This window comes from Fragaria vesca, linkage group LG6 (assembly GCF_000184155.1).
Source record: "Fragaria vesca subsp. vesca linkage group LG6, FraVesHawaii_1.0, whole genome shotgun sequence".
Taxonomy (NCBI): Eukaryota; Viridiplantae; Streptophyta; class Magnoliopsida; order Rosales; family Rosaceae; genus Fragaria; species Fragaria vesca.
In genome coordinates, this window is record NC_020496.1 from 23,437,803 (window position 1) to 23,507,422 (window position 69,620).

The window sequence follows — 69,620 nt, forward strand, 5'->3', positions numbered from 1 at the left end:
CTCTCTCTCTCTCTCTCTCTCTCTCTCTCTCTCTCTCTCTCTCTCTCATCTGAGCCTCTTGCACTAATTGTAGGATGCACCTCTTCTAGGGAGGTATGGTACAGGCTCAAGCAAAGGTATGCTTCTGTCTCTGAGGCACATGTCATGCAGCTTAAGACTGAGTTACAAGCTATTCAAAAAGGAGGTGACTCTATTGAAAGATATCTGTTAAAATTCAAAAGTGTTAGAGATAAATTAGCAATGCTTGGAGTTATGATGTCTGATCAGGATGTTAAAGTTTTAATCCTTACTGGTTTACCTATTGAGTATGGTCATACTAGACAGATTATTAGGGGAAAGCCTAATATTGATCTTGGTGAGGTCAGATCATTATTGTTGTCTGTAGAAAGTGAGATTGAACTTGAACAAAAGGTTTTACCTTTGTCACAATTTTCTGCTATGGTTGCACAAAATCAAAATGCCTAAATGCCTAGTGTTCCAAGTTTTGGTAACACCATCTTCAACACTTCTATTCCATGGGCTGCAAACTGTGCAGCACCCTCAAACTTTAATGCCTCAAATGCTGCATCTCCTTGGCCTGATAATTGTGTTGCATCATCTAATTATTGCACTCCTAATAGCTATGCTAATGTTACTCCTGGAATTGTTAATGGATACAATAATGTTGGTGCTCCAAATTCTACTATGACTTTTGTGGGGTATGAACCTCAGTATGGCTCTCATAGTTGTTCCAATCCTGCTATTAGTACTTCATCAGTGAATCACATGAACTATGGACCTATACATGCTTCTACAGGTTTTATTAACCCATTAGTCAGTACTCAGCAGGTCCCTACCATGCCTCACATGTATGCATCCAGTCCTAATGCTATGACTACCTCCACTGCTCCAAGCAACATGATCATGCCTTTCTCACAAGTCAGTGCCTCTCCTTATATTATGAATAGCTCACAATCTTCTGTGGGATTTTGCTCACCTCCTAATCAGCATGTAGTTCAGCAAATCCCAGCTATGAATCATGGTTTTTCTCAAAACCAACTCACACCTTATTCTCAGCAGGCCTCAGTTGGAAATCAAGGATTCTCTGAAAATCAGCAGTTCTCACCTTACTCTCAGAATACAGCCTTTATTGGACACTTTAGCCCTCAAGATGGTGAATCATTTCCACAGTTTCCTTCGTCTGGTGGTAGAAGTAACAATAACCACAACAATGGAAACAACTCCAAGGGCAACAATAATTATTATAAGAATGTTGTTTGTCAAATTTGTGACAAACATGGTCATACAACCTACAAGTGCGGTCAGAAGAACTCTCACCAGTCTGGGGAAGCTACTAGCTCATCAGTAGAATGTCAAATCTGCAAATAGCCTGGTCAGATTGCCAAAACATGCAGATGGAGGAATGCTAATCTCAATCAACAGCAATCTGGGAACTCAGCTATGCTTGCCTGTGACCTTAATTCTAGTGAGGGAGTATGGCTAATGGACTATGGAGCCACCAACCATATGACATCTGACATCAATCATTTGCAGAACATCACCACCTACAATACCACAGACTCGATGCAAATTGGTAATAGTGACAGCCTTCCTATTACAAAAAAGGGTTTAAATACTCTCAGTTGGAAAAACCAATCTCTCTTTGAAAAATATATTACTTGTTCCTGATTTGGCTGCTAATTTGTTATCTGTTTACAACATCTGTAAAGATAACTGTGTGAGACTGATCTTTGATGCATTTGAATTTCTTATACAGGACAAGGAAACAGGCAAAGTCTTATATGATGGTGTGTGTGTGAAAGGGGGCTCTATCCTGTTCCAGTCAAAGTTGCACATCAGTTCCTTCCTACAGTAGTCAGTAAAAACTCAGCTTTTCTTGGAAATAAAGTGTCTCACTCACTGTGGCACAAGAGGCTAGGTCATCCGTCCAATACAATAGTGTCTAGCATTTTGTCTAAGTCCAACATTGTTCCTTCTTCTTATCAATGTCAGTCTCTTTGTGAGTCATGTTTAGCTAGAAAATCTTCAAGGTTGCCCTTCCTTGTGTCTAGTACTAAGTCAACTAAGCCTTTTGAGGTTGTTCACTCAGATCTTTGGGGTCCTTCCCCCACTGTATCAATTGAGGGTTACAAATATTATTTCACTATCATTGATGAATATATTAGATACACATGGATTTTTCCATTGAGAAATAAAAAGGAGGTTTTACCTTTGTTTTAGACATTCTGTGCTTTTATTTTGAATCAATATTTAGCTTCTGTTAAAATTTTTCAATCAGATGGGGGTGGGGAGTTCACAAGTAATTTATTTAAAGCTTTTTTGAATAAAAATGGTATTGCTCATCAGCTTTCATGTCCCTATACTCCACAACAGAATGGGCTAGCTGAAAGAAAAAATAGGCATATTGTTGAAACTGTTGTTACTTTATTGCACTGTGCCCATCTTCGTGTAATTTTTTGGTACCATGCCTGTGCTGCTGCTGTTTATCTGATTAATAGGATGCCTAGCTCAAATTTGTCCATGAAATCACCTTTTGAGGCTCTTTTCCAAAAAATTCTTGCCATTGATCATATTAGAGTTTTTGGTGCTACTTGCTACCCACTGCTGAAACCATATAACTCAAATAAGCTGCAACCCAAAACTGCTCCTTGTGTGTTTCTTGGCTATGCCCTAGGTTACAAAGGGTTTATTTGCTATAATCCTGAGTCTAAGAAAACTATTATTTCCAGGAATGTCATTTTTGATGAGAATAATTTTTACTATCAGAAAAATCTGTTTCTTCTTCTAATAATGTTGAACAGGTGACTCAGTTCTTTTCAGCCGCTTGCTCTCTTCCATCTACAGTGCAACATGAATCACACACACCTTCATCAATGCCTCTCCTTGTCCAAGATCAGACCTCACCTTCTCCTATCACTTTTCAACAACCTGTGTTTCCAGAAGATCACCAATCTGACCATGAACAGTCTGGTTCCTCTCCTATTTCAGATAATTGTGTAATCTCAGACGAGTTGCTAAATACTGCTGGTCTTGGAGATCCATTGATTATTGATCATATTGATACATATCCCTCTCAGTCTGATTCCATCAGAGGTGCTGAAAATCCTGTCTCCTACACAGACAAGCCTTATATTCCAATTTCAGACATCCATATGGACATTCAACCACCATCATCAACATCTTTTGAGAGAATTTCCTCATTCATTCCTTTGTCTAATTTGAATGCCAATGATCATCCAATGATAACCAAAAGCAAACATTGGATTTTAAGAAGAAGGTGTTCCATGCTATCAATACTGCTATCAAAGTCTCACCAATAGAGAACCACACACATTCAAGCAGGCTCTACAGGTACCTGAGTGGAAACAAGCAATGCAGGATGAATTTGATGCTCTCACTCATCAAGGAACATGGTTTCTTGTTCCACCTCAGCAAAATAAAACTTAGTGAGTTGTAAATGGATTTTTAAGTTGAAGAAAAATGTTGATGGTTCTTATAGCAAGGCATAAAGCTAGATTGGTTGCAAGAGGATTTAGCCAAGAAGAAGGTGTTGATTATGATGAAACCTTTAGTCCAGTTGTTAGACACACCACAGTTAGACTGTTCCTTGCTCTTGCAACACAATTTAACTGGAACTTCATCATATGGATGTAAAAAATGCCTTCCTACATGGAGTGTTAAAGGAAGAAGTTTACATGTCTCAACCACAAGGTTTTGAGGACCCTCATCATCCTCACTATGTTTGCAAACTGGTAAAATCTCTTTATGGATTAAAACAAGCTCCTAGAGCTTGGAATGAAAGGTTCTCCTCCTTCCTTCCATCCTTGGGTTTCAGATGTTCACATTCTGACCCTTCACTTTTTGTTAAAGCATCTGCATCCACCATGGTTTACCTACTGTTATATGTTGATGATATCATATTAACTGGGAATGATGAGACTGAAATTGGTGTTATAAAGCTTGCACTGCAATTGGAATTTGAAATGAAGGATTTGGGCTTGCTACACTATTTTTTGGGATTGCAGATTGAATACTTACCATCAGGAGGCATTTTCATTTCTCAATCCAAATATGCCTCTGAGGTGCTTATTAAAGCAGGTATGACTGGAAAGAAGAGTTGCAGCACTCCATGCCTTCCTTATGCCAAGTTACTTAGAGATGATGGACCTCTGTTTAAAGATGTTACTCATTACAGGAGTATTGTGGGATGTCTGCAATACCTGACTTTTTCAAGACCTGACATTGCTTACAGTGTTAACACTGTGTGTCAGTTTATGCAAATACCTACTGAATCACACTATGCAGCAGTTAAGAGAATACTCAGATACTTGATTGGCACTGTGAATTTTGGCCTGACATATAAACCAGCTCCCAATCCAATAGAGCTAAAAGCCTTTTCTGATGCTGACTGGGCCGGTGACCCCAATGATAGAAGGTCAACAACTGGGTTTGTAATCTATTTTGGAAACTGTCCCATTTCTTGGTGCTCTAAGAAACAACACTCAGTCTCACGCTCATCTACAGAGGCTGAATATAGGGCCATGGCAGACACAGCAAGTGAAATCTTTTGGTTAAGACATCTGCTATCAGACATCTATATGAGTTTACCATTTCCTCCTCTCTTCCACTGTGACAATGCTTCTGCTCTTTCTCTTGCTTCTAATCCTATTCATAAATCCAAGTGTAAGCATGTGGAGGTTGACATACACTTTACAAGAGAAAAAGTTGTTAGGGGAGAGCTTAATCTGCAATTTGTTCCCTCTCTAGAACAGTTTGCTGATATTTTTACTAAGGGCCTAAGCACTACACATTTTCAATATTTATGTTGCAATCTAGTGCTTGGTAACCCTAGCTCTAGCTTGAGGGGGGCTGTTAAGCTGATAGAACTCAGTGAACTTGATGAATATGGTAATGAAGGCATAAATCAACAAGAAAGTGTAGCCTCGGAGAGTATTGAAGCTAGACCAAAGTCAACAGTTTGACCCTGGTCAACCAGCGCGTGGCTCACAGATGAACAGATGATCTTGAGCATTTCTAAGTCTGCAGACATTCTTTATCCCCCAATCACCTCACAGCAGATATACAACGGTCCTTATTCGTGACCAAGAAGAAAGGATCACGTGCCTCTCCATAGCTGGCAAAGAGGATATTTTCTATAGTGCTTATCCAATTGTTCTTGTCCTTTATATATAAGGATTGTATTGCACTGTTGTCTGCATCAATCATCATCTTGTAAAATTACCTTCAATACAATACAAGTTGTTTTCTCTTCTTTTCAATTTTTTTTGCTTCTTTGCTGTATACGTTTTTCTGTGTGCTCATTTTCATATTCAGTAAACAATTTTGTTTAAATTCTTCACTTGCTATTACAACGTTTCATAAGTGTTTGAAGCATATATGTTGTAGCTGGAGCTTTTATTTATTTATTTTTAAACTTTTTTATTAAATAACTCACGCACTCTACATATGTCAATGAGATTTGAACTCGTGACCTCAAAATCATTAGTTAACACCTTAACCAACCAGGCCACGACTCATCGGCATGTTGTAGCTGGAGCTTCCAATGGAGACAAGTTAATTAGGAGCAAGTCTTCTTCAACTTGTCCAATGGGGAAGAAAGTTCAAGAAACATGCTAAGACTCGTTCAACTGAAGATTATATATTTGGTAAGTTAGGCTGGCTTGCTATGCAACTTGTGAACTAAATACTTGCATACAGTACTTTGTATTCATTTGCGGAAGTCAGGGTCAATTAATTAATACTAGTTCTTGAATCAATCATCCTATAAAAATGGCACCGCAAATGTTGTTGAAACATAAAATTTGCTCACTTGATCCCTTTGCATACACATGATGGCAAAGTCCCATGTATCTTCCCAAGTCCCTTCCACAGTTTACAAGTTGTTGCTACTCTTTGGAATCGTAATGGCTACCTTTACCACAACAGGTCTCGATCTCATTCTTCACTTGGTTAAACCTAGCTTATTGTTTGCTCAGTTCTCCATTAATTTAGTAAAATCTTATTGTTTGGTTAGCTAGCTTCTTTTCCACAACTAACGTACATATCATGCATATATATATATATGCAGGTGCCCAAATTGGTGTTTGTTATGGGACTGTTGCGAACAACTTGCCACCCCCACAAGAAGTTATATCACTTTACAACCAACATAACATCAAAAGGATGCGGCTATATGGTCCTAACCGTGATGCTCTCGAAGCTCTTAGAGGCTCCAACATCGAGCTCATGCTTGGCGTCGAACACGAAAGCCTTCAGGATATTTCTTCTAACCAGGCCAGTGCTGATGACTGGGTCCAGAACAATGTGGTAAATTATGGAGATGTCAATTTCAAATACATTGCTGTAGGAAATGAAATAGAATCAGGTTCATTAGCACCATTTGTTGGCCCTGCCATGGAAAAAATTCAAAATGCAATTTCCCAGGCTGGTCTTGCAAACAAAATTAAAGTCTCCACTGCTGTTCATCCTATAATCCTTCAAGACTCCTTCCCTCCATCAAAAGGATCGTTCAAGCAAGAGTATCGAGACTTTCTTGATCCCATCATTGGTTTTCTTGTGGGAAATCAATCTCCCTTGCTTGTTAATATGTACTCGTACTTTAGTTACATTGACGACCGGGGTATCAACATTCAGTATGCTCTTTTCACCTATCCATCAGTTCTGGTTTCAGATGGACAACTTGGGTACCAAAACCTGTTTGATGCACTTCTCGACGCACATTACTCGGCTTTAGAGAAGGCCGGAGGTAGCTCGTTGAAAATTGTTGTATCAGAGACTGGTTGGCCCTCCGCTGGTGGTGATGACCAAGTTACAACAATAGAGAATGCGAGAATCTACCACTCAAATCTGATCAAACATGTCAAGAGTGGTACTCCGAAGAAACCTGAAGGTCCGACAGAAACTTACATATTCGCCATGTTCAATGAGAATGAGAAAAGTGGAGTAGAGACTGAGAAGAATTTCGGACTCTTTTTACCAACCAAAGATCCTGTTTATCCTATTGATTTCAACTAAACTCTTTCAAGGATTATAGTTGCAGTATATTTTCCTTATGCATGAACGCATAAGAGTAAATAAAACTTGGCTAGGTTGTAACCCTAAACCTGGCAAGACCCAAATTTGTATACGAATTAATAATGCCAATACGCAAATACTACAGTCATAATTGTCTATTATTCAGTTGGAACATTCCATAATGATGCTATCTCGATCATCATACGAATTATTAACTTAATTGTTTAACTTTGTTATGTAAATTGAAATGAATTAGATGCAAATCGAGAGTGTTGATATTCATGTCATCAGAACGTCAGGGTGAGAAAATTCACTTATGAAGGCGTGTTTTACTTCAGGTGGAGGACTCGATGAGAGACGCTTTTGAATATATTACTGAATTTTCAGTCAAGAATTAGGATTATCTTGGCCTAGATTTCCAGTTTTTTACGTAGCAAAACCAAGTGTGAGACGTTGGTCGCAAGTTGAATAGCTACCGGCCTACTTAACTTTGTGGAAAAGGCAAGTGCGCGGTTAGTTTAAGAAGACTAGCTTCTAATTCACTTTAAGTGTATACGACGACACTTTAGGCATCACTCTCTGTCTGATCAGTCTATTTTTAGTCCAAGATATGCTGATATTCCCAACGTATTTCTGACGACGTACAAAGAAAGAAGAAGAGACCAGATCGAGCATTCCTACCAAGTCTCTACATTTTTGTTGAATTAATCTTCTGCTTACCTAGCTACGTTCTGTTCTGTTCTATTCTTGTCCTTTCTTTGGGTCCGAAGAATTATTCACTTTATGAAAGATTTCAAGTTATTTCAATCGTAGTGAATATTCAGTTACAAGACCATTGAATTCTCATGTTATAAGCCTCACATCTGCGGTTGCTTAAAAAGCTTGGCACATCTTCAAAGACAACGTACGTTATCCGGCACATATTTAGAAAAGAATCTTCGAGGCAAAGTTTTATACATATGATTTACAAGGTAAATTGTGTAGTGGTTTAGTTTCCAGATAAACCAAGGAGCTCAAATGTCCTTACAGAGAGCTGATATATAATGTAGAGAACTTCATATCAGAATGCCTTGGATCCCATGTAACCTACAATCTTTTAGAGGAAAACCTACCACCTCAAGAGCAAGACTTCTCATAGCGGTTAGCAAGTTAGCAAATGTCATCACTGAGATCTTTCAGGCTGAGATACAATTTCAGTAATGCTGATTCAGTCCCGGTCTAACTAACTGTGCAGATCTTCTTCGAATATATTATGCCTCAAGATCCTAACCATCTTACTCAAAATCACATCATTTTTAGCCAGATACTGTTCCGCTGAATGTTCATTACTAAAAACATGTCTTCCTATGTGGTAGTTGTTTCCTTCTTTTGCAATGATCCCATGTTCACAAGCCAATTGCAAAACCTCAGATTCACAGCATAACCCTCTACCAAATTGTATCCCCAGATCAGCTTTCTTCATTGCAGGTGCCAATTTATTTTTCACCACTTGCACAGAAATCCCAAGACCTGTGATCTAATGAAATAAACACAAACAGAAACTTACACTTTAGTTAGGGAAAGTATTAAAATCCTCGGGAAAAAAAAAAAACAATAAGATGCCTAGTGTAAGAGAAAAGAAAAGAAAAGAAAAAATTATCTTGGCCAATATAGAGGCAATGTGAATGCCTCAACATATACAATGCTTTGAGGAATTTTCCAACATATTCTAAAGTAGCTGAACCCAATGCCCACACTAAGCAGTTAGTTTTTCTGTTTCTTTTATTTTTTTTTAAATCTTATAATTGTCCAGGCTAAAAGGTGTAGGTCGTAGCCTGCTAAAGCAATTTACCAAGCATTTTTATGGTCCTGGCTTACAGGTTTCACTGTTTCAGGCTCTACAAGAGATAGCAGCCAGTATAGCTCATGAACAATAGTATGCTTCACTTACAAAATCATCGATTTGCTTTTCTTTGCAACTTCCTTTATTCCTTTCTATTTATCGGTAGGTCATTGGTTCATAGGGTTTCCCCTGTCAGTTTCTCATTCTTCAGTGATATATTCTTTAATAGTACCCATTGCTATGAAAAACTGATTTTTGACAGAGAAACTAGGTTTACTCTGAGCAGCATAGGCCAAGAGACCAAAATTCTGGCCTACCAAAACAAGGAACTTCTCCAAAACAGTTTCATGATTGAATTACAGTAACCATCATCACAAAGAAATAACAAAAAAAGAACCTGAGATCATTTCTCATTAGTAAACTAATAAAGAATTACCTTATCCTCAGTCTTAAGCAACTGGGTTCTTTTTATTCTTAATCGAACTGCTGCATAGAATCGCAAGGCATTTCCACCACAGGTGACCTCATCCACGGGTCCAAAACCCTGCCCTGAGTTTGGACTGGATCTAACCTGGATATAAACTAATTGTCAGATAGTATGCGCCATTTCTCCACAATGGAGATCAAACAGATGGACTAAAATGTCAAGTACAGTGGTTATAACCTGATTTATAAAAACAACAAGTGCTTGAGAATGGCTTAATGAGGAATGAATTTTCCTAAGTGCTTGGGTCATTATTCTTGACTGAGTGTTTGGGTATGCACTACCAATTGCAACATCAAGCTCACACTGGGGGACCAGAGCAGCTACCTGAAAATCCAAGCATACATTGTAATACAGTTAAGTTATTTATCATCAAACTTAAATTGAAGGTGAGTGTCTACATCCAGAAAGCTCAGCAGAACAGGTATATAAACTAAAGTAGACGGCAAGTCCAATTACAACCTCTCTAAGCTTAATTAGTTGCTCTATTTCAACTCTAAACTCAGTCATCTTTCTACATTTCATTTTTTATTACCTATTTGGCACAGCAGACTTTAGTTTCTATTATTATCAAACACTACATTCATCGGTTGGAATGAACAGTACAACACAATGAATCTTTACCAATGTCACAGTATTCACAAGTAAAGGTACCCTCAAATATGTATGTAGATCTTTGACATTTAGTTTTATTTTTGGCTGTGAATGCATGTAGACATTTAGAGTGCTTACACTATCCACAACAATTACATCCAAGGAACCGCTTTTAGCCAAAGTGTCGACCACATTCAGCACATTTTCAGCAGAATTGGGATAAGAAATAAGAAGGTTTTCTGTGTTTACACCCATTGATTGTGCAAGTGCAGGGTCCACTGCATTCTCTACATCCAGATATGCGCAATACCCTGCCAAAAGAACAGTGATGACAGTCTAGTGAATTAATCAAAATGGAAAACTAGTATAAACTGCAATAACTCTACTGGAATTAAGCAAACGTCCAGTAGGAATACTAGATATCAGCACCACAAGGCACAAGCCTATCTTCAGAAGAAACAGAGTTTATTAAGAAAGGAAACACAAACTGGGGACTATAAGTCCACAGCAACAAAGACTAAAGAAGAAAGCCGCCAGGCTGAAGGCACCTCTGCCTGAGCATCATAGGTAGTTGCCAGTAGGTTAACCAAAAAAAGAAACAAAGAAAAACATTATAAAAAGCCAAGACCAATTACTATAACCATCGATTCATTCCAATCTAAAACGATAGAATGAAACAAAAGACCATGAAAGCTCCAAGAGCAGACTGACAGAGAATTCTCCTCCAGTGATCCTTGATTCCTATATTTTCATCTTCTTTAAGAGCATTCTGTTTGCACCCACCAAACTATCCAAGACACAGCTGCAACAGTAACAACCAACAAGAACAAAGACTAACAAACAAGAAGCTATGACTAAGACTAGATAACCACTGCAGTCCAACTATAAAGAACTACAAAAATGGAACTCTTCTTGAACTTCTGAAGGTATGAACCCATAAAGAAGCCCAAGACCAGATCTTCTCCTAAATCATCTCCAATATTCTCGTGTTCCTTTCATCCTCTCAATTTCATATTCTTTGAACACTCTTTCCAACAACTCCATTTTCTGAATACTGATGGGCTGCAATTAAGACCGTTCACTCAACACCTTACTGCCCAATTTTTTGGAATAAAACTTCTTCAATAATTTTTGCTCTTTGATGATTGTTTGGGTTTTCATAATCGTTATTTACACAAACAGTTCTGAATAGACAGATTTATGGTCCGTTCGTCAATTTAATCTAATTCGGTACCTTAACGATCACCAAATTCAATGAAACTTGACATGAGTGATCTATGCATTAGGTTCTACAAACTGAACGGTGGAGATGTGTAAATATGACCGAAAAGTGAGTCAAATAGGGAACTTCACACTTTAATTTCAAAGTGAAGCTTCGCTCTGCATAAGAACTGTTTATATATATATATATATATATATATATATATATATATATTTGCTGCGACCACTTGCCATTCAAAATATCATAAGAATCTCATAAATTCAAATGAATGAGAAGTAGCTTGATTTCCTAAATAAATCATCCTAATAATTATTCTCATATCAGATTCTATTTTTAATTTCTAAAACAATAAATACTAAGATCTCAAGTGTTCTTAAAATGCTTGTACTTGGCCATACAAAGAGAACTAAAACTAATGTTTTGTGTATCATTCATATGAGATTAATCTCAATGGCTATGGGAACGAGAATAATGGCAGCAAAGCAACCATATATGAATATTCAGGTAGCATTTGGTGATATACAAAGACAATCAAATACAGAAGAATCAAATCTAATTCCTGGAGTAGACGTACCAAACGGAGAAGAAACATGGGATAACAGAAATGGGAATCTTTCAGTAAGTTCCCAAAGAGGCTAGCTAAGCAACCTATCAGCGATCATTGGTTCACAGGCTTGAATCTCTTAAAATCTATAGAGCTCGAACTTGACCTGGCTTGTCTGTTTACAAGCCAAGCTAAAGAACCAAACAATGAGCTGAACTCGACATGAACTCAGGCTGTGTCAAGCCAGATTACAGCTATATATTAGAGAGCTAGGGTAAAAGGATTTTCATGGCTATTGATATTTCATGACACGTCTTTGTTACGCTACCTCAAGGATGGTCTTGACAGTCAGTAACCTTGGAATAATCAATTGTATCTCTATTTGCAAGGCTATCAGCCTTCACTCATCCTATAACCTGGCGAGCCTTGGAGAGAAGTGGTGGGGAAACTAATTACGATCATGAGGATTCAGTCTAGAACTTACGATTTAATCGCCGTTCTACCTGTGTATCCCGATTTCCTATTAGTACTACTCACTAGCCTCTTTATGTAATGGCATAGATTCCTTTTTGTTCTACAGAATTTTAAGTTAATAACTAGGTACTTTTGGCAACTATAAATATTAATTACTTGAATACTGAGATTAGAACAAAAAACACTGAAATATTCTAGTCTATGTTTAGTTGCTTATCAGAAAATCAGTACTTTCCTTAACAAACTAAGCTAGTGCATTAAGGGACTGAATAATGACACGAAAGATTAATACACACACCTCCAAGCTTCTGAGCTTCCTTGACAATGTGGAGTGCGAGCGTAGTCTTGCCAGATGCTTCCTGCCCATAAATTTCAACAATTCTTCCCTGCAGAGAGCAATGTACAACATTCAATAGAATCTCGAAGCGAATTCAATGCGTCAATATTCGAAGTTAGTTGCTAGTTCCTGGTGCAAAATGTCTGAATGGCCAACTAGTTACCTTGGGCAACCCTCCGGTCCCGAGGGCCAGATCAAGCTTCAAGGAACCAGTGGAGATAACAGGAGCACGCCTGGGGCGAAAAAACCGCGGCAATGATAACATGGATTCGTGCCCGAAATCGCCCGAAAGGCGTGAGAGAGCCGAATGCAGGGCAGCATCTTTCTCTCTTGCTTTAGCATCTTCCTCATTATCGCCATTATAATCCAGCGCACCACATTCAGCTGTAAATTGCTGCAACATCATAATTTGTATGCAATATAGCCTACCGAAAAGAAAGTGAAAAACCCAAATTACCAGGACAAGTCGTCGTTGTGTGTCTTCTTCTTCCTCCTCTCTGTGAGAGAGAGACATGGTGGAAGGAGGAGAGTAAAGAAGAGAGGCGAGGTTGGTTGAGCGCCGCCAGACCAAAACGGTGTGGAAGTAACCCCATTTTTCTGTAATGGGCTCTCGTCAATAAATGTGTTTTGCAGAAGCTAGGTGTTGTCGGATTTTAAGGGTTTTGAGGGTTTAAGCTTGAGCTCTGCAAATTCCAAGTTGAGAGAGTGTAGTTTCCCACACTCGGCAAAAAGTTTATTTGCGCTTCAGTCCTCAGCTCTTCGTGTATCCATCGAAAAAAAAATTAGAAATTCGTCTGGTATACGAATTTTTGCTCATTATAAATTTTGGTATATTAAGTTTTAAAAATATCAAAATGGTATCTCATGTTGAGAAATTCATCCGAATGGTATACGAACTTTTGCTCCTTATAAACTTTAGTATGTCAAGTTTTGAAAATATCAGAACGGTATCTCATGTTTCCATCCCGACCTAAGATTGGTATATATAGTCATTAATATGACCAAATTACTCTTAAGTTCTTTTTTTTTCTTAGTTTTTTTTATTTGTTTTCATATTGCATAAATATTAGAAGAGGTTTTGGAATTTCATGATTTGGGTTGACCTTTATAAACTTAAAGAAGATTGAAGAGGGGAAACATACAGAAGTTCAATCCTTGTTGTTTCCGCCGACACTCAAGGATTTTATTGTTACCGTTGACATTCAATTGTTGTTACCGTTGACATTCAAGGATGATTGAGATGAAGAACTGATTATTAGCAAGGAGAAAATGACAATGAATTTTTTCTCTACGTTCCTAAAAATATAAAAAGCCAAAAAAAGAAAACTGGAATATGAAAACAAAGAAGAAAAACTAAGAAAAAAAAAAGAATTTAAATGTAAATTGGTCATCTTTTTTCTTGGTCTGAAGGTAAATTAGTCATTTTAATGGCTATATATATCAATCTTAGGTCGGAATGGAAGCATGAGATACCAATCTAATATTTTTAAAATTTGATATACCAAAGTTTATAAGGAGCAAAAGTTCGTAAACTATTCAGATGAATTTCTCTTTGGATTATAGTATATAAAGAGTTACCTTTTCTATAAAAAAAGAAGGAAAAATAATCCAAATAGTGTCTCACATTTTATCAAAATTAATTTTTAGTATCTCAACTTTGAAAAACTTTAAAATCATATCTCATGTTCTTACCGCGACTAAACATTAGTATCTGACACCGTTAGCTCTGTTAAAATAACTAACGGCATACACATTTTCCTCTTAAAATGACCAATTTACCCTATGTTTTTTTTGTTACTCTTTAAGTCGACACCCACACCGACGATTTGAGCAGCGGTGGAGCTTGAATCGCTCCTCTGTTGTCCGATCGCTTCTCGACGTAGCACCTTTGGCCATAACATCGTCTCATCGTCCCCGACATTGCTGTGGTATTGGTTTTGCATGGGAAGCTGTGGAGAGAGAGAAAATGAGGAGAGAAGGTGACTGGGTTCCCGATTGGGTTCCGATTCCGGCCACGGCAGCAAGCAAGACCGGTTTTGTTAGCTTCGTCTTGTGGTGTTTGTTTACCCATTTGAGAAACCAAGAGTGAGAATCAATTAAGTGAACTCATTGAATTTTCCGGCAACGTTCTGTGTTTCCCAGCAACTTTTGGGATTCAGTCTAGGTATCAAAATTGGTCCATTTATCGAGTTTTACCTGTACTTATAGTCGAATTCGTGATTGGGTGAAGTTTGAAGAAATTGACGTTTTGAGTTTTTGGGGGTAGTAGAAGATAATTCTTGGTTGGTTGTTTCTGAATGGGAACACGAGAGAGAGAGAGAGTAGAAAAAGAAAAAAAAAGGCTGAGGTAAAAGACAAAAATATCCTTCAGCTGTTAGTTTATTTAACGAAGTTCAATACCTTTCTTCAGACGGTCTAAAAGTGAGATATAGTTTTGAAGCTTTTCAAAGTTGGATACAAAAAGTTAGATTCTCTAAAATTTGAGACATTGTTTGGACCATTTTTCCTAAAAAAGAGAGTAAGATTCAATGCAAATCTATGATACAGAGTGATTGCAGTGATGTAGTGGGTGAGAAGATCGAGAAAGTGAGTGACGGAAAAGGGAGAGAAAGTACAGAATTGTAGAATGAGAGAGAGAGAGAGAGAGGTGGAAGGATAATTGAAGAAGATAAATTGTACGTAAACCTTTAGATTTGAAATAGCCACGTGTCGTCATCTCATAAAAAACTTATGAAGCTTAGGCAATTACATTTCTCAGGTGAGAATCCGAATCTGATTGCCTTTAGATTTGAAATAGCCACGTGTCGTCATCTCGTAAAAAACTTATGAAGCTTAGGCAATTACATTGCTCAGGTGAGAATCCGAATCCGATTGAGAGAGCCTATTCAATTTCTCAAAGTAGGGAGAACAATACTTGGGTGCACCACTTCCTTATAATTTTTCTATTATAGGGAAATAATAGTTAGAACTTTGAGCAATTTTTCTTCTCCAACTCCAACAAATTTCCCTATTTTAGAGATTTCATAACTATTCCCCAAATCCTTCTCTAAAATTTTAGAGTTTGTTGCAAATATGAGGAATTTTGTTTTCTCTCTCATCAAATTCCCCATTTTGAAGAAAGTTTTAGAGAATCTGTTGGAGCAAAACAACCAAAATTTTTCCCAAAATTGTGAAAACCAAGAATATGAGGAAATTGTTGTTGATCTAATTTACATCTCTCTCATGTGAGTACTGATGCATCTTACAGGTGTGCAAACCTTTTTGTTCTTAAAGGTGATTGAGAATACAACTTCCGCTCAGTTACAGAACAGATGAACATCGTTGTTAATGCATTTAAGTGTCAAGTCCTTTAAATAAAATATGATGGTAAACTTACAAAGACATGGTGAATTTGTAATGTAGTCGGCGACATTTTTTAAGTTTGTTGCCGACTTGTAGCCTAAACTTGAGTAGTGCACGGCCAAAGTCGCCTCTGCCACGTTACAGTGAGCCTGGAATCCTCCCCTGTCAAACAGGTGGAAACTGAACTTGTGAGAAGGAATGAAGTTTGTGGGTTAAGGGTGGTTTGAAGGGAAGATTATCAGGGAGGTTATAGATCTTCCTCAAGTTGGGAATCTCTCACTATGATTTATCTAGAGGTTATAGATGTTCTTGCGCTTCTACAAGAACTTAGTTTTTGTATTCCATGTTAGCTTCGAGAACTTGAAAATTGAAGGTGAGGACTTAACCGTTACAATAGAGCAACACATCGTTTAGCAAAATTGTAAATCATGGGATCAGTCTTTTCTTGGTTCAGATTAATAGCCATCTCCGTCAGTCTGTCGGTATGAATTTTGAGTTTGCCGGCAATGTTTTCTGTGTCTCTCTCGTCTGTGTTGGAAGTTTGATTGTAAGACTTTTCACTACATATCTCATTACAAAATATCATTCATTATTAATGAAGTAATAAGAAAAAGAAAAAGAAAATCCTGCTTGTCCTTTTTCTAGAGCATGTAGTCAAACTTGTTGCAGTAATATTGCATAATTGAGGAACCAACAACATATATCCCTTGTTTGTTTGCCATACCCGCACGCGCAATGCCAAGCTAGAGAGGAACCAAGAACCAATATTATCCCTGAACAAATTGATAATGAGCATGAAAATTGTTTCGCATACAGTATATATATAGCTCTTTCTCCTCGTCGCTATATATCTTGTTCCACAAATGGACATATGGCACTAGCTTTCTAGCTAGCCAAGAAGCAGTGAGGGATGAAGAATCATTATAGGGATGTCATGGTGCTGGGATCAATGACACCAACACCAATCTGAGTGTTGCCTAGTTAATCATACCCACCTTTCTGAGTGTTGCCTCCATATTCAAACCGTCACACTCGACCATCAACTATCTCCACTTTCCAAGAGTCCCATCACTACTTGCTGCTGCTATACACATGCACGAAAAAGAGGCCAATACAAACCCCCAGCCCCCCAGGCCCCTACTTCCCCATCAAAATCAATACTCGAATACTTCCACGACCAACTTAACTGCTTTCTTCGGACAATGACATTAGAGAGATGGAAATGGAAGAGTCGAGACAGCACAAACGGCCCCCATCCGCAACAATGTTTAAGTTCACAAAACCAATCACCCTAGCAATATTCTCGCTTATTGGCTGCATGGTACACACATATATGTCAAAAGGCCTCGAGAGACTGAGAGACCTCGTGAAATTCACATGGAACAGGACCTACATGACTCCACAGTCATTGATTTTGAAGCATTCATATTTAGATTTTGACCCACTACGGCTAGAGCAAGCAATTAAGCTTGAAGATTTTGTCATGCACAACCACTGGTCCATATCCTTAAGCAATTAAGCAATTAAGCTATTACAATTTTCTTTTCCTTGAAACAAAAAACTATCATAACACAACACTCGCTTTCGTCAAGATGGACATATTAAGAAAAAAAAATCCAAAGCCATAATATATAGACACAGCAATATATGTGAAGAAAAAAAAGCTGCAGCTAGCTAGCTTGCAGGAGTAGGACCCCAATACCATCTGAATCCCCAAACGCTAAACTCAAACACAATACCACCCAGCTTGGGGGGGGACGCCCCGCGGATCCCTCTCCGTCCATCTCTAACACTACTTCATTGCTGTGGGCTGTGGCTCACGTCATCTGTGTTTACATATATATATCTGACGTTTTACACAGCATTCATTTACACTGAAATGATATCAATCCCTGGCTGGCTAGTACATAGGTAAAAGGGTCTGATAATAGAGAGTTAAAACCTGTTCCTCTAAGTTCAAATGAAAATCTACCAGGTTTGGGAAAGTACGTATGTTCATGAAGATACATGTAAACTTCCTTCTGAGCATTCGTAGAATCAGAAAATACAAAAGAAGAACATTATAGATTTTGTATACAAAGCAATACAAATGTTAGAAACCAAGTCAGTATTAATATTATGCTGGATTAATTACAAAACACTACATGAACTATAATGTTATTTTCATTTTCATACCTAACTATCAAAAATTTGTATTTTCATACCCCAAGTTTCATTCCGTTAATATTTTGATACCTTAACCACTAACATTGTTAAATTTTGAGGGTCTTTTCGTCATTTCAATAAATGTATCATTTTTTACATTTACTTTAACAAAATAATTTATTTTTTGAGGTTATCAAAGACAATAAGTAGAACAATTTAATTTAGCAAAAATATTCAACAAAAAAACTCCAAAATTAAATATTTGTTTTTGCAACAATAGTGATAAAAGTTAGTAGAACTCTTGTTTGTATATATATTTCTCAGAGTTACATGTTAAGCAAAAAAAATAAAAAATTATATCTAGAAAATATCGAATATCGATGAAAATTTTATTAAATTTTATATAAAAATGGTATATTTAACCAAAAATATATTAAATATAAAATATTAGAAATATATGAAAATTAATATGCATGGATGCTTGTAAAAAACAGAAAGTTCGAGGAAATATCGAGGATATCGTGGATATTTTAGTCCGTGATCACAATAACTCATTGATTTGGGTAAAGAAATTGTGTTCTCGAGTTTGAACAATAGCAATGAAAAATATTTAATTTTAATAACAATTTCAATGTATAATTTTTAATTTTAATTACAAAGATATCATGAATTGACATAAATACCCTTGAATATTATCAAAATTTAACGGTGTTAGTGGTCAGGGTATCAAAATGCTAACGGAATAAAAATAATTAGGTATGAAAATAAAAATAACATCATAATTCGGGTGATGTTTTGTAATTAATCCTATTATGTTTTGACTATACCGCCTAAATGTTCCCCTTTAAATTCTGATCCCTTCCTCTCATTTCCACACACAACCTCTCACCTTTCCGGCCTTTTCCTCCATCTGTTCATAACATAGCCTCATAACGCTAATGGAGTCACCTCCACGCAGCTTCCACAAACAGAACAACATTGTCTGCCTCAAACTCTGCTTGCTTTTATTCATGGGCTGTGTACCAGATACAACCAACCTTAGTTACAGCCAATTTCTGGACACCCCGGCCATTATTCCATACAACTCCTCTGATATGGCATCACCTTTTCAAACACTAAGCCTTGATGGTTACTTGAGTTTTGACAACAACCATCATACAGCAAAGGACTTTGGCAACGTATACCATCACCTACCATCAGCAGTACTATATCCAAAATCTGTTTCCGATATCTCCTCCACAATAAAGCTCATATTTGAAATGGGTTCTGGTTCTGAGCTTACAGTTGCTGCTAGAGGACATGGTCACTCCTTTCATGGTCAAGCTCAAGCTCATCGAGGCGTAGTCATCAATATGGAATCACTTAAGGGATCTCCAGAGATGCAGGTTCATCTTGGACAGCAACCTTATGTGGATGTATCGGGTGGCGAGTTATGGATAAATATTTTGCATGAGACACTCAAACATGGGTTGGCACCAAAATCTTGGACAGATTATCTTCACCTTACCGTTGGCGGGACTTTGTCAAATGCCGGAATAAGTGGTCAGGCGTTCCGGCATGGACCCCAGATCAACAATGTCTATCAGCTGGAGGTTGTCACAGGTACATATTCAACAAAATGAGGATGTCCTGACAGTAGTATGTTGCATCACAATAAAAATGCATAGCAGTCATCATTTGAGAGAGAGAGAGAGAGAGAAAAGGGCAAGGGGTGTTTTGGTGATATAACCAATTGAAGAACTTACTCTCCTTTATACATCATAACATGTTTCGATTTTGACCACAACCTTTGTTCATGTAAGGAACATATGTAATACACTATGGAGCTCTAATTGCAGGAAAAGGAGACATAATTACCTGTTCAGGGAAGCAAGATCCAGAACTTTTCTATGCTGTTCTGGGAGGGCTAGGACAGTTTGGCATCATTACAAAGGCTAGAATTTCTCTTCAACCGGCACAAAAAATGGTATAAAGCACTTCCCACTTCAAAATAAGGTGCATAACTGTCTTAAGAATGTACCTTATTGTACTGTATTTTCCCAGGTTAAGTGGATCAGAGTGCTGTACTCAGACTTCTCATTGTTTTCAAAGGACCAAGAGCTTCTCATATCAGCTGAAAATTCATTTGACTACATCGAAGGATTTGTTATAATTAACAGAACAGGTCTTCTCAATAACTGGAGGTCTTCCTTCAATCCTAAAGATCCAATTCAAGCAAGCCAATTTAACTCGGATGGAAAAACACTCTACTGCCTAGAAATGGCCAAATATTTTAACCCAGAAGAAACTGATGTCATGGATCAGGTGAGACACTCCAAGTGAAACAAAAAGAAAATATACATGCCCGTTCTGGTGCGGACGTCCGCACTCAGCTTAAAGTGCGGACGTCCCTCCGTTCTCCTCCGTCCGGCGCCGACGACTGCGCGCCTCCACCCCAGCGTCCCCGATCACTTTCCTCCCCGGCAAGTCCACCGAATTCCAGTTCTCCGACGAGATCACCCAAAACTTCAAACAATATCGATCTCGCCGGAAAACTGGAATTCGGTGGACTCGCCGGGGAGGGAAAGTGGTCGAGGACGCTGCTGGAGTCCGCTGGGGTGGAGGCAGGCCGTCGTCGGCGCCGGACGGTGGCGAACGGAAGGACATCCGCACTTTAGGCCGAGTGTGGACGTCCGCTTTAGAATGTTTCTATATGTGTATATATATATTTATTTATTTATTTATTTATTTATATACTAAGGATGTCCTTATTTATTCTTACGGTACGGATTTCCACTTTATACTCACTTTTTAATGAAATTTTCACATCTTCACCGTCTAGTCTTTAGATATTAATATATAGATCATCTCTGCAAAATTTCAGCCAATTTAGTTATCATTAAGGCACTCAAAACTGCGTTTTTCTGTTATAAACATGAACGGTTTAAGTTCGACACAATTATGTTCGTCCATTGGTTTAATCGAATTTGAGTGCCTTAATGATAACCAAATTGGCTGAAATTTTACATAGATGATCTATATATTAGTATCTAAAGACTAGACGGTGGAGATGTGATTGAAAAGTGAGTCTAAAGTGGAAATTCACATCGTAAGAATAAATAAAGGCCTCCTTAGCCAAGAAAGCCTGTCTATATATATATATACACACACTATATTGTATTATCCCTCTCGCATGAGACAAGAATATATCAATTACTGAAGTACTTGTACAAACCTATATATGTTTATATGCAGATAATTAAGATTTTACTGTCAAAATTGCAATACATCCCATCCACCCTCTTCACCTCGGAAGTTTCCTTTGTAAACTTCCTTGAGAGAGTGCATTTGTCTGAGATAAAACTACGAGAAAAAGGATTATGGGAGGTTCCCCACCCCTGGATAAACCTTCTCATTCCTAAAAGCAAGATACATGAATTTGCTGAAGAGGTCTTCGGCAACATTCTCACAGACAATATCAACGGTCCTATCCTCATGTACCCAGTCAACAAAACCATGTACCTCTTCTACAGTTTTATGATTTCTAGTTTAAGTTCAGATTTTTCATAATGTCACACCTGACTTTTCTTATTGTATTACAGGTGGAACAACAAAACATCTTTGGTAACCCCCGATGAAGATGTTTTCTACCTAGTTGCATTCTTATCATCTGTGGTGCCATCTTCCACAGGAACTGATGGCTTTGATAAAATTTTAACTCTAAACAGAAGAATCTTACAGTACTCTGCTACAGCTAACCTGGGTATCAGGCAATATCTGCCCCATTATAGAACCCAAGAAGAGTGGCGAGCTCATTTTGGCTCTCAATGGAAAGTTTTCATACAGAGGAAGTCTTCTTATGACCCTTTGGCAATCCTTGCTCCTGGACAGAGGATCTTTAAAAAGGCGGTTCCCATCATATGAGACTGAAAATTTATATGAGCCACAAAGAGTGCCTCACATACAGAACTCATAATGGCGAAACCGTGAACCCATGACGGTTAAATCAGAATGCTCTTGAATTTCCAGATTTGTAGTATGCAACATAAGGACAAAGGGTTGCTGAGAAATTTTGATGAAACTACATAAGGAGAAATTATAGAATCAGTGCACATTGTTAATATAACTAATGACATTGATTCTGTAAGGTGTGTTCCTATCATATTATGCAAAAGATGCATGCGTTTACTTTCCCTGTTGGTTCCACGCACAGAGTACCATTGGATATTATCCAATGAAATATCATACAATCAACTTATCAAAGGATTAAAGTACGTCTACGATCAAAATACGTCCAACTTTTATGATAGCATATCCTGAGCATTCCATAAAACTTGAAGAACAAAAAAGTAGTAACATATAATGTACAACAAAACTTACATGTATGATAGGCTGGTAGCAACCAGCAACAACATGATTATCTTGTTCATCTAGCTTTTTGTCCAGCCTAGACCTGGTCTACAGATATCTCCCTGTGGTTCTTCATAGTCTCGAGCATCACGTATCGTAGCTTCAAAATCAGTAGAATCACTTGCGACAGGAAGAAAACTACTTATATCATCTCTAGCACCAAAGCCTCCAGCCCGTATAACATCATCAGATGTTATTGATGCCTCCATGTTTACTTCACCAGACGCATCTATATCGTCAGAAGGTACAATATCTTTTCCACCTCCCCAATCAACTGTATTAGCTTGCACTTTAGGATCTGGAGAACTTGAGAACGGGTTCAAATCAGGAATTTGATGTGTTACACCTTCTTCATTCATTTTCTGGTTTTCATCCATATCTGGAATGATCAAACAAACATGAATCAATTCATTCATTTTAGTTACATGGCAGACATGGAAGAGCATCAAATTATATATATATATATATATATATATATATATATATATATATATATATCTATTAATTTGTTTTTTTGGCCAACATTGGAGATGAAATATTGTTTATGAACACATGTAAGGGAAACCTATGGCTCGGAGAAACACATTAAAATTAAATAATTTGGTCATAAAAAACATAAACAGAAATATTAAGTCCAAAACTGCAAATTGAATGAAGAAAAAAAAATAAAAACAATAATTTAATAACTTCTAGAGTAAAGCAGCATCAAAACAAATCATTTTCAGTTGGGAATTTGAGATGGCAGAACAGAGGAAAAATAGATCACACTGTAACAAGTAGAATTTGACCTGTATGGAAAAATGGGAACAAGTTGGCCGTATTCTATGTCAATACAAGAAGCTTTGAAAGTTCTACAACTATTATTTGGGTATTATTATTCTTATGGAGCAGAATATTAAATTAAAGAAACAAACAAATTCATTCAATGAGACTGCAATAGTAACAAAAGAGTGAATAGAAAGATAAATGAAAACATGTTTAAATCTATCTATTAGAATAAAAAGTAGTAATGATGAGTAATAACAGAAGGCACTGCCATAATGAACTTAATACAGAGTAGTAAACACACCTATGACCAAAGCAAGAGATGGATGTAAAAGAAATGATAAAAGAGTCCAACCTAGACTAATATGAACCGAGTAATACAAAAGGCTTTAAACACAATGATAATACACGACTTCAATGTTGGCAACTCGACTGATAATCTAGGAACAATGTAAGGATATGGCGATGATAAGGATGAAATTTGATGTACTGTTTAAACTTCAGCATTAGGTTAAACTACAAACGAATTACATTACTATACTTGTGGTACAATAGTAAAGGAGAAATAAAAACCTTATATAATGCTAACTGAGGCCAAAATCTTCTCCTAGCTCCTCCTACCGTTACTCTAGATTATGTTGGCAATTCATGAATTTCAAATATGCAGTTAATATTTTATTGTTTTATATACAACAGCAGTGCATATTAAGCATTTGAAATGAACACGAAAATTTAATTTTAATGGCATATGGTATGTCTCTCTTGATGACATTGACCCTTTAAAAAGTTACCAAACTTTTTCGGTGACAATCGTATTGTGTTTGCCGAATATTTAATCATATAGGAGGTGCCAAAGTGCCAACTCCAATAGAGAAAACATGCCTTTAAAGAACTTCTCCCGTGAAAACTTGAGCAATACATGCATTAAAGACAATGTAGGGATTTAAAGGGACCATCTAAAAGGTAAACACTACTGATCTATATTACGAAATTCATCTTCCTTGTAACATCTAAACTACTCCTACACGAAAAGAAAACTTACCGATGTCCTCCCTTAAAACGTGTGCATGCAATTGTACACGAAGTGAATTCATCAGATACACTCTAATATGAACAAAGTACCTACCAAAAATTCCATGCCTGAAAAAAAAATAGCACAGGAAATACTTGAATGATCTATGAATAACAAGTACCATGCAGAACTTTATCTTGCTTGCACTCCATGTTGGATCAAATTGAAGTTCTGTGTTGCAGCTCTCTTCACTATAAGAGCCTTCAAAGTTTTTTCCGAACAAACCTAATACAACCACGGTAACTGGAAAGATTATATCACCATATACACTATCCAATAACACTAATATCCGGTAAAGTGAGTAGAAGCGCTTGATATGGAGCAGAAATATAAATAAACAAAAGGACCCTAAACATAAACAGTGATACATTGCGACCTTCTCATAGTAAAATACAATAGTTACTTTCAGAAGAAGACATCGCCACACACCAGCTATAAGCACATACAAACTTACAGTGTGAACCTGTTCAAATAATTGCATGTAAAATAAAACAATTACAAATGGCTCCAAAACTTAACTGGACACTGAATCTGGCAAAATTATGTCAATAAAAAAATAAAAAAAAATCCATGAAGCTAGTGCAAGAGAAATATGATCGATAATTGGTTCGTAGGAAACCAACCAGATGCTTCATGCCTCAGTTAAAGCAAAATAGAAAAGACATAGAACAGGGTAGCTAGGGACTTTAAACACAGAAGAAACAAATCACATATAATACAGAACTCCTACAGATCCCAGAAGTTTAGAAAAACATGGCCGCAAGTACGTAGGCAAGAAACTGAATTATGTCAAAAATGAAATTCATTAATTTCTCTTAGCAGCCATGAATCTTGGACTTTAAGCAGTTCATGTCTTGGAATTGGACTCGACTTTGCACCTTAAGTTTTCTCCTCTTTCTTCTTATTTTTCCTATACCCTCATGTGCGCCCTAGACTAGTTGTGAAGCTTCGAGTATAATCCCAAAAGACTCTAAACTCACAACTCATGTCTAATATAAACACTTTAAACAGTAGAAAGCAGCAGTAGGATATATACATGGTAACGATGCGTACCTGGGAGCAGGAGCGGAAGTGAGACTGAGGCTCTGCTCTGATTTGCAATTGAAGACTGGGTGTGTTGATGGATGGATTGGATATTTTTGCAATTGGAAATAGGGTCGGCGGCAGAGTGAAGAGTTCAACGTGTCCTCTTTCTTCTAGGACACGTTTAGTGAGGCTTTCTGGTTGCGCTGCCGGGTATGGCTCCGACCCGAACCAACAATGCTTTTAACTTTTTAAGTAGAGAGAAATTGTTTTTATTTTTTATTTTTTATTTTTTAACCAAACAACAAAATAGAGAAACACTTTGATTTCGTTAATTAAATTTTGATGGCTCATTCGTTAACAACACTCAAGCATCTCCAGGGTTTGTCATTAGAATTGCCAGGGACTGATTATTGCTTCTACAAAACATCTTGGACACTTTAATGTTCTGATTACTTGAAGATTTTAATTGACTGCATCAACAAGAAAATTGCAACCTCGTGAAGAATCACAACTTTAGTCCATGATGCTAGGATGTTGACCGCCAAGTTCCAGTATATTGAGTTCACTCATATTTGAAGGGAAGTTAAATTTGTGGCATATATTTTAACATCTTTTGGTCATTCTATGTTATTTTGACTTTCTTAGTTTAAACTATGTTAAAAGATTTTCTTCGCATTTTTCTTTTCTTACATAGAAACAAAATAGAGAACAAAAAATAGAGAAACACGTCACTAAATTTAAATTGCCTTGTACCACATTGGTCTCAAGTATGTAGTGCACGACTGAAAACGGAAAGCCGCCCCGCTCTCTTTCTCTCTCTCTCTCTGCAGCTTCGAGACCCAATAAAACCCCTAAACGGAACTCTTTTTTCTCATTTTATTCAATTTCGTATTCCATCCCAACGCGATTCCGAAACCCTAATATTCCATCTTAAACTGCGCCGGAAATGTCGCCGGCGGCGGCGGACTTCCGGTCCCCGATTACCTCCCCACTATCCAAACCCTCCGCCCATCCTCAAAACCCCTCGGACGAGACGCCTTCCTCTAACCCCTTCAATTTCAATGCTCTCGGCTCCGACGGTCCAAATGTGCCGTCACGATCAGCTCGGTCGCGGCCGAGGCTGGTGAAGCATAGGAAGCAGCACGCGAGGTCGAGAACTTGGCTGGCCGAGCCGGGCCCGGAGCTCAACCCGTTTCGCTCGGTAAGTGCTGCTGATACTAGTGCTTCTAATCAGTTCACTTTTTCGAGTGTTGGTGAGGGCTTTGTGTTTGGCGCTAAATTGAGCGGTATTGGTGAGAAGGCTGGGGATGGTGGAGATTTCAATGAACTTGAGAGTGTCGCTAATCAGGATGATTTGGGACCGAGTTCTAGGGAGAGTGGAGCAGCTAAGACTGATGCAAATTTGAGTAGCGAAAATGGAGAATCTGCTGGATATGTTGAGAATCTTGGTGACTCAGGGTGTAGTTCAAATGTAGGGGAACGTGAATATTGTGAAAATGAGGGGACTGAGAGTCAGGGAACTGGTAATGAAGCTGAGGGAAGGAGCTATAGTGGTGTTGGTTTTGTGTTTGGTTCCAGTTGGGGAGGTTCAAGTTCATGTTTTCATTCGCTAAAGAACGACTCTAGTGGAAATGTGGAAAATTTGGTCGATGAAGTTGGCAGCAAGATGAAAGCTGATTCTTTCAAATTTAATAATGGGGAGCGCTCGTGCTCAAACAAGGTTCATGAGGAGGGAAGTTTTGCATTTGGAAGTGGGGGCTTGACGGATTCCAAGCTACCTAATTGTCAAGGTGAGGTGAAACCAAGTGATGAAGATTTAGGAGATTGCAAGTCCAAGTCAAACAGTCTGAATGATAAACTGAGTTCTGATTTCAGTGGCAAGTGTAAGCTTGTATTTGAAAGTTGTGAGGTAACTGATGCATCTAGTCATAAAAGTACTAACCATGTTGTTTTTGGAAGCGAGAATAACACGGCTGGTACCACTGGAGCGACTTCTAGTTCTGCTCAGTTTACATTTCAGACGGGTCTTGGCGTCCAAACAAATGGTTGTGCTTCGAAAGCATCATCTGCGGGTGGAGTGAAAGGTAAAGATGGAAGTATCTTTACTAGCTCTCTAGACGGATTTGGTGTGTGCTTTGAGGACTTCAACACTCCATTGCGGTTTTCTTCTTGTCTCAAAGAAACTCTAATTCCTGAAATAAATAAAGCGAACATCAATGTGAAGGGTAGATCAGTTAGGGACAAAAGATCAAGGAAGACAAGGGCAAAGTTGAAGAAACCTTCTCTGAGTAAGCAACGGCCAGCTCAGGATAATGTTCCCAAGGAAAGTAGTTGCCAAGGAACCCCAGACTCTCCTGGTTGTTGCTCCCCCATGGATTTCTCTCCTTATGGAGAAACTATAGTTGTTGATCCACATTTAAGGGAATCCTCTGCAACGTCTAATGATTCCATCCACCTAGGCAGTGATACTGCACCTTCTGTCTCCGATGCAACAGTTACTATTGGACCTAATGGTGATGAGGGAGAATTGGCTGCTAAAGGTGATCACATATATGGAAAGGCCGTTGACGAGAATTCTGGTCATTATGGTGAAAGAATATTTGTTAACCATTGTTCCACTAAAGGGTCTGGTTCTGGAGCTGAAACTCCCTGCTTTAGCTCCAAAAATGAGCATGTCAACGGTATCAGTCGTGCTGGTAAGGATTCACAAGACGTTAGAGCTGATTTTGGTCTGAATGTAGAGAATCAAGAACAGGATTGTGGAACACCGTGTTTTGCTTCTGGTTTTGAAAATATGGAGAAGAAACCATTCACCTTTGTTGCGTCATCTTCTGCAGAACGAAGTCCAATAGTGGCAAGGCGTCTACTTCGCAGAGTGAAAAATAAGAAGAAAGTCGGTTGTAATACATTTGTTATAACTCCAAGTACAAATGTTGAGTTTGGAGCTGACAAATCTGCACCCCACTCTAGCACATCATTGTCTTCTGATGTGGTAGAAAAACCTGAGCCGCATGAACAAGTTACGAAAGTGCATATCCCTTCTACTGATGCAACTCATGAGACTTGTGAGAAGTGGCGAATCAGGTGATTATATTTAATGACTGGTGTTAATTTCCTAAAAGAACTATCTCTTTGAAATAGTTTCTTGGACCATTGGCTGTTTGGATATGATTTTTAATTGTCATATTTATATTGCAGATTTTTTTTTTTTTTTGTCTCAATTGGAGATTGTTTTCATGTTCTCTCACATACGTAACAATTTGATTTCTTGCAGGGGCAACAAAGCTTATAGGAACAAAGACTTTTCGAAAGCTGAAGAATTTTACACACAGGGAATAGTTTCTGTTCCTTCAAGTGAAAGGTCGGGAAGCTGCCTTAAGCCCCTTTTACTATGCTATAGCAATCGAGCGGCAACACGGATGTATATGGGCAAGATAAGGGAAGCTTTAGGGGACTGTATGATGGCTACTGCGCTAGACCCCAACTTTCTCAAAGTTCAAATGAGAGCTGCAAAGTAAGTCTTGGTTCCCTTCTTAAAAACATTGACCCTAGTTATAGCTAACAAAGGTTCTTGAAATTTTCTCATTTTCTGATTATTATATTGTAATTTTTTTTTTTTTTTTTTTTTTATGAATTTTAAGCTTTGAAGCATACATTGAGTTTCAAATTGCTAAACTCCTCATAAACTCCATTTGAGGGTTGTAACTGTCATTTTGTTTGTGGAGTATATGGTCTATTCATATCAAGCTAGATATCATCTGGTATTTTGCTGCATCGTTGCTCTCCTGATTGATGCAATATTAAATATGTTTATCTTCACATGATTCGTTTTTTGGCTCTCAGTTTTCATCTTCTTCTGGGTGAAGTTGAAAATGCACAACGGTACTTCAATAATTGCTTGGAATTCGGAACTGGTGTGTGTTTGGATCGAAGAATTGTAATAGATTCTGCTGATGGCATACAGAAGGCTCAGGTACTGCATCTTTTCCTGTCATACTTTTGGGATGGAGGATGTAAGAACTTCATTAATCCTGTCTATCAATTTGTTATTATAGCTCGAGTGTGGTGAGTGTTATTTCAAGCCGAGGAAAAACAGAGAAGAGTGACGGAGAAATATTTATTTTTCTGAAAATGTTTGATATTGAGTATCATGCAGTATGAGCTTGTAGGTTTATAGGTCTGGGTGTAAATTATGAGAGCTGTGGTTGGATAAGTTAATTGAGATCATTTTAGGGATGCAGTGTCTGCCACCCACCCCCCCCCCCCCCAAAAAAACTATATATATATCTTTTGTTACTGTTCTTTTTCACATCCACCTAACTTAGTTATTGTCCTCCAACTTAATGGCCAAACACACGTGGGTGGGGAGAAACATAATTTTGAGACGTGGTGGGGGTGGGGATGAATTTGACATCTTGTGGGATAGAATCCGCTTCTTGCATCTTTTATTGGCTTCAGTTTCTTGGGTATTAAGAAGAGCTCCATTTTGGCAATTCATTGGATGAACGCAGCATCTTTTCAATTCTTTGATTGGTATTTGTGCTGTTGTTTCTAGGAGTTCACTTATTGTGCCTGGGCCACTTATTGTGAGATTTCTTTTTGAATCAATAATTCTGTTGTTACCAAAAAGACAAAAGAAAAATGGAACTTCAAAATGCAACTTATCTGCACTCATGTTCAACAAGAGCAAGTATAAGACAATTTAGCAAACTATTCCCGGTAGCATTCTCATTGTGGATTTTCAAATGAAAGCCAAAGCATCTACCTGTTACTCTAGCTTCTCTGTTGTCTTTTGACATGATGTATGTGGTCTTCAGTTCATATATACTTAGTCTTCATATGCTTGGGGAATCTAATGAAAATGATCTATGTAATCTCTTATTTGCAGAAAGTGACTGAGTATATGAATCGCTCTGCCAAGCTTCTTGAACAGAAAACTACAGATGCGGCTCTTAGTGCCTTGGAAATAGTTTCTGAGGCCTTGTGTATTAGTGACTACTCAGAAAAGTTACTTGAAATGAAGGCAGAGGCTCTGTGTATGGTATGTCTCTGTGAACATATTAGTCTTTACTTGTTTATTTAGTTTATTTTATTAAATCAATTCGTCTTTTGGTGGTTGGTTACTCTTGTAGAAGTAACTGATTGGTGGTCTAAGTAGTTTCTGTTTTTTTATTGGTCACTTACAGTTGAGGAGATATGAAGAGGCAATTCAACTGTGTGAACATAGTATGTGTTTTGCTGAGAAGAACTTTTCTTCGCTGAACAGTGTAGTAAATATGGATGGTGCCGGATGTGAAGATCATCCATATGCTAGGTTGTGGAGGTGGTTCTTCATATCCAAGTCTTACTTCCATTTGGGAAGGTTTGAGGCAGCTCTTAATTTACTTGAGAAGCTAGAGCAAGTGGGATCTATCAAAGACAGGTAATACACTGTAGTCTGGACTATTTATGGACAATCTATCTCTTGAACAATTCTTTTTGATTAGAATGGTGGTCCTCTATTATGAAAGTGCTACTCGCTCTTGGGAGTGTGATAGTCTCCATTTCATAACCCTAGTAGTCTCTTTTCATCAAGACTGGTTGATGAGGTCTTCACAACCACTATAGTTGGTATCTTTTCATTCCTATAATGGGTGGTTTTAAAATTGAAAGAAAGTGGGTAATAGAAAATTTCTTTGATGCATAACCAATTCTATAGTTTCAAGTCCAATCTGGACTTTCGTTTTATTAATGTTATGGCTAGAATATACTGAGTCAAAATTTAACTACAGGTATGAGAGTAAGAACTTGGAATCATCAATTTCATTAGCTGCCACCATACGTGAACTGTTAAGCCACAAGGTAAGCTCTCTTTTGCTTCAATGTATTATCTCAGTTGAATGGAGGATCAGTAGGCAACCATATGAATACGGTCACCTAGTTCTCATGCTTAATATGTGATGTACGTGTTACTTCAATTATGAAGCATCTAATTGTAAGTTGTAACATATGCTGAGTGACTTTCGTAAGTACAAAAGAGAAGTTTAATTGCAGTATTCCTGCTGACTTCCATGTCTAACCTTCTTTAAGATAAATGCTGGTCATTCTAATGTACTGTAACATTTAATGTACACGGGTATATATATTGATGAAGATTGACTTGAACAAGGTTCAGCTATCAGTGTACTGAATTGTTTCTGCTTGTCATATAGAACATTTGCAGTCATCTTTAAAGTTCACTGAGTGACTTCCATGTCTCATCCCTAAGAGAAATGCCGGTCATTCTAATTTACCGTAACAGTTAATGTACACATGTATATGTAATGGTAAAATAATGATTTGAATAAGGTTCAGCTCACTTCAGCTAATTGTTTCTGCGCATCGTTTAGAGCATTTTCATTTATTTTTGTAGTTCAAACTGGAAGTATGAATTAATCATATACTATCTTTCAAAACACAGGACGCAGGGAATGACGCATTTAGATCCGGAAAACATACAGAAGCAGTGGAACATTATACTGTTGCTTTGTCTCGCAATATTGGATCTCGGCCATTTTCTGCAATCTGTTTGTGCAACCGTGCTGCAGCACATCAAGCTTTGGGACAAATTACTGATGCCATTGCTGACTGCAGTCTTGCAATAGCTCTTGATGGAAATTACGCTAAGGTATACCTTATAGTCATATGCTGTTTTACTTTTAGTAATTGTTGATTGATAGCTGATGGACCTTAGGCTGATATCTGATATACCAGTCGGGACAAATGCGTGTAACTGATTGAGTTCATTATTGGGGCTCTTATGTTTGAGCTGCAATGCTATTACTTTGATCTATATACCTGTAGTGGAACAAGTTTTGTAATTGTTTTTCCTAATTTTTCCAAAAGAAGAAAAAAAAGGTGAAAGCAAGTTAATACAATTGATTTTACTGTTTCCTTGTACATGGTCACCCTTGCCTACCTTAACTATGATTTGTAGGACAGGCAGTGTGCGGTAAAGTGAACAGTTGTGATTTTATAAAATGAACTGATCATCACTAGCACAGAATTGCTCTAAACGTGAACAGTTATGTGATTTTATCGACTTGTCATCCGGCTCTTAACAGGCAGTTTCTAGAAGAGCTACCTTACATGAGATGATACGAGACTATGGACAGGCTGCTAGTGATCTCCAAAGACTTATATTTGTACTGGAAAACCAATCTGGTGACAAGGCCAAAGAACCTAACTCACAAGGTAGCTCCACAGGTCGCACACAAGAATTAAGGAATGCTTATCGACATATGCCTTTAATGGAAGAAGAAGCTAAGAAAGGAATCCCCTTCAATTTTTACATCATTCTGTAAGTTCTTAAACCATTAATGTTTTTATGATTCGGCAATCAAAATGCCTTGTTCATATTTGATGTCAAACAACCTAGTTGTTTTTATTCAATCTGTATCGTTAGAGGTTCAAGAATTATTCATAGAAAAATGAACTAAATAAAAAGTTTTTATGTTCTAATTTCTGACTAATAGATAGAAATTTCTGGAATGGGTATCAAAAACTTACTTTGTTCAAAAACATACTTTTGAAAACTGAAGCTAAAAGGCTTCAAAACGTTAAACTTTAATGACACAAGAGCGGTTAGGTTTATTCCTTCGAAGAAATCAAAGGTCCAAAAGTATAAATGGAGAACTCTATGCTCCGGTTGTGGGCAGTTATGTCATTGTTAAAGCTAACTAAGAGTTTTCTTACTACTTTAAAACGGTAAATTTTAGATATAAATTCGAAATAATTGTTGCACTTTTACAAGCAGATTGTTATTGTTGACTAGTTGAGTTCGATGTGCAATCTTATTTTTTGGAGCCTTATGTAAATCTCTGCTAACTTTAATCTCAATTCACAGGGGAATTAAACCATCTGACTCAAGTGCTGACATTAAGAAGGCTTATCGTAAGGCTGCTCTGAAGCATCATCCTGACAAGGTTTCAAACTTCTATATAATCTTCCTTGATAAAGTCGTGCTTGATGATGTTATTGACGATACTTTTTCTTATCTTTCTCCTTTTGCTGTCTTTATTGATGTAGGCTGGTCAGTTCTTGGCAAGAAGTGAGAGTGGAGATGAAGGGCGACTCTGGAAAGAAATCTCTCTTGAGGTTCACAAGGATGCTGACAGACTCTTTAAAATGATTGGAGAGGCATATGCAGTACTTTCAGATCCCAACAAGGTGTTTCTTCCCTTGATAATCTTACTTGAGAGTTATTTATTGAAAATAAATGAATAATTGACCAGCACCAGGGAACCATTTTTTTGCTTCTTTGCATACTATAGATCATATATCTTATAACCTACCGAATATATCAATTTCGCCAGGTCCTAGCAAGTATACATTTGTTATCTCTTTAAGACTCCAAATGTTCTCTTTTTCATGCCATTTTCACAAATTCAGTTTTAAAATTGTCCAGCAACTGTTTTTTTTTTTTTTTTACCTTTACAGTAAGCTTTTCCATTTTACATCCTTTTTGTTTTATCCTTATAACCATGTGTAGAGTTAGATGTTACTTCATTATTCTAAGTGTTATACCTGTCACATAAGTCAGCAATGATTATAGTTTGATGTTTAGAATAGATGACAATAATAGCATATCCTGTTTGAGTCCCGTAAGTTTGTTAGAAGTGCAGATACTTCAATGAAGACGTAGCCCTAACCAAAATCTTATTTTTCTACTAACAGCGCTCAGAATATGATTTTGACGAAGACATAAGAAAATCAGCAAAGGAAAGCAAGGATCACGGCATCTACAGAAAACCTTCAGATGTTCAGAGTCCTAGACGCAGCAGTAATAGAAAACCAGATTTCTATAGCTCTCCATTTGAGAGAAGCTCTTATTGTCGGAACAGTAGGGAGAGTTGGAGGACATATGGAGATTCATTTTCACGTTGGTAAAAGGAACTTGAGAATTGAGTTCTTCTGTACAAGTTTTTTGCTGGTTTTGAAGTGGCCCTAGGATCCATAGCCAGTTAATTGGGAATTTGGTTCTGGCCTGGTGATCAGCCGATCAAGAATTACTTCCATATGTATGAATGCATCCATTCAAAAGCACCGGCCTTCTATGGATATGGATATCTTGAGTTTGGTATCCATATAATCTACAGAAATACAGATGAGGTAAATCAGCTTATCTCAATTCCACAGTAATGTTTGGATATATAACTTGCTACTGTCAGCAGATGACTTGTGCCCGCACCTCTGATCTTCTGCAAGAGCTAGCCGGGATAGAAGAGATTTCTGAGTTTGCTGGGAGAAAAATAGGACAAGTTGTAAGGTCCATTTGTGTCTATATATAAACGATTTTCTTTTCATTGGTAATTTGTTTGTACTACCAATGTTATAATTATAATTGCACTGCATAATGGAAAAGTTGTTCCTTGCTAGTGGTAGACTAGTCATTTGCTTCTCATCTCCAATGTATTTGGTTCTTCACGTTACAGATAATGGGTGATTGAAAAAGAAAAAAGAAAAAGAAAGAATTAACCCAATGAACAAACAAGGGAAGAACCAGTGGAACAAACCAACCAAGAGACACAATTAAGAAACATAAGCTTTCAAATGCCATAGAGCCCTCAATGCTAGTGAGGTATCAATATTCAAAGATGAAGGATAACACCTCAAAAAGTAGGCTTTAGCACCCCGTTTTTACTTGTGTTTCAAATTACCTATCTAGGTTTTTTATTTTGTGTGATTCAAATCACCTAGCTAGGTTGGTATTAGCAGTATCACTGTATCACAAGCTTTTTGTTTCATATCAACTACCTATATATTTGAGTAGGTAGTGTGCTCTGTTGTGATGCTTTGATCATTGATCACAACATTTGGTTTCCCTGTGCTTCTGATCATAGCCACTATGACACTATATATACTTGCACCATTCTACCTTGGTTCCTCCACCTGCAAGCAATTTAGCTCGATCGTTTAGTTGAAAATGGCATTGGCTGCAGCAATCTTTCTGTTTTCTCTTTTCTATTCCCATGTTCTCAATGCTGATGAGCCTTACTACCAATATTTGCAACTATCTTTCCTAAACCCTCGGTCCGCAAAAAAAACAGGTAACTCAAGATCATTTTTCCTTACATGGCCTTTGGCCTACAAACTTAGTCTTTCTCCTGAGCCTATCAGACATGCTTAATTGTTGGCCACCTCTTCCTCCGGTGGCCTCTACATTTGATTCATCTACCGCGGTGGGTTCTTTTTTTACTCCTAACTAATTTGCTTATTTTAATCATATATTTCTAACTAGTGTCCCTCTTCTTCCCTAATCGCTTGAAATCAGACTTAGCACTTGATGGTCCAACATTGTTGACCCGGCGGCGCCGCCAAACCTACCCGTCTCACTAATAACCAGTTTTGGGATCAAGAATATACCAAGCATGGTAGATGCACTAGATTAGATTTTAGTCCAAAGAACTCTTTTTAACTTGGCGGATACTTGGTTTAACCATATTGGCTTAGACAATGATCATGGATTGACAAAGATGGCAAGGAGTCGTTCTGGGTTGGACTCAACCACTTGGCTGACTTGACAGATGAGGAGCTCAGCGATCTGTTCTGTTGAGCAGTGGTGCAATCTGTTGAAGTAAAATTCCCAGAACCCTCACAATATGTATGTCTGGGATATATTAAGTTAATCAAAAGATATGGAAACTTCAATTTTATTACGAGTATAGTTTTAAACTTTTAATGCAATTGAGCTTACTTGATGGGTGAGGTTTCCATGCAACCACTACAACGAAGCATGTAGTTCTTAACAGAACTGCACAAGACCTTTAGCAAGCAAAATGTCTTATGTTACATTGTTACTTATTCTGAGTAACATGACTTCCTCCGGTACATGTTCAGATGTTCTGATGTGGGATCAGAACACCATATCCTTTTCTATGGCCATCTCTCTTAACAAGACAAATGCAGCAAGAACAGCTAGCTTGGAAAAGAGTTGGCATGGAGAAGGAAATTGAAAATTAAGAGAGGAAAAACTTGAGAAATAGAAAAAGACTACAGAGATCAAGTTCTTTTCAGCTAAAAGTCGGGAACATATAACTTTGTTTATATATCTCATGAACGATTCCCACAAAATATATAACAGATTTGAACATGCGGCTGAAATTCCACTTCTGTATTGCCGTATTGGTAAGATGAAAATTAATCAAGTCATTTCCCTTGCGTTTATATATAGAGACCTAACCAGAACCTCCATTCTCCCCAGGAGTGTATAACAACACTGGTCTCCCATTGAATTGCTGAGTTGGCCTTGCATTTGCCTCGTATCCCTGAAACAATGAAACACAAAAGAAAGCAAGATTGAATATACACAGGGCTCTTAAACAAGGAAATGTAAGGACAACTATTGTTTCAATTCTTAATGCTTTAACATGCTTTTAACTTTTCTTCAATCCTACTGAACCCTAGCCAATCATCATATAAGAGTACAAGAATAAGAGAGGAAATAGTGGTTAGTCATTCTCTTAAACCTCAGAACTATTATGTGTTACAAAATGTGACTGATGTATTCCATCATAAAATATACGACGTTATTTGAAGTCGACAGTTAACTTCGCTAGAACACCAATTTCAAACAAGCTCCACCAAATAAGTGATCGTTCTTCCATTTCAGAATCTCTGAGGCTTCGTTTAAAAAAAAAAAAAATGCCTCGAGATGATAATGATTAAAGCTGAGATAAGGCTATCATGCAAGTTGAGGCTAGGCCACATTGACTTATAAGTGTGGTATCCACGCCAATGAACATACTCTAAAGTTTAAAACAAGAGGAGATTTGTTCCACAGTCAATTCAGCAAATACTTACATCATGAACAGTCTCTCTTATTGCTCGCACTTGTTCCATTGAAACTGTCCTCACCTGTAAAACAAAAGTAATATATATGTTGGTAAGTGCATCTTCGGAATAAGAAAATTTCAGAAAGAGAACCAATAGATTGAATACTGGAGAGATGATCTCTTTGATTGGTGAAAGACGACCTTTTTTACTATCGTCCAAATTACACCCTCAGTGCAGGGAGGAACTGTGAGAGAACCGATATATCTGTAATACTTTCTGCTTCCAAACTTAATGTCTCCTGGATTAATAACCCCAATATCAACCTCTTCTTTCCCAACTGAATTTATGTGGTGGAACAGCTGCCAGAATTATAAGTTAAGAAGAAGAAAATTAAAGTGAGTAACAAAGGAAACTGTCTAGAACATAGGAGTATATATGATATTAACAGAAAATCTAAATCACAGTGATTCACCATGCTTAGATGTCTAAAGTATATCTCTCCTCTTTGAAATTCATTTCCAACCTTGAAGTAGATAGAGATGAGCTGAGATTGCATAATCGTTTTGAACCAAATTGTACAAAGTGGGGGAAGCTATGTAAGGCAGACTACTCTTTCTATGTATTATTTCATTGTATTCAGAATTGGTACCTTTGAAAGGAAGGGATCAGGTCGGCCATATTTGTATACAATTCCAATAACAGCAATCTTTCCGATAGAGCTTGTATGAATAATGTGAAGCTCCAAAGCATACCTGAAAAGAAGATTTGAGGCAAACGGAGATCAACAGTGATCAGAATATGTTTAATGAACTAATTATGACACGAGTTATAATCTCAACTGTTAATGCAGTCCATGCAGCATTACACTTCTACGCTGATTTTCGTGAAAAAAAATATATCAGGAAAATAATGAGAACCTTGATCCATTGAATGTGTGTTCAGCAGGTGAATGCCAATGACATTGTACCAAGTTATAATCTGTACTATTGATGTTGATTTTCCCCGCATCTTTTTTCCACCTCACCTAAAAAAATTTGTATGGCAAAAAACAGAAACAGTCAATTTTTAGTTCAACAAACTGGAATTTCGTTCTGGTTACTCGATGAATTTTGATTAGAATAATAAGCATAGTAATTGTAGATGTTTAGGCATAGCTCACTGTAATGTCATGCCCTCTGTTCCTGACAGTAGCAGGGGATGGTTTGTAGTCCCTTTTCAATTTCCCCAAGTTGGGAAAAACCTGCACCCTACTGTCAAGAAGATCAATAGGAGATTGCATTTTTCCATTATCACAAGCTTTCCAATGCGGGTCAATATCACCCCATTTCTTTGGTCCTTTACCAGTTCCTTCAACATAAGCAAATGGAAGTTCATCACCTGTGCATACAATAGTTGTTTGAGTCATATCAGAGTCTATGCTTATGCTCAAGGAAATTATGTCTTTCAATTTTAGATCATTGTCCTACTTTTGTAGAACGCACTAAACCTTCCATTCACATTTGCTAATGTTGAAAGACAGAATCTTTTCTTTTTTCAGACACGAAGAAAAGTGGTGATTCTTCAAAGCAAGAAACAAAAAAAGGTGATGTAGAGAAGCAATACTTCCTTTGGGGCCAAGCATGCATAAAAAAAGACCTCTGATATGGTAGTGACAGGGAATATGTCGAATGTGTGTTCAATCATGTGACAATAATGTTACCCAGATTTGAAATAATTCAGGTCCACATATGAGCAGTTCACATATGACCAGATTTGAATGACCTAGCTACATCTGCCCCAGATGCACAATTTTAGTGTTAGAGACCATCAAAGAGGCATTATTGACTTGATTAGCAAACAAGGTCTTATTAAAAAAAATTAAAACATGTGAAGACACCTAACACATGTAATAGGGGTCCGTTAACACTTTAATTATGAAGCACCATCGTCATGGTCAATAGACAACTGAAATAGACTTGAATATCAGTACTAGACGTAACCTTTTTCTGATCATAACTCTACCCTTTAATGGAAATTGATTATCAGTACCCATCCATCGATCTGGGGTGTTTCTATGTTGTTTGTTTGATGTTACATCTGTATCACTGTATGTATGCACTCACTATGTTTGTATCTATACGCAGGTGTATATGTAGTTTTGAAAAATTCAATCTCAGATTCCCGAGCTTTGATGGAAAATAAAAATTGAAAAAGAATACGAACGAAAAACCCAATACATGGGGAAAATGAAAAATGCCTGAAGGATGAGGAATGCTAGTGCTACAGAGACATTGAAGAACAGTATGAAGCAAAGAGGAAGCATAATATCCTGATATCATGATAATGGGAACGAAAGAAAAGCAAATGAATTGAAGAGATGAATTCGAAAAATTTACCAACTTCGCCAGAGTCATCAAGTGCAGCTCTGCAAATGATGAAAAAGGAAGGATGGGAAGATAAGATGAGGGCACCCAAAATGAGAAGGAAGAAGAAGGAAGAGTTGGGTTTGGGGTTGAAGAACCACATTATGCTTCTCTGCTTCAGAATGGGAAATGGAATTGCCGGACAATGACTTGGACTCTCAGAGTCTGTGCATTTATAATGCTCTGCTCTGCTCTGCTCAAGAGTAAGGTGAAACCGCAGCTCTCCTCATCTCACGCTCTGCTGTCGCGCTCGTGATACACGACTCCTTTAACTTTTTCCTTTTTTTCCTTTTTTTTTTTGTCTATTTCAGATGAAAAATTAAGATAATTTTTTTTATCGGATAAATAACTCAAATGCTACAACTAATATTTTGTCCTATTTTCTAAGAGAATAATATACCATTAAACCAAATGGTAGTAGGAATAAATTAAGACACTTTTGGTCCTAAAATATTATTAAGTTTTTACAAGAAACAATCATAGTGTGAAAATCAACAATTACCGACATAACATCATAAATTTTAGCACTCAATGTTAATTCAGTATTTTGTCTATGTATTACAAAATTGTTAAGGAAAAATTCACGATTCAATATAGCCAAATAGCATTACTGACAACTATAACCACAACATAGGATTCTTGTGGATTGCAACCCCACTACAATGTCATACATGCGTGCACGATTGGTACTCAGCACTATATTAAAGCATCTCCAACAGTTTTTCCAAAATTTCTCTAAAATGGGGAAGCAAAAACTAAAATCTCCAAAAAAATTATGGTCAAAATCCAGCAGCTTCTCCATTTTGGAGATTGCAGCATTTAATATAACAATAAAATATAATATATCATCATTAATTATAACAAAAAAATATTAAATATTTCATTGTAACAATAAACTACCCAATAAAATATTTTATTGTTGTCTTAAATTCGTTGGAGCACGTGAAGAATTTAATTTTGGGAAAGGAAGACTTTGCTGCAAATTTAGGGAATGAAGGCTTCTTTTTCTTCTTCATCCCCATTTTGGGGAATATGATGGGGAAACTGTTGGACCTAAAAATAGCTCTATATTCCCCAAAATGGAGAATTTCAAGAAAATGGGGAAGCTGCTGGAGATGCTCTTACACCTTCTTATTTGCTTAGACTGTCCTGAACTCATGTATACTGCTTAAGTTTTACTAATATTAACCTATGTTTGGTGTTGCACTGGATTAGAGAGAAGTTTGCTTGGTTTATGGTTTAGAAGGATGGTGTTATCTAATGACAACCAATCTAAGTACGCATCAGAACACCATTTAAGGAGACCAGTATGAAAACAAGGTGTTACGCATGCCCGAACTTGAGATTTTCGAACCTGAGTCGAACTCCTAAGATTGGGCCCTCGTGTAGCGTTCATTTAGCTTTTTTAATAATTTTAGTTTTAATATATATTTAGTATTCATATTTTCAATATCTTTAGTAAGTAATCCATATTTACGAAATCTTTTGTATACGACAGATCTGTTACTTTCTTATAATTTTAATGGGTTAGAATTTTATATTCATTTTTTTTTGTTACATATATAAGTCTGTCATTCTGTCAATTATGGTTGGGCCCATATCTTATGTGTCAATGCCCTTTTATGGACGGGTACATGACATACTTGTCTATATTTGCTGCTGTTAATTTTTTTTAATTGCTTTTCAACTATCTAGGAAACACCGTTCACACAATAAAAAAAACAAAAAACATCATTATCAACTCTTCGAGGTCTTGTAAGTTAGTTTATGTTCATGTCAGAGAGCTTTTGCTAACTAGTCATGGAGTTTACTTCTTTGTCAACCGATTTCTCTTTTACCGCTATATTTGCGGATTGTCACTTTAATGAGACAATATTCTTGTCGTTAGGGGGAGATAAAAACACAAGTGTTCAAGTGGAACGACATGAATTGTCGTGGTTTGTCCCTATTAAATCTCATCTTGATCCCAAAATCTCGCGCAAAGTAAAAGTGTAGATACTTAAAGTGATGAGATCACATGCTGCAAATATGTCTGCAAGGATTAATGTCCTATCAAGAAGACATGACACGACCTAAAAGTGTAGGTCCTAGCGCCATCACCATGAAGGGTAATATGGTGACGCTATAATGTGACAACATGGTATCAGAGGCCGTGTGACTCCCTAAAGGAAAGGGAGGCCCGTAGGTTCGATATTTACTTGCTCAAGGAAGAAAGCGAGCTTGACACAACCTGATCCATTGATCAGTGATACTCAAATCCGTCTCGAGAATATATAGATCTCTACAAATCTTATTACACTAGTGTACATAAGGACGTAGAATAATCAGTCTATCGAACAACACTTCATTGATAAATCGACGTAGTAGATTGGCCTAATGGAAAGATGCGATCCAGCTTAACAAAGAGATAGGTCTTTAGGCAGGAGATGCCGACACCGCAAGCTAAACCCTATCCAATATGGCTTTTTAGATAGCATAATGAGAACAAGAGCTTAGACTCACCTTATAGCGTAAGGTCTCTCACTAACACGCACCGGGATTGACTACGATGAGATATGCTCTCGTAATGGATGTCATTGTACTCCACTACTTTGTCAGTTTGGTAGTTTTCAAATAACACTGAACATGCAGCCTATAAATATGGTCATAATAACATCTCTATGGGATCAAAGATATACATGAAGGTTTTGAATGGACTTCAATCGCTCAAATCAAGTGGCTCTAGACCACAGGAGCACGCGTTTGCGAAAGATGTTGGAACGCCTATTAAGTAACTACTTGATTTGAAAGGATATGGTGAATTACGCCCTTGCATGTTCATTCCGAATTTACATGGACTCTTGATGAACCAAGAGATGCCGATATGTATCAAACATCCAAAGTTAGATGAAAAAGATCTTGGGAAAGACACGGTCTCGTAATGGAACTCGATGATTGTGTTGATGGTGATTTTGCATGTTCACTAGTGAGGCCTACTTATACTCCCATGATTAATTAGTTAAAGCTTTTACTCTAAAAAAGAGTGATCCGTTTATGTCTAAAGGAGGATGATAAAATATGTATTAAGAGATGGAATTCTCATCTAAGTGCAATAAGACGCATTAATGTATTTGACATGATACGAAAGACTTGACCTCTCATTCGCTATGAAAAGTTATAAAGCTAAGTGTAGCTCTGCGCCTATGCAACGCCATTGGAATTGCATCAGGACATCCTTTCAATACTTGTGTATGAAGGATTTGGGCTTATTCTATCCCTACAAAAGAAAGACACATCAAAGGCGAAATCAGAATCCGTCCAGCTTCGTAGGTCAACTTTGAAGGGACCTATAAGAAGGCCTACTCACTAGAAGATGGTGAAAATAGTACCATTGGAAAGGTCTATGTGTCTACTTTTCAGGGACACCAACAATTTGATCACACCTATCATACTGAGTGAGTTATGGTTATATTCATAAAGTAGGACGGATTTGTCCGAGAATCTGCTTTTGCAAAACAGCCAACTCAACAGATCTCTTTGAATAGCTCAGAATGAACAAGAATGTGTGTAATATACGGTTGGAAAGCTACATGAGTCTTGTTTCCAAAAACATTTACGGTTTGTTCATATGTATTTCCCAGATAAAGTTACAGATGTTTTAGTACTCAAAGGTCATGCTGCGCGAGAATCTAATTTTTTGCGTGAACTTATATTTTGAGTTCTCAAACAATTTTCTCCTCAAGATCTAGAGTAAAAGATCATGTTTAAGGACAATATGGCATGATTTAGTTAATCATTACCCAATATCACATTTGCAGACATGTTAAAGAGCATTGATATACTAAAGTTATCGAAACTTCCGTAATTAGCAAAAATCAGGAAGAGCCCAATGATTAATGTAAAGATCACAGGGAGGTGCAGACTTCAAGAGCATATACACACTATCAAATGTGAAGGGTGTGTTATACTCTTTTTCTCTTTCGAAAAAGGTTTAGTTTCTCCCACAAGGTTTTTGTTACTTGACGAGGTTTTTAACGAGGCAACACATTGAGCACCATCGGCATGACGGCACGCGGCACAAGGGGGAGTGTTCTAGAATATTCTGTAATATGTGTCTTGGCCTTATGCTACTAGGATATAGAATTCTCATTCTATATAGTAATAGGTTTACATGTTAGAATAGGACTAGTCTTTCCTTCTCTATACCAGGGAAGTACTCTGTAATTCTCTATATAAAAGACACCTATCAATAAATAAGATGATGATTCTCTGTTCTCTTTTCTATCTCTCATCTCTCAATAATTCACCCTTAAACAAGTTTAGAATTTTATATTTAGTTTTTTCTTTTGCATATATAAGTCTGTCATTATGTCTATTATGGTTAGGCACATCTCTCACGTGTCAGTGCCCTTTTACGGAAGAGTACATGACATACCTGTCTATGAGATAGATACCTTTGTCATTGAATGTGAACATAGAATAGTCCACGCTTGATTCCTTGAAACCAATTTCTTTTAAGTAATCAGAAAGTGATTGGAACCATGCTCGAGAGGCATGTTTCAAATCGTATGAGTGATTGATGCAAACATACTTCGGGAATTTGGGACCAACAAAACGAATAGGTTGCTTCATATAGACTGAGATAGCCATGGAGAAACGTGTCACACCCCAAACCCGGTATCGGTAGTTTCCAAGCACCTGACGCCAAACCCGAGGCGTGAACGGGAAAAATAAAAAAAAAAGAATAATTTCAAATACTTTTCTCGAAATAAAAGAAAATAAAATGTTTACAATAACAAAAACAATTACAAAGACAAAACAAGGCTTGCGGATCTATCTCAGTACTTCCACTTCTTGACTCTTGTACACGTAAGCTAACGTCACAGTTAATCTTCTAGAAACACGTATCGTATCTCGTACATACCTGAACAAGAAATCTATAGGGGTGAGCTTACGCTCAGTAGGGTCAAACCTCTTAGGTTATACTTAACTATGTTACACAAATCAAGTTATCAAACATCAAACAACACTTTATATAAATAACAACACAATTCGATGCATATATGCAAATGGACTTCCTTCACTCGATTACTGGCTTATTAGTCCATACATTAAAGACAAGTGAGCCTACACGTCCCATACCGTGTAGATGTCTCCAATATACGACCTAACAAATCAGTAATATCTAAACTCTAATACCTCTTTTGTTAGTCATCTTGTTATATTCATGGCCTTCCAAACCTGAAACTCAATTAGATCATTTTATCGACGTCCACCGTCGATGGGGCCTGCATTCTCCTCATTTGTGCACGTGTGGGCTAATCATAGATCTTGGATGCCCCATGAGGAAACTCAACTACACAAAATGTATCTATTCTCTAAATCTCATTCTCATCTCTCCATAATCACCAATCTCACTATCCTCACAATTCCTCACAATGCATTATGAATGCAACAAATATCAATACTCATAATATATCATCCAATACATGCTTTTATGGAAAAAACGATAACATTAATTATATAAATCACCGATTACACATGCTTTATCGAAAACGATAACAATCAACAATTAACCAATCAATGCCACACAAAACACCCATTTCAATTATAATCTAATTATCAATTTAAAGAAAGGTTCCCCAAGAGACCCTACCTGGAATCCAACGCTACTTGCATTCGATCCTCGTACGGAATCCTAATTCCAAGATCGTCGACAAACACTTAACTTGATATGATCATGGCCTCGGATTTGCTAAGGACACCCCAAAGCTTTAATCCACAATTCCTGTCACCTTTTGCGACAATCCCCAAATCCAACATCACAATTACTCATTTCATATTATCCCCACCTTTAATCTACATTTGCATTCAACTCTGTTGTCGTATCTCAACTATGCTCCAAGCACCGATCTAAACTCTCCAGAATTACTCTGGACACTCCAAGTTCTCAAGCTTTCCAAAATACTTTCAATTAAACAACTCCTTGATCAATAGTAAGTAATAACACCTAATTCAACCACCCATTCTTAATTACCAACTTAAATCAACTGCTCTATCTTCTTTCTTAATTAAACCACATCTTCTTCATAATTACAAGTAGATTTGTCAACAACAAATCTACTTGCTAATCACGTAACCCATCTTCATGTGACCTAGATTCTCATCTTCCTACCAATAAAACATGATCAACTTAAACCATGCTCCAATATTTGAAACTCATTCTTCTAACTATCATCTAATCCATCATCCCAATTAAACAGTTCCTATTCTCTGCTCAAATTTCCAATCTTCTGAATTATCATTTCCTCTACCATTTCACTTCCACATTTCTATCAAACATCAAACCAAATAATAGGCATGAACAATTAAACATTGAACACAACAGCAACATCCACTGTTCTAAACCCTCGAACCCCAATTCAGCCTTCCAATCCTCCAACTCTTCCATCTCTGCAATTCAAGCATCTGCACTCATATCAATTCAATATACTAGCTAAAGCCAGAAAACAACCACAATAACCATCACTGCTGCTGCAACACCAAACACAGTACCTTCAAGACTCCAAAATTCCAAACCTTCGATCCTTAATCAAAATTGAATATCAAGTACACAGAGGACTCATTAATTCAAACAGAATAATAAATACGCAACCAGAAAGTAATCCAACACCTTCACCGCCGCCGCACACAGTGGCACGCACAGCGGTCCTCCACTGCCTAAAATCCAATTTCTCCCAAACACTACCAAACTCAATTTCAAGCACATAAACAGGTAGAGCTCGAAGAATAGACCAACTTTGATACCTGAGTCGATCTCGGAGGTCGCCGGAAAACACCAACACGGCCAAAACCCTAGAAACTCCTCCTCTTCGATTCTCCCTCACCTGACCTCGTCTCGACAAGCTGATGACACAGGGACGTCGAGGATGAGGACACGAAGCTATCCACACCGGTGAGAGACCACGACTTGGCCGGAATCGGAAACTCGACCGGAACCCAGCCTCTCCTTCCACTTCGAATCTCTCACTCCAGACTTCTTATCTGAAAATCAAGGACATGGACATGACCACGAGGACGAGAGGAAGCTGCCGCTACCATTCTTTCTCCTCGCCGTCGCCATAAACTTTCTCCTCGCCGTCGAACCCAGAAATCCTTCTCTCCTTCTTTTCTCTCTTGCCGGAGCTCCTCTTCGAAAACGAAGACATAGTGAGGTCGGGGACGACGAGATGAAGCCGTGGACACCAGCCTTGCGCCGGGAGGCGGCCGGACGACGGACGGAGCGATCGAGCTCCACCACTGCTCGAGACGAGGTGGTCGGTCTGGGTCTGAGACTGATCTGGTCCAACTTCTATATATCTCAAATCCAACGGCCCAGATTTTACCGACTCTAATTTTCTATTTTAAAATAATTTTTGGATAATACCAAACTTCCAAAAATTATTAAAAATAGGTCTGATGTCCAAACGATGCTCCGAATAATGTTACAAACTCGTAACGATGTCTAGTTTAATCCTATGGGCTCGGAAGACAAAATTTGACAAACTAAAAAATTTGAATAATTTTCGAAAACCACAAAGAATTTAAAGAATAACATAAATTCAAATTTAAATAGCTCGAAAATAATTTTCTTTTCAAAAATAGAAAACCAAATTTCTGAGATGTTACAAAACGTTACAAAATGTAACCTGAACATATAAGATGAACTCCAACAACTTCTCTAAAATTTCTGCATATTATGGAAGCAAAAAGTTTGTTCTAATCCTCATGCTTAAACTCCAAGAGATTCTATATTTCTTCACAATATTATAGAGATTGCTGTAAATTTAGGGAATCTCAATTTCTCTTTCCTCACATTCTCTATTTAAGGGATAGTTGTAGGGAACTTGTTGAGCAAAATAGACATATTTTTCCTTAAAATAGAGAAAACTCAAATATGGGGAAGCTTAACTATCTAATGTTCATCGATGACTTACTGCAATAGCAAGAAACAGACGAATTGTGCAGTGCTTAACTATTGGGCAAAATGTTTTTGTATAGTCAAGGCCTTCTTGTTGATGAAAATCATTGGCAACAGGCCCTGTCTTATATCACTCAATACTACCATTAGAGCGTTACTTGATTCAGAAAACTCATTTATTAGCAAGTATATTCATTGATGAAGATAGAGGAACTAAGGACCAAATACATGCCTGTTGTAATGCATCAAACCCACTACGTACCCATGGCTTCACACCATTCTTGATATTTCGCAGCTTGTGAATAACTCGTTGGCTCAAAAGAAAGAGCAAGGACAAAAGAGTGTGTAACATATACTGGATTACGCATGCTAATTTTGTGTTTGTTGCGAGTTACGACGCCGCCATGATCATTTACATGTGACACCAGAGGATGATAATAATGGTGGGTTAAGATTGTCAATAGGGGCCAGATTGGGGTTAGGGTGAGAAGAGGGTGGATTTGTGCGTTGGGTAGATGCATTCGGGTTTGGTATAGAAGAGGATTCAATGATTGCAAATTTAGCGAATCACCCAAATTCAAAACTTGACGTTGAGGATTGCGAGTATAAACTCCTAAAGGTGTCGGTGGTGGTTAATGTTTGTGGGTTGAAGGAGGGCTAGTAATATTGACTGCTGAAGGAGACAAAATGGGAAGGAGATAGACTTCAAGAGGGAGATGGATTTAAACGAGAAGGTTGACTAGAGGAAACTGGACATAAAATAATTTAGGCTGATCTATGAATTAATAAGAAGATGGGCTTGATGTGAGAGCAAAATCTGTAAAAGAAAATCTAGATTCATCAAATAGCACATGACGAGATAAAAAGACACAACATGAAGATGGATCAACAAAAACCACATATACTCCTATTGTTTCTTCCTTCTCCTTCTCCTCCACCTCATACGACATAATTGTTTCCTCCTCCTCCTCCTCCTCCTCTACCTCTTGCACTAGTGTTGTCTCATTCCTCTTGTGTAATTTTCCATCATATGGGGCATCAAACATATCATGAAAATAATGTCTCATATATCCTGTTTATGTAAAAAGCAAACAAACAACAAGAGTATTGAAGGAAAAACCCTAGCCTCATAAACCCCAAAACCCTAACGATGTTGCAATAGCCACCAAACTCTAAACCTTTTCTTCTCCAATCAATCAAGTGATGGCGTCCTCCTCGTTCTCAAAGAAGACCAACGTATCCTCCTTCAAGGCGTCGTCCTCCATTGACGATGTCGCTACGCAACCTCTCACGCTTTTGCGAGTTCGAAGGTTGTGAACATCTCTACTAGGACCTCGTATGCGCAACACATGAAGAAGCTTTGCAATAGAATTTGGGTGCCCGAAATTCAAATCCAAGAATTGCCGAAGCAGAAGCTGAACAAGGAAGAGCAGAAGCCTAGTTTTGTTAACCTGAACTTGAAAATCCTGATGACATATTACCATTTGAATGTAATTGTAACGCCCTAATTTGCATCTCATTAAATCGAGCACATTACAGTGCCGCATACCCTTAGAACCTAAGCTAGGGCCCATCAATTAAACTAACCAAAGCTTTTATAAATTGAAAATCAAAGTTAAAGTCGGAAGCGTTAAATAAATTGAGGTGTAAAATCCAATAAGAAGTCAATTTAACTATCTGTGAAATCAAGTTATAGAGCACAAGCATTACTAATACGAAATAACAACTTCAATAAGACATCTCTAAGGTTAACAAAAACATAGTTCCTTGGTAGTACTGTAGACCTGTAAATGGACCGGATCCGTAATAGAAATTTTGGATCCGGATCTGACCTGTTACTCGTCGGATCTTTGATAGCTAGATCCAAATCCGGATCCAGCGGGTTGACGGATACCCAACCCGTTAATCCAATCCGTTTATAATAATAAATATTTTCAAATTTTAAATAATAATTTTTTTATTTTATCATAAATTTTCATAAAACACTAATGAAATATTATAACAAAATAAAGGTTTACATTAAAAATTGAATTACATGGTCAAAATACTTCTTAACAATAAACTAATATATTCAAAATACTAGACCTCCAATGTATTTATTAGCAAAGAGCATAAACGCATAAGTAATCTTCAACTTTATCAAATGATCATACTTTAGATGCAATTTAGACGTTTAGGTTATCTAAATAATTATTATATTATTGAATATCATCAATAATATTATATTTATAAAAATATTATTTAATTATTTTAAAACGGATCCGGGTCCTTAACCGATCGGATCAACCTCGATCGATATCCGATCCGTTTAATAAATGGGTTAACGGATCCGGGTCCTTAATGGATCAACGGGTCTAATTTTTGATCCAAACCCGTTTAAAAACCACGGATCCGGAGAGGGTCCGGATCAAGATCCAGTCCATTTATAGGTCTAAGTACTGATAACAATGACAGGAAAATAAAATAAAGTAGCTGACAGACTAACAACTTCAAACAAGGTTTCCAAATAAAACACAAGGAAATGTATCAAGTAATCAGGATACACAATGGAAACCTTACGTATGATAACAAATTCGAAAAGACATTTAACTTTAACCAAATATGCACACCCAGCTTAATCCAGCTCAATCCCATCTTATGCACAGTACATGCATCCAAAAGCTGTTGTAGGGGTGAGCTTTCATCCTCGCTGCTCAATAAGACTCAACCCAACTAGGTTTGAAAACTATATAATTTACTGGCCAATATGTGAAAACAAAAAATAAATATAAATAATGAGCAAATCATAAAGTATAAGTCTCAATAAGTTTCAATAAGTTTCATTTCGAAAAACATTTACGGGCCCATAATACACAAACCTGATGACCAGTCACTATGCCAACTACACCCTTACCAAAACTGATGTCATAACCAGCAAGAGAGAGTGTCCATTTACGCCATACCGCCTAGGAGCGACGTCATACCTCAAAGGATGTCAGACGTCCTCCAGTCCGTACGGCCCCTCCGGAGGTTTAGGGGATCGAAACCCAAGGAAGTCGCTATGCTCCGCTCACTCTCAGGTCATCACATAATATCGAAAACATTGAAAACAAGCATGGCAATAGAAATATCAAATTTTCATAATAAACCAATCACATGCATGCGATCATTTCTCATATATAATATACGAAAAATCACTAGCCAAGAAGAGTCTAGAATCCCACACCTTGTATTCCTAGAGTTCGAACCTTTCTGTTTCAATAAACCAAAATCACTACTCAAGCCACTATCATAATCTTCTATACAAATCCAATTTAGTGAGTCTGATAGAACCTTACCCTTGATTTTTAGTTCCCTCACTTCTTTCTTACCTCAGTTAGTTTACATCATCTTCCATTCTTCTTTCCTTGGAGCCCAAACTCGTCTCAAAATGACAAGAGAAGAAGAAAAACGTTCATGCTTGTCGGATTCTACAACTCAAACATATGCACATGATACATAGCCAAACGATCAAAACTCCATATCCATCGTAGCCTTGAGCTAATGATTAACGTCAACCCCGAACTATTTAGTAGCCTTGTCTTCTTGATGATGAACACGGGGGCGCAGCCATTAGAGAGACAAAAAGGTGACGAGAGAAAACAAAAGAAAACTTCAGAAGGAAGAGAGTAACACGAGAAGCTTCTAGTTTAGCTTCCAGATCAAACTCTCCTTAATTATCTTCTCGCTTGTGAAATTACATTCTTGCCCTTAAGTTTACACTGACCCATAATGAATTGGGCTGTTCCAGACCCTATTTCATAGGCTTAATTCGAAAATAATAACTTTCGAGACCAACAAAATCGAACAACGCTTGCACACGCACAATAAGAATCGTTTATTAAAATCTCGACACTTAACAAGATTAAAATTCAAATATCAAACTATTCAACTTTAGCTCCTTAAAATTTCTAGCTGGGTCTCACAGTAATCCTCTATGATTGGAAACCTTGCTGCAAGAGGCAAATGAGGTACGACCTCGACTACCGAGCAATTGACATGAAGAGCATGAAGTCCGTCATTAGCAGTAGGAAGAGTATACTCAGATACTCCACGCTCCGCAATGAGAAGAAGAGCTTCATACGAGATTGGAGAATCACGTGCTTGGGATGAAGTGATGGTGGTTTCATGCAGAGGACCAAAGTTTCTCATCATGATGTTGAACCCTCATGATTAGAAACCCGACAAGTGCTAAATTTGCTGCAATTGAATTGAGTTTGTCCAAATAGTCAAAATTAGACATGGTACATTTGGTGGTGCGAAGGAGACCGTATCATGGTTGAAGGACACGATCTGCGATCAAAGTAGTCCATAGAGCATGAAAAGTGGTGGAGCGTGCTACAATTGAGAGGACTTTGGGAGTTAAGGAACCATGGATCCAACTCAAAACTATCTGATCTTGCAAGAGCCAAGGCTCGAAATTCAGATTGATTTGATCTGTTAGTTTTCTATACTTGTCTTTGACAAAGCAAGGAGGACATTTATTTGCTCCATCAACATAGCCCAAAGTTTTGTACTTTTCAGAATGGGGTGATTTTAGCCATTGTCAATAGTTGGTGCGATCTAGTTTGATGGTGAGGAAATTTTTGATAGAGAGAGTTTTATGTGGAGGATGAGAAAGCCATAAGAGATGCTTGGAAGTAAGAGAGGAGGAAAAAAAGTTGGATACTAGGCTCGTGATACCATAAAGAACAGAAGAGTAGAATTCATTCATTTACAGCACAATGTTCTATGTAAGGTAAAGATCTTTACAAATTGACATCATATCCAAGAGATTTCTAGTGATCAGAAAAACCATTCTTTGATTTAGCATCAATGCATGATTGATTTGCAGAGTAATTGATGACTGTGATCAATCGGATGAACTTGTAGTCTTTCTTGCTTATCACCATCTTTACGAGTTTCTTCCCATAACGACCATTTGATTCCATCACCATCCATGAAAAGTTATGTTTTACATATATTTATCGATTTTTATTTCAAGAATAGATAATTACATTCTTCCATGGGAGGTTTGTTTATGTGGGTCTTTGTCCTTATACGTTTTAAAAGTTTTCTATTTGGCTAGGATTGAGGAATATTTAGAGGTAGAATTTCATCTAAGCTTTCAATGGGTCATATGGGCAAGTATATTCAATTATGGTAGGACAACTGGATGAGAGAGAATTTGGGTGAAGTTTTAATCTGAAATTTCAAGACTTGGCTTTCTTAGGGCATCTCCAACAATACCCTTTAAACATATACCCATAGTAAAAACCCAAAGAATTTGATCTCCAACCGCCCAAACTTATACCCAAATATGGGTTCCTACTAACTCATCGATCCAAAATGGGTCGATTACGAAGTAGGAAACCCATTTTCTTTAGGGCAGGACCCAAACGAAGGGGGAAACACGTGAAGGTGCTAGCTAGCTGAGACGAACACGCCTAATCCCTGGAGTTGTGAAGAACGCGCGCTAGAAGACGAAATAATTGCAAGAAAAAGTCAAACCCGCTTTGCATGCGTTGCTGACATCTTGGGTTCTTCCATGTGAGGTAGCCTTCGTGGGATTCCAACGGATGACTGAGATTTTTTTCATTTAAAATGGAAGGTTCATATCAATCACTCCCAAAAAGAAAAATTCATATATAATTAATGAATTTCTAATCCTACGGCCCTAAACATTTGATGAATTAATTTTAACGGTTCATAATAAATGATCATATTTTCAAAAAGAAAAAACTTGAAAATAAGAAAAAAAAACCAAGAAAAATAGTAGAATTATTATGAAAAAATATTATATAAAATTACTATGTATGATTTATATAATTCATTTATTGTTAAATAATTATTAAAAATGATTAAAATTTAGGTATGAGTATGAGTTTTGACATAATGGTTGGAGATGTAATATGAGTTTGAATAGTAATGAGTTTGGGTGAGTCAAAAATGAGTTTGGGTATGGATTTTAGGTAGGGTTGTTGGAGATGCCTTTAGATAACAAATTTGTGAGTTTATTGTCCATGTGAAATGCTAGTTGACATAATTTTATTCAAGTTCTCATTGGAGTAGCTAAGTCTCTTACTTCTCATACCTTTCTGATAGAGCCTAGATAACATCGAGCAAATGGTGTGAATTGATTTTGTTGATCAAAAGTTGTCTAAATCTCTCTACTTCATCCCTCCTTTGTTGGAATGGGGAACCATGATCTAGCATCTTGCAATTCTACTGGTACCCCACAAGATTATATGTACCTAGAAGACATTGCTTAGAGACAGATGAGTTGCTTCAAATGCGTGATCTTTTTTCTCTAGATGTCATTTATGTGGTGGTGCTTATGAGTCTTGGAGCCATTTTCTCTGGGAGTGCGTGGTTTCCTCTGATGTATGGAAATGGTGCTTTAATTTATTCAAAACTTTGTCATCTCCGCAATTTACGTTTCTAAATGTTGTTCTAAAATTTTTTAGAGGGAACTTGACACTTCTACTAGAATTCTTTGGCATATTACAGTTTTCAATTTAGTTTGGTGGTTATAAATGGATAGAAAAAATTTGATGCATGATGGGGGGTGTTTTCAATCAAGTTCTTGCATTTCCTCGTTTATAGCCTCCAAGAGTTGGCTAATCTTGTATTTTGGCCCACTACATACACTTCTTCTCTGCCCATGTTCAAGTATTGACCCCCTACACCCACCTCAGTTCTTAGGTTAAAAATTAATACTTATGGGTCTTATAGGGATCCTGATGTTATGGATTTTTAGGGTATAGCCTGACATCATAATGAAAGCTTTATATGTGTTTTTACGTTAAGAGTAACGATGACATACGTGCTTTTGATGTTGAAATCTTTGCTTCTTCTTCTTATTTTTAATATTTTTTTCTCGTTAACTAATTATTTTTTTTTATAAAAAAAACATGTATCGATTCGATTATATAATAACTCATCGAAAGTAATAATTTTTTATTGTTTTCAACATTATTCATATAATGTGATACGAGGACATTCACCAAAATTAAAAGGTAGAAAGATGACAACGGACAAAAATAAAAAAATAAAAAGAAAATAGAGTAGAGTAAAAGGGCTGAGCGTAATCCGAAACCTAGAAGAAGAGTGAAAGAGTTTGTATAAAAACCCTTCCCCTCTCTGGGTGCCGCAAAATCGAGAGAGAGAGAGAGATGGCAGAGCACGACCTAACCCCGCGCATCGCGCCGAACCTGGACCGGCACCTTGTGTTCCCTCTTATGGAGTTTCTGCAGGAGAGGCAGCTCTACCCCGACGAGCTGATCCTCAAGTGCAAGATCGACCTCCTCAACCGGACCAACATGGTCGACTACGCCATGGACATCCACAAGTCCCTCTATCACACCGATGACGTCCCTCAGGGTATGATTGTTGATTCATTATGATATGTATTTGTGTTGTTTGGATTAATCTATACGGCTGTTGATTGATTCATTCACATTCACATGTGTGTATGTATTTTTGGATTAGAAATGGTGGAGATGCGAGCTGAGGTGGTGGCCCGCCTCAAGGCTCTCGAGGAGTCGGCGGCGCCTCTCGTCAACTTCTTGCAGAACGCCTCTGCCGTTCAGGAGCTCCGGGCTGACAAACAGTACAATCTCCAGATGCTCAATGACCGTTACCAGGTCTGTTTTTTTATTCTCTTTCAAACCCTAATTTTGAAACAAGTCGCAGATAATTTTGTATTGACAACTCTATTGTTTTATTATCAGATTGGTCCGGACCAAATAGAGGCATTGTATCAGTATGCCAAATTTCAGTTTGAGTGTGGCAACTACTCTGGCGCTGCTGATTATCTGTATCAGTACAGGGCTTTATGCACCAACAGCGAGAGGAGTCTCAGTGCTTTGTGGGGAAAGCTGGCAGCTGAGATACTGATGCAAAACTGGGATATTGCTCTTGAGGAGCTTAACCGCCTCAAGGAAATTATTGATTCCAAGGTTTGTCTTCATATTTCACAAATGCAAGGAGATATGTTGTTTATTAAAATGGGCACCTTTACTTTTTTTTTTTTTTTTTTTTTTTGCAGAATTTCAGTTCGCCCATGAATCAGGTGCAAAGCAGAATATGGTTGATGCATTGGAGTCTCTTCATATTTTTTAACAATGACAATGGAAGAACTCAAATCATTGACCTATTTAATCAGGACAAGTACGTCATCTGCTTTCATCTATTTTTCCTTTTGGCTCTTACTGGAATCACTTTGTGCTTGAACTACACTGCTAAAAGTTTAAGATTCTCGTATCAATACTATTATAATGAGAATGGGAATGGAAAATCAACTTGGTTCTTAACTATATTATTTGTCATCTTTATTCTCGATTATTTGTTGCTGCTACTTCTGTTGTTGTATTATGGTTTTAATGTTTATTAGGCAAATGCGATAACTTTTGCTTATGCTCTTGTCAATGAACAGTAGCTTTGATAGTTCTCATAACTAGTGTCTTCATGTTTTTCTGAACTAATCTTGGTTTGGTGCGTGCTCATATCTCATGTATAAAATGTGCTGTCTCTTCTCCCCCTTCCTCCCCCCCTTTCTTTTTTTTTTTTTTGAAAATTCTAGTTGCTTGATTTTTATTATATCTCCTTGTTGAAATGTTTTTACTTGCAGGTATCTAAATGCCATCCAAACCAATGCTCCCCATCTCATTCGTTACTTGGCCACCGCATTCATTGTCAATAAGAGAAGGAGACCTCAATTCAAGGATTTTATAAAGGTCATTCAGCAGGAGCAGCATTCTTACAAAGATCCTATCACTGAGTTTTTGACATGTGTTTATGTTAATTATGACTTTGATGGAGCACAAAAGAAGATGTGGGAGTGTCAGGAAGTAAGTAGATTGCCATGCTTGCTCAAAATCTGTGATAATGTTCCAGTTGATAATCAAGTGATAATGTGGTTGGTATGGCAATGCAGGTGATTTTGAATGATCCCTTCCTTGGAAAGCGAGTTGAAGAAGGCAATTTCACTACTGTACCATTGAGGGATGAATTCCTTGAAAATGCTCGTCTATTTATCTTTGAGACTTACTGCCGCATACATCAGCGCATTGACATGGGGTTAGTAATTTTTCTTTGATGAAGTAGTATTCTAATCATTACACTATGATATGTTATGAGAAGTGATGTGTGATGACTAAGTTATGAATCAAAGTTCATAATATTCTTTTTTCTATTATGTTCCTTATGCTTTTCATTGTGTTTTAGCCCCCCTCCCCCAGACTTTGTTCATGGCATTTTTCTTGTTTGTATGTTCTTGGTCTGGAACTTGGGCAACAGAGGGTTAATGTGGGATTGTAATTTAAAGTATGGTCAAAAGCAATTTCTTAGCTCTGGTTTGTGGCTTCTTACCATAGTAAGAAGTTCTCTTTACACAAATGATTTCCTACCATCCTTACTGTTTTCTGTTTTCTTTCTTATCATTTTCAGTAGAAAATAATCTTTCTTCATTTCTCTAATTGAGTTTTTGTTTGGCAGAGTGCTTGCTGAAAAATTGAATTTGAATTATGAGGAGGCTGAGAGATGGATTGTGAATCTTATTCGGAGCTCAAAGCTTGATGCAAAAATTGACTCGCAGTCGGGAACTGTTATCATGGAACCTAACCACCCAAATGTGTAAGTTCATTGATATAAATTTTGCCACTTGATAAATACTTCTATTGTTTGTTTAGGTTAATTTTGTTTTCCTACTTCACTGATTTCCAGGTATGAGCAACTGATAGACCACACTAAGGCATTATCTGGGCGTACTTACAAGTTAGTTGGTCAGATTAGGGAACATGCTCAGACACAGGCTGCGCGTTAAGTTTGGCGGTCGATTTCCTCAGTTATTTCACCGTCATTGATCTAGACTGATATTTGAATTTATTGAGGTTTTGTTGACTTGTAAGTAGAGGTTTTCATTAGTAACATGAGGTTTGTCGGATCAAACTGTAATTTACTTTCCGCATTGATTTACTTGTTTGTAGCTAATGCGTATGGAAATTATTTTCTTATTTCACATTTTTACTTGTGCAATTACAAAGTCACATGACTCAAATGCAACTAGGGAAGCAGCCTCCACTAGTTCAAAATTGTCTGTCTAAGTTGCATCTTTTCCTTGGCCACCAACTGGACTGGTATGCCGGGGAGAGAAGGGAATGTGTCGAGGCAGGGAACAATGATCTGAAACAAGTGCTAGGATTTTTTTTTTTTGTACCCTGTAGCCTATAGTGATGTGTGCTAGTCCCTCAAAGACGTCTCCAGCAAAGAGTGGTACGCGTTGGACAACAATCCCAATTACTTAGAAGAAAGTTGGAACTTGGAACTCGGGTTTGCAACAAGATATCCTACGTATGCCGCCGCCTGTTTTTTTCTTGGAAAAACAAGAAATTAATACCAGTTCGTGCAAGTCTTGCCATAGTCTTCTTTTGTGCTCGAGGAAGGCTAATCATGGTGTTAAGATACGAGGCAGCTGACTAGTGCTGAGCATATTTTTGTCCTGGTAGATTAGGGGTAGAGCGTTTATTCACATTCCTAACAAAACACCATCCCGAGCGTCATATCAAATTCACAACCATTTGGTCTCGGTCTTTGCACTAGTTTATAATAACTAGTTAGGCAAGGCATTGAACGTTAATATTAACCCACTGCTCTCATATGGGCATATATCTTGTATTGAGCAACAACTAAGACTGAAGATTGCCAATACTCCGATTTGTAAATCTATAACCCTTTTGTCAATTCCCTCTCAAATGACGGATGTTAGTTGACCAATGTTCCTTGAGCACTTTAATGTATAAAACGAAACTTCCCTTCAAGTGTGTACATAATACGACTCCATAATGCTCAATTATTAGTGGTCTCAAATGATCAGATTGGATGTATGGCTCAATAATATTACCCATACGAGATTTAGGGTATACTATTACTACCCCATTCAGAGTATTGGCATTACATGCCCATCTGCATCTTTCACTACCGTAAAATTTCCCTTGCCACCCAAAATTCCCTTGTGGCCTGCAATTCATTGGTACTAATGTTCTATGCTCCGTAAACTTCAGCACCATTATAGGCCCCAATTAGGCAAAGACCAAAGGTGTTTGATATTGACAGTGACAGTTACCTATACACGGCCTAGAGTAACCAAAATGAATAATCTACCTCTACATTTGAACCGAGTTATACTGGTATATACAACCATACAGCTGCCTTGGCTTCTCCGTCTTTCGGCTTCCTTTGTTTCCCAGTTCCATTGGGACCAGTGATAAGAGTTCTGGCAAGTGATACTCACACTCTTTACATAAATACTATCTTCTTCATTTGCATGATATTATGAAGCAGATAAAGCCCTTGCGATCCTTGAGATGCCTTGCCTAGCTTCTGGTTTAAAACCCCATAATATCCAAACTAATGCGACGCTGATATCAGGTCTGCCTCGGGACCACAGGGGATGCTGCTGTAAATGCAGGTTCAAGAGTCTCATTTACACTCTTCTTTGATCTCTTTGGCCTCTTGGGTCTTGTATCTTGTGGATCAGTATTTGGTAAGGAATCCTCCAATTCATAGCCCTCTGGCTCATCCATACTTTGAGGATTTTTCGGCCTCGGAGTATGCTTGTCTGGCACAGTTTTCCTCTGCACATATGTTATTATCATAAGCACAACTCATAGAAACTATAAAGTAATAGCTGTAGCACTTCTATTTCCCCAGCTAGCAATATAAGCATGACTACAACAGTAAAATGTAGAATAACTTTGGTACCTTTTTATTATTGGATTTTGATCTTTCGACATCTGGCGATTCCTCATTTCCAGTACCTTGTGATGCAGCAGGGTTTGTTAAATCTTCCAAAGAGGCATCACCTTCTGCATCTACCCGTATACCCTTTGTCTGTTTCTTCTTTTGTTTATCCTTAACCTGGCAAAACAAAATGATACAGATAAAGCTACAAATCTGTAGAAAACTGTTTTCTGAAAACAAAGAGAGCTTACAGAGAAACACTTGTACCAAACAAAATTCAAAGAAAAATTCTATCCAAAAGTAGTTAAGTTTGGGGGAGAATGCAACACCTGTAACGGAGCTTCTCTTAATTTCTGCTCCAACTGGGCATCATCAAGAAGTAGAGACACAACATCCTCAGGGGCCAAAAGGTCACCCTGAACATGACCACCCATCATTACAAGCTGCTGGACAGTATTTTTCTGACTTGCTCTTTGCAGAATCTTCTCCTCAACCGTTTCTTTACAAATTAGGCGGTAGACAGTAACCTACACCATGAGGAAGCGAGAATTTGTAAAAACTGAATAGTAACACCAAATAGAACAGAGAACTCATACGTTTAGGAACAACAAAAGCTCTTATGTAGAATCCATATAAACAAGCAATATATCTTTGAAGCACCATACAGACAGCTCAACCATTTGGGAGCGGTTGGTTTTTGGATTTTAGCAAAAAGAAACTCACATCTTTGGTTTGACCCAACCGATGAGCTCTATCCATTGCCTGTAGATCAAGGGTTGGATTCCAATCACTTTCATAAAATATGACAGTATCTGCAGCTGTCAAGTTAATGCCTAGTCCACCAGCTCTTGTACTCAGCAAGAAAACAAATATATCATTTCTGCGAGATAATCATGTAAAAGACATTAATGAAGTAGTTCATTATAATAGCAATTGGAACAGATCCAGCTTTTTAAAACCATTTCAGGGTGATAAAGTCTACCGTTGCTGGAAGTCTCTAACCATGTCTCTACGATCCATTATGGTGGAGGACCCATCAAGTCTAAGGTATCTATATTTCCTGTAGTTCATGTAGTCCTGCACATTTAGAATCATCAGAAAAAAGCTCTCCATAGACTATCACTCCTATGGTGTTCCATAATATTTTACCAAAAAAAAAAAAAAAAAAAAGTTAAGCAAGTGAGTAACTGGAATGACATGAGCTTAACTAAAAGATTTGATGAAGGTATAAGCTTCTCGTGCCCCCCCTTTTTCCTTCTACTTTCTATTCTTGGCTTTTGGGTTTGGATATGGAAAAATCAAAAGCCATCACATTGTTTCCAACTAACAAGATAGTCTGCAAGTAACAAATGAATTATTATATACCTCAAGAATATTTAGCATCTTTGTCATCTGGGCAAACAAGAGAACGCGATGATTTTCTGCCCTCAAGCGTTTCAATAATATATCAAGTGTCTGAAGTTTCCCCGAATCCTGTATAAAAAAATAAAAAATAAACTCATCTTGATATATATACACATACACATACTAAAAAATAACTGGTAACTATACAATTAAAAGAGAGTAAGCACTCTTACAGTGAGCATTTTTGCTGGGTCAAAGCTTTGCATTGGAGGACAAGACCCAAAAATTCTGTATGTTAACTGAAGAGCTGAATGTGAAACAGGCAGTTCAGAATCAATCTCTTGTATTAAATGATGAGGAGTGTCAGGTTTTCTAGGTCCATTGTAGTCGGATGTTCGCGCAAAGCCAGAAAACAACCTCTTCACCCAGGGGTACTGTTGTTCTTCACTCATTTTGTAAGAAAAGTTCCGGTCTGAACTATGGGCATTAACCTGGAAACATAAAACAAGTTCTTGAGAAAGGAAATAATTTCAAACTGTTCACGGAGATTTTATTCTGCCATATGAGAGTCTGTTTGCCTCACCACAAAAAGAAAAAGAAAAAAAGAAGAAGAAGAACACACACAGATCTGGATATACATAATTAATGATTGGAAACATACTGGGGGAGCTCTAGTACGGGGGATGAATGTGTATGTCGAACGGAGAAGCCTAATATTAGAGAGAAGCCTGTCCTGATGAGAGACAACTAGACCCTCAAATGGAGTACCACCAGCACCGGTGGCCAATTTCTTCTGAAAAACGGTAGTTATAGATCTTGAAGGCATAAGCAACATTCGTGTAACAGCTCTCACTTTTCCACTTTCAAGATAGCTGCATTCAGGATCATCATCCACAGTTTCCATTAGTGTGTCTATCAATCCATCCAAAAATTTCCGGTCCCATCTCATAATGGAAAACATTAGCCGCTCCATAAAAGAACCAGTGCCTACAAATGCAACCTCTGCAGGGGACAGATCCATCAGATGAGTAAAACCAAACGTTCCACTTCTAACTGACAACTCATCAGAGTCATTCTCTTGGTAGAATATTGATCGATGCACATTTTGTGGTGAATATATGTTAAAATGTTTCTGAAAAGATTCAATGTAGACCCCGTGCCGAACTGCGGAGCAGAACGTTTCAGAACTCTGGAGAATTTCTCGATACAAGAGTTTGGGGACCTGGAGAAACAAAGAAATTCCAATTATCATTCAGTTAAGTAGTTCAGTTACTTGAAACTAAGCACAGTATAAAAGTGCAACAAGTTAAATTTATTCTAGGGAATAAACAGATCAAAGGTATATGGGTTACTGAAGCAATGAATATGCTAACAATTCTATAGTAAATAAGGTTCAAAACCCGTAAATGGAGCTTTATTACAAGGTAGCAGTCCTCTCAGTAATGCTTTGAAAGGTCTTCACAATTCTACACGGTTCTCTGATGTGCATTACAAAATTTTAAATAGGAACAAAATCTAAGATATCATAACAACTTTTTCAAGTAGCTTTACAATCTTCATAATCCATCATAGTTGTTAAAATATAATTAATGGAGGAAAAAAACTTCAAACCTTCTTAAGAGTTTATTGAGGTATTATAGCACAGATTCAAAACTTATGAACTGAACAATGGATCCAAATTAGTCTGGAAACTATGACCCAAATTGATCTAGACTCCATGGCTGGAAAACAATGGTTCCCAAACCCACACTACAGCAGCAGCTAGGTAAACCTAGACAGTCCTTGAAAACCCACAAATACACACCAGCACAACCAATAGGCAAGATAGTGGTCATTCCAGGTATTCAATGATCAAAGATAATTCTGTGTGCAGAGTGCATATGAGGGAAAAAGGGTCTGGATTGTACCAGGTATGTTATAGGATTTTGACCTCCCGAGTAGTGTACATCCTCTAACTCCCCAAATGGAGGAGGAAGAAGAGAATTTGAAATTACACCGAAGTGAAGATATGTGCTTCCTTCATTCCTCTCAAATAATTCAGGATGGTTGCAGACCTATCATTAACAAATAAAATACTTGTGACAATTGTTAAGATTAAACATCACAATAACATTGCGTCCCACCCTAAAGTGTACTAATGATTCTGGTTGTTGCCAAAAGAAAATTGCAATGGAATAGACAGCATACTTTTCTTAGCTGAATGACAATATTCATCAAGTTCAAAATTTTCTTCTCATTAAGATGCCCACGGTTGTTGTCAAACAACTCAGCAAGAGATATCTTGTTCTTGATAGCTTGATAAAAAGCTTGTTGCCGAGAACTCAACTTGCAGTGCACAGTAACTTCAGTTTTCCTGGTCAGCTCAGAAATAACATCTGTCTTAACTCGACGGAGCATGAATGGCTTCAATATGGAATGCTGTAAGAAGAATGACAGTAGTATTAAGTCAGAAAGATTAAAATAAAAAATAAGAGAGTATCAAATATCACAGTTCCAAGATGTTCAGGGCTACAGGATGATGAAATAATATAGTAGGTCGCCTAACGATTTGTCAATTATTAAAAGTTAAATCAGGCATTACGGTCGGAAAAAACAACATTATCCAATATTTTCCTGCAATAATATCACACTTCAATGCATAACTTAACCTTTGTCCAGGCACAATTTAAGTCTCCAATCACTAGATGATTATCCTTCCATCAAAATAACCCACTGACGCAATAATTTCACTTTTCTAAACTGACCGGCCAGTCGGCCACACGGCCACACTAAACCAATCAGTATCCTTTGGTCCTCTCTTTGGATCAAATTTGCCCAAAACCCCATGTTGAATCCCTCTCTGGGTTTGAATGCTCTCAAATAACATACAGGTGAAACAGAACATGACTAGATTGATTGTAAACATGCAGCCCAATCACAATTGACAGTTCTAACTAACTGGAGAATATTTGACAAAGCAGCATATTTCAAGGATCAATACCACAGAAGCTCATCAGCAACATTCAACCAGGTCAAGAGAATATAAATAAAGTGCAAAGGAATTAATAAAAGCAATCATCAGAATCTGGGTACTAACCAATCTGTTAAGCTGGTGCTCGTTTAAAGTTCCCCCATGTTCTGCATGGTTTTCAATTCTGATAATTTGATAATATTTAAATGTTAATAAGAAAACTTAGTGAGTAGGTAGGAGTTTGTGATATGAAATGCATACCCTTTCGAGAACCACTCATTGAATTGTTCATGACTGTCAAATAAGGTAGGCATAATGAAATGTAGTAGGGCCCACAACTCTGCCATATTATTCTGGATAGGTGTACCAGTAAGCAGCAAACGATTTCGACAATTAAAGCTAAGCAGTGTCTTCCACCTTATACTGCGAAATAAGAATATCCAACATAGGGATGAGATAGGAACAAATATGATTTTAACTGAGAAAATATATGAAAAAAACAATCTAATTGGCTATGCAACATTTTTGTCAATGGTTGCTATTAAAAAAATATTGTTATAATAGTGTCATGTAAGACCGAATGAGCAGTTTCAAACACCTTGCAGTAATTCATAAAGCAAAATTTTAGACCGAACCTGTTTGAACTTTTGATAGCTTGTGCTTCATCTAATACCATATATTGCCATTTCACACGCCGGAAACACTTCTCATCAGCCACTAGCAACTGGTAGCTGGTAATGAGAATGTGAAACCCAGCATCCCTAACAAGAAATAGAACACAAGGTTTAATATAAATTACAATTTACCAAGTCATGGCATTATGCAGGTACTAACATGTTTCAAGATACTATGAATCACTTAAAAGTTGATCTCCTTTCCAAAAAATCCATCTTTAGTTTCGCTCAAAGGCATCGATAATCCCTAGTTATAAACTGAAAAGACAATCTCATATCTTGACATTTTTTTTCTGCATAAAATATGCCAATATGCCAACAAAAAAGTTTCAGGAACAATGTATTGCTTTAAATATCTTTATGCAGTTAGGCCTAGTAACATAGAATCCATAACGATAACCAATCTACATAACAAGTTATATTATCAAACATGACAACATTCATAGCCAGCTCAAGGGTACAGCCACAAACATGTACCTCCCTAGACTGTCCCTTGATAAATGGGAGGTGGGGCTTCAGCTAGACTCATATTAGGGTATATTTTGTGTGACGAAGGGCAGTGTTTTGCTTCTACTTTTCTTTCTTCCATCTCTAAGAGAGAAAACAAGTTTTTTCATTTCCTCGTTTGTGAAGACAGGACAAACTCTTGGTTAGACCTCATACAATTTCTGAAGTACCCATTCTGCATACTGAGTTGATATTTGTCAACTGCAGTACCATCTAAAACCCTGTACCAAAGAAACCCTTAATGTACTGCAGCGTTTACATTAACTCCGTCTCTTTCTCATCTGTGTTATTGTCATTTGTAATTTTATAGAGGTTGTTGTATGTGTGAACTCTTCTACAAAATTTTTACCATTAATAATTTTATGGAGGTAAGAGCTTATGTGTCATCTCTGCTAAAACAATGAATTACAATGACTCTTCCACTCCTTGTCAAATCTTGTTTCCACCGTCATTCCTGCTAACAGTTCCATAAATTTGTATTCCTATAATCTATAAGTATCATAGCTGAGACTCTTTTTTGCATAAGAAACATACAAGTATTATTTAAGCAAATAGAGGTTAAAGTTAAATTTTCAAAATACCAAATAATGCCCTTCGTGGAGTAAACTTCAAATATAAGAACTTAAGCATGGGTAGAGGTGGAAAAAACTGAAAATAGAATCAAATAAAATTGTAAAATAAAAAAGAAAACAGATGAATGTTATTTAGAAGTGGGACATAGTTGGCAATACAACTGCAAATTCAGTTTTTTTAAATTGCACCTTTTTTCTTTGAGAACTTTTTTATATGCAAATATATTATTAGAAAAAAAATTAAAATTAAAATTATTTCACACATAAGAAGACTAAAGGAGATGGTAACTGAGATTGAAAAAAGAGGCTACTTTCCATTGATGGAAATTGTATATGAGACTGACTATAACACTGGCTTTTGAAGAGCTAAATGAATAATAAATGCAAGAAAAATATATATACGTTTTGAACTTACTTTTCTGTGATTGTTACCCATTTATAGGTTATAGTTTTATATTATTTCCAAATTATTTTGCAAAGGCGCCTTTTTATCATAAAGATGTCTGCAAGAGAGCAAGACTCAGATTCTCAGATATGAGAAACTAAATTTATATCTAGTAAACCAGTTAATTATCACTATTTTTCTTGTTCTTGGAAGTGTAGAAGTAACGGTAAGGGCATAGCAATTACCTACGGTAAAGTTTCTTAGCGTTGATCTTTTTCCTAAGTACCGTACGCTCTTGAAGACCACCCCAATACGGAAGAGTTTTCAAGTCAGGGCAGAAACGACTAATTTCATCAGCCCAGTTGTTCAAGACAGAAGCAGGAGCAACAACAAGAAAAGGCCCCCATATATTTTTTTCCTGAATGAGACAACCAAACCAAGTTACCACGGAAACAAATGATAGGAGTAAAATACCAAGTCAAATAATTACCTCAGCCAAATGAGCCAAAAACGCCATGGCCTGAATTGTCTTACCCAGGCCCATCTCATCAGCAAGGATGCCATTTAAACCCTGAAAGACAAGAAAACTTCTAAACAGTCTATCGGAAAAAATAATAATAATAATTCAACTGATTTATTGTATGGGTGTTGTGTCCATACAGGTTACCAACCTGCTCGTAACAATTAACCAGCCACTGGAGGCCTTTTAGCTGGTATTCTTTTAGGGAACCTTTGAACAACTCTGGTGTCTGAACAGTTGATGTGACGGGCATAGTGGATCTGCAATTGGAAACAGAAACTTAATCAGCTTGACTAAAAACGCTTGCCATTAATTTCCCGGTACAACCAAGAAGAAAAATAATATGAACAACAAGAAAAGACCAAGAGACTGACGGGTTATGCAGATCTATGTTATTAGCTCCAGCAAAATCCTGTGGTGCCTCAGGTTCAGCAGCTTCACGCAGTCTCAGACACTCATCGTCGAATGCACTAGTTAACTTTTTCTGCTTTGAAACTGCATCTTGAGCAGCTTTCAATGCCTCCTTCTTCAGTTCAGCTTCCTCAGAATCTTCTTCAATATTCTTAATATCTGAGGAGCTAGGAGATACATCTTGGTTTTCATCTCCTACAGGCAGGTCTCCGGCTGGCTGAAAACTCGGCTTGTTCTGCATAAAGTGACTGTAAAGTTCAGTTTGTTGAATGAGAAAATTGAGTTTTTGCTCATGTCTCTTTGCTTCTCTTTCCTCCTCCAAACGCTTGCGAATTTCAATAGCTTCTCTTTCCTCTTTCTTCCTCACTTCTGCCTGCCAGAGTTTCAACAACACAAATAGAACAATGAAAGATCAGTTGAGTTTTAATAAAAAAGAAACAAATATACGCATTCAGTGTCATGCTGAATAACAGAAGATAGCACACTAATACTACTGAATATAGTGAAAGAAGCCTCATGCATAATTTTAAGAAAATAATAATAATAACACTTTCAAACCAACAAATATCTATAGATGTAACTACATTAAGGCCAGCAGGATAATGCACTTTTTATATGTTCTAGCAATGTATCACTTTGTAGTCGAGCATAAGCATTTTTCAAAAAGAAAGAAAGCATACCATTTCTTTGTCTATTCTCTTCCAAAGCAGTAGCATATCCCTGGCTAGTTTTCTTGTGCGAATTGCAGCACCCCTTGTCACTTTAAGTGATCTACTCACCTTCATTTTAACCTAAGAGAAAAAAAAATCATAGCTTCAGTAGATTGTACAACCGTCAGATGATAAAAAGCACTCATCAGGAAGTTCAGAGAATCAGTCTCAACAAGGTCAGACAGGACAAAAAACCCTGTGCAAGAAAAATAATCAGAAGACTAAATTGCCCTTACAAATCATAAGTACCTCTCTTTGACAGTTCTCTGAGACCCTCTTGGCATCAATTAGTTGCTTGCGGTGAAAAGTAGTGAAAAATCTCTGATGCTTTGGTATGTCTCTTCTTACTATGTTTACCCATACTCTTCCAATCCTATCCATTTCCTCCTTCTCAATTAGAGAGGGATCTTTCTCTACCTTTTGCTTCTTGGGTAGGCTTCGTTCAATGATCTGCAAAATGCTTAGTAAAAGCCCGCCCCCTTGAAAAAATATATAATATATATATATATGAACCAATCATAATTTAAGCAGAATACAAACCTCATATGTGTCTCCTTTCTCCAAAACCTTCACATAGTAGGGTTGCAAGACACCACCGTCGGACAAAATAAGCCTCTTTATCCTTCCAGCAGCCCCCTCTGGGATGGAGGAATTCAACCCAATATCAGAAACTTTGAGGCTGAAATTTTGATCAGAGGTAGAAGTGGACAAGGCCTTCAATCTTGCCTGAAGGGAGTCATACAGGGGATAAGGCTCCCCCATTCCTGCCCCATTTTTTGGACCAAACTTCTTATCGCTACCCATCATTTCTGCTAAGGATCCCAAATCCAATGTGCCTTTTAAGTAAACTTCCTCCACCCGAAAATCAGAAAAGCTAGGCAAGTGTAAAGATGTCACCAGTTTATCATAAATTGGTGGAATCCTGTATGTGAAACCATCTCCAATATCGAGATAAGGAGGTTCATATATTACTCTGCATAAGTAAATGAAGAAACAATAATTAGATAATTAACCTATGTGAATATAATGGCATTCCCATAATGGCATATGGCCCATGGCAGAATATAAGCCATTCTCACAGGGAAAACCAGAAGAAGAAAACAAACCTATCAACGGTACTTTGAGGTGAAAAATCAGCATCGTGGTAGTTCCCTGGTTTCTGAGCAATAGCATCATTGAGCCACTCGGACGTGGTTTCCATTTCATAAAACCCTCCTCGGTTCTCATTTGCCAGCTTTCTAGATTTTGAACCCTTATTCCCCTTGGGAACTGGAATCCCCATATGCATCGGTGCAGGACTCGATGACGAATCCTTGAACCTTCTCTTGTACTTTTGAATGTGTTCTCCAAGCATTGATCTGTACTTCTCCTCCGTAATGTGCGTACGGTAATAACTGTCATCCTCCTCGTAATCACTATTCTGCGACCGCCTCCTTTTCTTTACTGAACTCAGTTCGCGGTCGGACATCATCCCATTACCAGCAGCTCCACCTATCCATACAAACTATCAGCATATATACAAAGTCCACACCTTTCCTGCTCAACTTTTCTAACCAATCTCTCTACTTATACATATACACACACACACAGTCTCTATTATGCAAAAATAAGGTGCATTTACTCTAAAATACCGAAATCAAATTCGTCTGATTAAGCTTAAGCTAAAGATTAAGAGGAGGAATTAAAGAACCTTGGCTACCTCTGCTCTCATCCTGACTACTGTTGCCGTAATAATCAAAATCATCATCAGGCTGTGGAAGTTGAAAGTTCATCAAAGGCTACATTACATCAAACAATCGCAATCAAATTCGAGATTACGGAGTACGCCGCGGCGAACCAGAAAGCAAAGAAGGAGAAGAGAATTGAGGTACCTCAAGGTTGAAGAGGTTGGAGTAGGAGAGAGAATCCTTGGATTGGCGCCGGTGGTGGTCCATGTGGTTATGACAGAAGCAAACCCTAGGAGTTCAAGAAACCCAAAGCTCTAGGAACAACCCAGACTCCATTGCGGGCACCCGACTTTGTTTTATACCGTTTTCTTTGCAAACTTGCCTCCAAGCTTCGTCCGCCATTAGATTTTGCTCTTTTTTTCCTTTGACCCGAGTTACATGTAAACACCATTTTCATGTCAATTTTCTTTTTTACTTTTTTGTTTTTTCGAAAAGGTTGCACCAACATATTGGAATTTTGATTTATTTTTTTTAGCAAACTATGTTGTACCAAATTTGAAAAATATTAAATACACAAATAAGGACATTAAAAAGTCAACAGCGAGGAAATCATGGTTAATCATGTTTGGATGTAAATTTAATGATGGAAAACAAAACAACTTAATTTTAAAATAATAATTCACACCATTGGATTTACATCCAACGCTATTTGTTCTCACGCCATCTTACTGTTCCTAAGGGAACTTTTTGCGCGGG

The 69,620-nt window shown here is 37.4% G+C and overlaps 8 protein-coding genes and 1 non-coding gene across 9 annotated transcripts; 4 read left to right on the plus strand and 5 right to left on the minus strand.

The window, feature by feature from the left end:
- The first annotated feature begins 5,719 nt into the window (after nt 1-5,719).
- Nucleotides 5,720-7,173, plus strand: LOC101304018 (glucan endo-1,3-beta-glucosidase, basic isoform-like). Its single transcript, XM_004303583.1, has 2 exons — nt 5,720-5,946; nt 6,089-7,173. The coding sequence occupies exons 1-2, from the start codon at nt 5,850-5,852 to the stop codon at nt 7,033-7,035; spliced, it is 1,044 nt and encodes a 347-aa protein (XP_004303631.1). The 5' UTR covers nt 5,720-5,849; the 3' UTR covers nt 7,036-7,173.
- Nucleotides 7,174-8,257: 1,084 nt separating this feature from the next.
- Nucleotides 8,258-13,105, minus strand: LOC101294202 (DNA repair protein recA homolog 2, mitochondrial-like). The gene is made up of 7 exons (XM_004305658.1): nt 13,025-13,105; nt 12,676-12,906; nt 12,474-12,561; nt 10,074-10,246; nt 9,522-9,668; nt 9,294-9,428; nt 8,258-8,551 (listed from the first exon to the last, which is right to left on the minus strand). The coding sequence occupies exons 1-7, from the start codon at nt 13,103-13,105 to the stop codon at nt 8,258-8,260; spliced, it is 1,149 nt and encodes a 382-aa protein (XP_004305706.1).
- A 5,832-nt stretch (nt 13,106-18,937) lies between these two features.
- LOC101294496 (cytokinin dehydrogenase 1-like) lies at nt 18,938-21,902 on the plus strand. The gene is made up of 5 exons (XM_004305659.1): nt 18,938-19,601; nt 19,838-19,965; nt 20,043-20,303; nt 21,234-21,496; nt 21,581-21,902. The coding sequence occupies exons 1-5, from the start codon at nt 18,938-18,940 to the stop codon at nt 21,900-21,902; spliced, it is 1,638 nt and encodes a 545-aa protein (XP_004305707.1).
- A 400-nt stretch (nt 21,903-22,302) lies between these two features.
- Nucleotides 22,303-25,365, minus strand: LOC101304307. Its single transcript, XM_004303584.1, has 3 exons — nt 25,279-25,365; nt 24,347-24,450; nt 22,303-22,767 (listed from the first exon to the last, which is right to left on the minus strand). Exons 2-3 carry the CDS (start codon nt 24,375-24,377, stop codon nt 22,409-22,411), a joined length of 390 nt encoding a protein of 129 aa, XP_004303632.1. The 5' UTR covers nt 24,378-24,450; nt 25,279-25,365; the 3' UTR covers nt 22,303-22,408.
- A 664-nt stretch (nt 25,366-26,029) lies between these two features.
- LOC101304598 lies at nt 26,030-34,672 on the plus strand. Its single transcript, XM_004303585.1, has 11 exons — nt 26,030-28,335; nt 28,526-28,765; nt 29,095-29,224; nt 30,140-30,292; nt 30,438-30,673; nt 31,023-31,092; nt 31,691-31,897; nt 32,334-32,569; nt 33,116-33,194; nt 33,298-33,438; nt 33,946-34,672. The coding sequence occupies exons 1-11, from the start codon at nt 26,198-26,200 to the stop codon at nt 34,156-34,158; spliced, it is 3,843 nt and encodes a 1,280-aa protein (XP_004303633.1). The 5' UTR covers nt 26,030-26,197; the 3' UTR covers nt 34,159-34,672.
- A 1,659-nt stretch (nt 34,673-36,331) lies between these two features.
- Nucleotides 36,332-39,584, minus strand: LOC101304892 (bifunctional monodehydroascorbate reductase and carbonic anhydrase nectarin-3-like). Its single transcript, XM_004303586.1, has 7 exons — nt 39,420-39,584; nt 38,204-38,421; nt 37,962-38,068; nt 37,694-37,796; nt 37,245-37,403; nt 37,072-37,125; nt 36,332-36,536 (listed from the first exon to the last, which is right to left on the minus strand). The coding sequence occupies exons 1-7, from the start codon at nt 39,547-39,549 to the stop codon at nt 36,447-36,449; spliced, it is 861 nt and encodes a 286-aa protein (XP_004303634.1). The 5' UTR covers nt 39,550-39,584; the 3' UTR covers nt 36,332-36,446.
- Nucleotides 39,585-44,914: 5,330 nt separating this feature from the next.
- LOC101305195 lies at nt 44,915-46,266 on the minus strand. Its single transcript, XR_184986.1, has 2 exons — nt 46,233-46,266; nt 44,915-45,893 (listed from the first exon to the last, which is right to left on the minus strand). It is a non-coding gene; the product is annotated as an uncharacterized LOC101305195 (transcript).
- An 8,223-nt stretch (nt 46,267-54,489) lies between these two features.
- LOC101305386 (eukaryotic translation initiation factor 3 subunit E-like) lies at nt 54,490-57,445 on the plus strand. The gene is made up of 8 exons (XM_004303587.1): nt 54,490-54,765; nt 54,874-55,028; nt 55,116-55,343; nt 55,433-55,554; nt 56,015-56,234; nt 56,321-56,463; nt 56,881-57,018; nt 57,109-57,445. Exons 1-8 carry the CDS (start codon nt 54,558-54,560, stop codon nt 57,206-57,208), a joined length of 1,314 nt encoding a protein of 437 aa, XP_004303635.1. The 5' UTR covers nt 54,490-54,557; the 3' UTR covers nt 57,209-57,445.
- A 760-nt stretch (nt 57,446-58,205) lies between these two features.
- LOC101305678 (DNA helicase INO80-like) lies at nt 58,206-69,136 on the minus strand. The gene is made up of 23 exons (XM_004303588.1): nt 69,069-69,136; nt 68,888-68,975; nt 68,317-68,688; nt 67,738-68,168; nt 67,447-67,647; nt 67,168-67,278; nt 66,451-66,860; nt 66,228-66,336; nt 66,047-66,127; nt 65,802-65,974; nt 64,054-64,179; nt 63,680-63,841; nt 63,545-63,602; nt 62,656-62,886; nt 62,376-62,522; nt 61,130-61,690; nt 60,702-60,959; nt 60,490-60,597; nt 60,107-60,201; nt 59,848-60,004; nt 59,454-59,651; nt 59,146-59,301; nt 58,206-59,018 (listed from the first exon to the last, which is right to left on the minus strand). Exons 1-23 carry the CDS (start codon nt 69,129-69,131, stop codon nt 58,809-58,811), a joined length of 4,506 nt encoding a protein of 1,501 aa, XP_004303636.1. The 5' UTR covers nt 69,132-69,136; the 3' UTR covers nt 58,206-58,808.
- Between the last annotated feature and the right edge of the window lie 484 nt (nt 69,137-69,620).

Bases quoted from the DNA above. Each gene is read 5' to 3' on its own strand.
- LOC101294496 (XM_004305659.1), top strand. From the start codon at position 18,938: ATGGAGTCACCTCCACGCAGCTTCCACAAACAGAACAACATTGTCTGC. The intron at 20,304-21,233 runs GTGAGACACTCC...GTTTATATGCAG, and splicing joins AAACTGATGTCATGGATCAG to ATAATTAAGATTTTACTGTC. The intron at 21,497-21,580 runs GTACCTCTTCTA...ATTGTATTACAG, and splicing joins TACCCAGTCAACAAAACCAT to GTGGAACAACAAAACATCTT.
- LOC101304598 (XM_004303585.1), top strand. From the start codon at position 26,198: ATGTCGCCGGCGGCGGCGGACTTCCGGTCCCCGATTACCTCCCCACTA. The intron at 28,336-28,525 runs GTGATTATATTT...GATTTCTTGCAG, and splicing joins TGTGAGAAGTGGCGAATCAG to GGGCAACAAAGCTTATAGGA. The intron at 33,439-33,945 runs GTGTTTCTTCCC...TTCTACTAACAG, and splicing joins TACTTTCAGATCCCAACAAG to CGCTCAGAATATGATTTTGA.
- LOC101304892 (XM_004303586.1), bottom strand. From the start codon at position 39,549: ATGTGGTTCTTCAACCCCAAACCCAACTCTTCCTTCTTCTTCCTTCTC. The intron at 38,422-39,419 runs GTAAATTTTTCG...TTGTATGCACAG, and splicing joins TGATGACTCTGGCGAAGTTG to GTGATGAACTTCCATTTGCT. The intron at 37,126-37,244 runs GTCGTCTTTCAC...TTTGTTTTACAG, and splicing joins TTTGGACGATAGTAAAAAAG to GTGAGGACAGTTTCAATGGA.
- LOC101294202 (XM_004305658.1), bottom strand. From the start codon at position 13,105: ATGGGGTTACTTCCACACCGTTTTGGTCTGGCGGCGCTCAACCAACCT. The intron at 9,669-10,073 runs GTAAGCACTCTA...TTGGATTTTCAG, and splicing joins ATGTAATTGTTGTGGATAGT to GTAGCTGCTCTGGTCCCCCA. The intron at 9,429-9,521 runs GTTATAACCACT...GTTTATATCCAG, and splicing joins TTGTTGTTTTTATAAATCAG to GTTAGATCCAGTCCAAACTC.
- LOC101304307 (XM_004303584.1), bottom strand. From the start codon at position 24,377: ATGGAGTGCAAGCAAGATAAAGTTCTGCATG. The intron at 22,768-24,346 runs GTACTTGTTATT...TGATCATTCCAG, and splicing joins GCAAGATAAAGTTCTGCATG to ATATGGATGAAAACCAGAAA.
- LOC101305386 (XM_004303587.1), top strand. From the start codon at position 54,558: ATGGCAGAGCACGACCTAACCCCGCGCATCGCGCCGAACCTGGACCGG. The intron at 54,766-54,873 runs GTATGATTGTTG...TTTTTGGATTAG, and splicing joins CACCGATGACGTCCCTCAGG to AAATGGTGGAGATGCGAGCT. The intron at 55,029-55,115 runs GTCTGTTTTTTT...TTTTATTATCAG, and splicing joins TGCTCAATGACCGTTACCAG to ATTGGTCCGGACCAAATAGA.
- LOC101305678 (XM_004303588.1), bottom strand. From the start codon at position 69,131: ATGGACCACCACCGGCGCCAATCCAAGGATTCTCTCTCCTACTCCAAC. The intron at 67,648-67,737 runs GTTTGTATTCTG...AGCATTTTGCAG, and splicing joins AGAAAGGAGACACATATGAG to ATCATTGAACGAAGCCTACC. The intron at 59,019-59,145 runs GTACCAAAGTTA...ACATATGTGCAG, and splicing joins CAAAATCCAATAATAAAAAG to AGGAAAACTGTGCCAGACAA.
- LOC101304018 (XM_004303583.1), top strand. From the start codon at position 5,850: ATGATGGCAAAGTCCCATGTATCTTCCCAAGTCCCTTCCACAGTTTAC. The intron at 5,947-6,088 runs GTCTCGATCTCA...ATATATATGCAG, and splicing joins GGCTACCTTTACCACAACAG to GTGCCCAAATTGGTGTTTGT.